Below are 72,089 nucleotides of genomic sequence, written 5' to 3'. Positions count from 1 at the left end.
AAGCCGACACGGCCAGTTAGTTCCTGCCCGTGCGACCTCCGTGTCGCCGGCTTTGTGCCAGAGCCGCGGTGGACCCTTACAGCCAGCCCCCCTCTCCCAATACTGGTGCCTGTCCGCTGGTGGGTCAAGTGAGCCCCCCTGCGGTGGAGGCAGGTCTAATCGTTTTAATTTAAATTGTCTCTCTAATTTCATAGAATCATAGAATCATAGAATGGTAGAGTTGGATGGGACCTCCTGGGTCATCTGGTCCAACCCCCTGCTCAAAGCAGGATTCACTAAATCATCTCAGACAGATGTCTGTCCAGCCTCTGTTTGAAGACGTCCATTGAAGGGGAACTCACCACCTCTCATGGCAGCCTGTTCCACTCATTAATCACCCTAACTGTCAAAAAGTTTTTTCTAATATCTAATCTGTGTCTCCTCCCATTTAGTTTCATCCCATTGCTTCTAGTCTTTCCTTGTGCAAATGAGAATAAAGATGATCCTTCTACAATGTGACAGCCCTTGACATATTTGTAGACAGCTATTAAGTCTCCTCTCAGTCTTCTTTTTTGCAAGCTAAACATTCCCAAATCCTGCAACCGTTCCTCATATGACATGGTTTGCAGAGCAGTCACCATTCTGGTCGCTCTTCTCTGAACTTGCTCCAGCTTGTCTATGTCTTTTTTAAAATGTGGTGCCCAAAACTGTACACAGTATTCCAGATGAGGTCTGACCAAAGAGGAGTAAAGACCGATAATGACTTCACGTGATCTAGACTGTATGCTTCTGTTAATACATCCCAGAATTGTATTTGCCTTTTTTGCTGCTGCATCACACTGTTGACTCATGTTCAGTCTATGATCTATTAGTATACCTAAGTCTTTTTCACATGTACTGTTGCTTAGCTCTATTCCTCCCATTCTGTATATGCTTTTTTCATTTTTATTGCCCAGATGCAGTACTTTGCATTTTTCCCTGTTAAAAACCATTCTGTTGGTTGCTGCCCACTGCTCCAGTTTATTTAGGTCTTTTTGAATCCTCTCTCTCTCTTCTCTAGTATTAGCTATCCCTCCTAGCTTTGTGTCATCAGCAAATTTAATCAGTTTACCCTCAATTCCTTCATCTAAATCATTGATAAAGATGTTGAACAATACAGGTCCCAGGACGGAGCCCTGTGGTACCCCACTTGAGACATTCATCCAGCTGGCTGTGAAGCCATTTACAACCACCCTTTGAGTCCGATCACTAAGCCAGTTATGAATCCACCTAACAGTTGCCTGGTCCATTGCATACTTGGTCATTTTTTCAATAAGGATGGTGTGAGATACTTTGTCAAATGCTTTGCTGAAGTTGAGATATACTATATCTACAGCATTTCCCTGATCCACCCAGTCAGTGATTCTGTCATAGAAGGAAATTAAGTTAGTCTGACATGACTTGTTAGTTACAAACCCATGCTGACTCTGGTTAATCACTTCATTCTTATCCATGTACTTACATACATGTTGTTTAATAATTTGTTCAAAGATCTTTCCTAGTATAGAAGTCAGACTCACCGGCCTATAGTTCCCTGGGTCCACCTTCTTCCCCTTTTTGAAGATAGGAACAACATTTGCTCTTCTCCAGTGTTCTGGGACTTCTCCTGTTCTCCAAGAATTTTCAAAGATTATGGAGAGTGGTTCTAAAATTTCTTCTATGATCTGCTTCAGTACTCTGGGGTGTAATTCATCTGGACCTGGAGACTTGAACTCATTTATGTTAGCTAAATATTCCCTCACAATCTTTCTGTTTACAGATAACTTGGATTCCTCTATTCCTTTAAAAGGACAGTGAAGATCAGTTGATGTTACAATTTTTTTCTGAGATAAAACAGATGCAAAATAGGAATTAAAAAGTTCGGCCTTCTCAACATCCTCTCTTACCATTTCTCCATTTTCATCCTGTAAAAATCCTATAGCATCTTTGACTTTTATTTTACTTTTGACATACCCCCAAAATCCTTTTTTCTTGCTTTTGACATCTCTTGCAAGCCTTAATTCATTGTCAGCTTTAGCTATCCTGATACGTGCCCTGCAGGATCTGCAGACTGCATTATAATCTTCTTTAGATATGCCTCCCTCTTTCCATTTAATAAACATTTCTTTCTTTCTTTTTAGCATGTGTTTAAGTTCTGTGTTCATCCATCCTGGTTTCCTTAAATGCTTCCCATTCTTCATACTTTTCGGGATTGTTAACGATTGTGCTTTGAGAATCTCATTTTTAAAAATTTCCCATCCTTCCTGGACATTTTTGTCCTTAAGGACATCCAGCCATTGGATCCATCCTATTCTCTTTCTGAGTCTCTTAAAATCTGCCTTTCTAAAATCTAACCTTGAAGTTTGAGTCTTCACATGTCTTCCTCCTCTAGTTATCCAAAATTCTATAATAGCATGATCGCTGCCTCCTAGGGTCCCAGCCACCTTTACCTCCTCAACCATTTCCTCCCTGTTTATAAGGATTAGATCCAAAGTAGCAGATCCCCTTGTTTTCTCCCCTACCTTTTGGAAGATAAAGTTGTCAGCAAGAGAGGATAAGAATTTGCTTGACCTGTTAGTTTTACTTGAGAGAGATTCCCAACAAATGTCTGGATAGTTGAAATCTCCCATGACCACTACGTCATATTTTTTGGAGAACTTGGTCATTTGATACATAAAGAGTTCATCCATATCTTCAGCTTGCCAAGGTGGCCTGTAGTAAATGCCTACAATGGTGTCCTTTCCGTTGTTCTCTCCTTGTATACTTACCCAAACAGTTTCCACAGAACTCCCAGTCTCTGAAGCTTCAATCTCTGTGCAGATATACGCTTTTCTAACATACAATGCGACACCTCCTCCTCGTTTATAAAGTCTGTTTCTTGCAAATAAGTTGTATCCTTTTAGCCTTTTATTCCAATCATGTGTATCGTCCCACCAAGTTTCAGTGATTCCAATGACATCATATTTCTTTTCCTGCATTAGTAGTTCCAATTCTCCTTGTTTGTTGCCCATGCTTTGTGCATTTGTATAAAAACATTTTAGTTTGTGATTGGTTTCTCTTCCTCCCATATTTTTATTATTTAAATTGTTTTGTCTTTGTTCTTCCTTTCCACTTCCAGTAGCAGGGATCTCAATAGTATTTGTCAGTTGTATGGCTTTTTCTGGCCTTTTGCTTCCCTTCCCACATTGTTCTAGTTTAAAGCTCTCCTGATGAGTGTAGCAAGGCGACTTCCAAATACATGTTTTCCAGTCTTCGTAAGGTGCACTCCATCTCTAGCAAGTAGTCCATCGTATAGGTAATTCATTCCGTGATCCAGAAATCCAAATCCTTGTTGACAGCACCATCGACGTAGCCAGTTGTTCACCTGTAGAATCTTATTCCACCTCATTGTTCCATGGCCATCCACTGGGAGGATGGATGAGAAGACCACCTGCGCTCCCAATTCTTTCACTTTCTTGACTAAGTCTTCAAAGTCACTGCAGATGGTTACCAGGTCCTTTCTTGCGGTGTCATTTGTCCCCACATGTATTAGCAGGAATGGGTAGTGATCTGTAGGTCTGAAGAGTCTTGATATCCTGTCAGACACATCTTTAATTTTTGCTCCTGGAAGACAGCACATTTCTCTTGAGGTTATGTCTGATCTGCAGATAGCGGCCTCTGTTCCTCTTAACAGGGAATTCCCCATGACCACCACTCTCCGTTTTTTCTTCACAACATTCTTCTTTCTCCATCCAGGAGGATTCTGAGGGCTTACAAGGTTATTCGTTGCTGGCAAAGTCTTATTTTGCTGTATTTCTTCATGGTTCTCCTGCGTGAGAGCCTGGTACTAGTTCCTGAGCAGTATGGGTGCTGACTGCCTCTCGATTCTCCTGCTTCTGTGGGTCACATGCTTCCATTCCTCTGTTTCGTCAGGTGCAGTTCGAATTTCTTCTCTTTCTGAATCATGAAGAGATAATTCTGCTCTGTCTAAGAACTCTTCACCTTCCTTAATGATTTTCAAGGTAGTTAACCTCTCTTCTAGATTTCGCAACTTTTCCTCCAACAGGGACACAAGCTTGCATTTCTGGCATGTGAAGTTTGGCTTTTCCACTGGCAAGTCTGTGAACATGTAGCAGGATATGCAGCTCACCAAATGGCTCCTGGACTCTTCCATGTTCTTACTGTTAATGTTCTGGAAACAGTGAAAAAAGCTTAAAAAAAAAGCTTCAAAATGCGCGCGCCTGCAGGCGCTTTGAATGAGTACACTTTAAATCCTTTTACAAGGATCTATTGGAGGGCAAGTCTCATGCCAGCAGCCGCGTAATTCCAGCTCCAGTAGCGTCCACTAAAGCTGCTGCAGTTAAAAAACTTTTATAAGGATCGAGCTCTGCGGTCCACCACAAGGCATCCTATCGCCAGTCCCAGCCCCTATGCCTTGGGGTGCCTCCCTGATGCTCTTCACTGAGTGTCCCGGGGGCCCAAACCATTTTCTTTGAAAAAAGTAAGTGTCCAAACTACAGGTGGTGTAGCTTGCTTAACAGCTGGGATAATCTGCTGACTAGCAGACACTGCTACTAGTCACAAAGTATTTCCTGGGCTAGATGCAGTTAAAAATTTGTAATTAGATACTCTCGTTGGATGCTGAGAAAGCATTCCATAGAGTCTCCTGGCAAGCCATATATTATTCTCTTAAAAGCTTGGGGTAGGGGTCTAGGGGACCCTTTTAAAGCCAAAATCACGGCCCTGTATCACAATACGTCACCTAGGCTGAAGATAAATGGAACATTTTCTTGACCTTTCATAATTACCAATGGGACAAGGCAGGGATGTCCTCTGTCCCCTCTCTTATGCATCCTAGTGACAGAGCACCTGCTCTCATCAATTTGCCAAAACCCCAGTATTAGGTGGATTGAGGTGGGAGGCACCGAATACAAATGCTCTGCATTTGCTGGTGATGTCCTAGTATATATCACTCAATCACATATATCCATCCCTGCTGTTATGGCTGAAATAGATCACTTTGTTACATGGTCAAATTTTAAGATCAATGCAGCGAAATCTGAAGCCCTCGTTGTCTCCCTCCCCAAACCCATACAGGATTCCATCCAGTCCAACTTTCCCTTTGCCTGACCCTCAAAGGGTATCAAATACTTAGGAATTCGTATTCATAGAGACCTCTCCCGTCTATGTTATCTTAATTTTGGGCCCTTTATTGAACAACTCCATACAGACCACGGTTGGCAAGTTAGAACTGTAAGATTCACTACGTGAACCACTGGTGTTTTGTGGAAAAGCACATGTACACTGTGTTCCAAATTATTATGCAAAAAGTGTTTAGGAGTGATAAGGGAAGAATTTATTTGTTTGTCAGTTAAACTCATTGATGGTGATGTGTTTCAGGGCTCTTTATATCACTGTAAGCAATTGCAGACACCTGTGCTAATTAGTTTGGCAGTTGTGTCCAATGAACGGCAAGACTACTTAAGAAGGCTGTCCCACATTATTAAGCAACCTGCATTTTCTGCCAAAATGGGAAAGAAAAAGGATGTGTCGGCTGCTGAGAAGCAACAAATTGTGGAGTGTTTAGGTCAAGGCATGACTGCAATCAACATTGTACGATGATCAGGATGAAGTGTCTTGGCAATCAAGAAGTATGTAGCTGATTCACAGTACACATGTGTGCGTGCTGATAAGGGCAAATTGAGGACTCTTTCCTACAGGCAATTACGTCAGGTTAAAAGAGCAGCGGCAAAAAAGCCTTGTCATAGCAGCAGACAAGTTTTTGAAGCTGCTGGTGTCTCCAACATCCCCCAAACAACAAGATGCAGGGTCCTTCAGAGGTTTGCAGCTGTGCGTACGCCATCCTGTCGACCTCCCCTATCCACTGCACACAAGCAGAAACGGCTCCAGTGGGCCAAACAATACATGAAGACTGACTTCAAAACAGTTTTGTTCACGGATGAGTGCCGTGCAACGCTCGATGGTCCAGATGGATGGAGTGGAGGATGGCTGGTTGATGGTCACCCCACGCAAACACGGCTACAGCGCCAACAAGGAGGAGGTGGAGTAATGTTTTGGGCTGGAATCATGGGGAGAGAGATTGTCGGCCCCTTTAGGATCCCTGAAGGGGTAAAGATGAACTCCATAATGTATGTGGAGTTTCTCAAACAGCACTTCCTGCCATGGTTCAAGAAGAATAACCGTGTATTCCACAGCAACATCATTTTCATGCATGATAATGCACAGTCTCATGCTGCACATAACACATCTGCATCTCTGGCTGATATGGGCATAAAAGGGGACAAACTTATGGTGTGACCGCCATGCTCCCCTGACCTCTACCCCATTCAGAACCTCTGGAGCATCATCAAAAGGAGTGTCTATGATGGCAGGAGGCAGTTCACATCTAAGCAACAGCTCTGGGAGGGTATTCTGTCCTCATGCAAAACAATTGAAGCAGAAACCATCCAAAACCTGACAAATTCAATGGATGAGAGAGTTCAGAAGCTCCTTTTGAACAAGGGGTCCTATGTGCAAATGTAACATAACCTAGAATAAAGTTTTGAGTTGAAAACTGTTTGATTTCAGTTTCTAATAACCTGCTAATGCTTATAATTTCAAAAATGACCATTTTTTTGGTCTTAATTAAAATGAAAAGGTTGATCGAAGAGTGTGGGGGATCTAAGAGTGTGGCAACCCAGTAGTCAGGATTACTTCGAATTCTGACAATCTGAGGGTCATGTTGCAGGTAGTGCAGCAAGAAGGCACTTATGTGTCTTGCACATCTCGGAGCCCCAAAATTATTTTACAGGCTAGATGCAGCTAAAAATTATTATTAATTTTAAATCTGGTGGAGCTTAGTATAGATGGAAAAATAGAATCAGTACTGCACACTGCTACAAAGCCCAAATTATTTTCCAGCCAAGATACAGATAAACATGATTAGTAATTTTAAATCTGGTGAAGCTTAGTATAGATGGCCTAATTGAATCAGTACTGCACACTGCTAAAAAGCCCAAATTATTTTCCAGCCAAGATACAGATAAACATGATTAGTAATTTTAAATCTGGTGGAGATTAGTATAGATGGCCTAATAGAATCAGTACTGCACACTGCTACAAAGCCCAAATTATTTTCCAGCCAAGATACAGATAAACATGATTAGTAATTTGAAAGCTTAAAACGGTTGGTGAGGTGATTTTAACCAATCATCAAGCTTTTACTCTCCCCAGGATGACACAGGGGTAGAAAAGTCGTTTCAGATCCATGATTTGTTCATCTATATGAACGTGAGTCTGTCTACATTATCAGTGGAGAGCCGCGTGCGCTTATCTGTCAGCACACCACCAGCAGCGCTGAACACACGTTCAGACAGAACGCTGGCTGCGGGGCATGACAAGATCTCCAAGGCGTAAGTGGCTAGCTCCGGCCATTTATCCAGATTGGAAGCCCAAAAAGAGCAAGGGTCCAGTGACACAGTCATGGCTTCAATGTTTACTTGGAGATACTCCTGTACCATCGTCTCTAAGCGTTGACTATGTGTCAGACTTCTTGTCTCCTGTGGCCTTGCAAAGGATGGTCTAAAAAAGTGGTGAAATGATTCCGCAAAATTGATGTTACCAGCAGATACTGTGTTTCTGTTATGGTTTGAGTGCTGAACGCTCGACAGTCCCACGGTTGGCAAGTTGGAACTGTGAGATTCACTACGTGCACCACTGTTGTTTTGTGGAAAAGCACATGTAAGATTCTGCAACAGTCTCTGCTGATACTTCTGCATGCGTGCATCCCTTTCTATGGCAGGAATAATTTCTGCAAATTTTCTTTTGTACCCGGGATCTAACAGTGTGGCAACCCAGTAGTCATGATTATTTCTAATTCTCACAATTCGAGGGTCATGTTGTAGGTAGTACAGCAAGAAGGCACTCATGTGTCTTGCGCATCCAGGATCACCAAGTCCCTGTTGTGTTGGTGGCGAGGTAACAATCATGCTTCCTTCCTCTGTCCTCTCCCCCCAACCTCGCACAACAGAAATGTGATCAAGGTCTCCCTTCATCTGATGAGTCTTCCATCAGTTCGTCCTCCACTTCTTCCTGGGCTCCTGCACCTTCCTCACTAGTTTGGCTGCTACCATGCGCCCTGGTAAAACCATCTCCCCCACCCTCACATGCCTGCCGCCTTGGTACTGCCGACCGTCTGGACCTTGCAAATGTTAGCCCTTCCGCATACAACTCCTCCTCCTCTACTTCCTCCACCTACTCTTGTGCCACCACCTGACTCCGAATTCTGTTTTAAATGTGCTCCAGCATGTAAATCACCGGAATAGTCATGCTGATAATGGCATCGTCAGCACTAAACATCTTCGTCGCCATTTCAAAACTGTGCAAAAGGGTGCATAGGTCCCTGATCTGAGACCACTCCTCCAGCGTGATTTGCCCCACCTCTGGATCTCGTACGCCCAGGCTATACGTCACAACGTATTGCACCAGGGCTTGTCGGTGCTGCCACAGTCGCTGCTACATGTGCAGAGTTGAATTCCACCGGGTAGGCACATCGCATTTTAGCCGGTGAAGTGGCAGGCCCAACGACTTCTGTAGAGATGTAAGTCGCTAAGCTGCGGGATGCGAACAGCAGAAGTGAGCACACAGTGACCGTGCCCTCTGCAGAAGGCCATCTAGTCCAGGATAGTGGGCTAAAAATTGCTGGACAACCAGGTTCAACACGTGAGCCATACAAGGCACGTGTGTGACATTGCCCCGGCGAAGGGCCACACCCAGGTTTGCAGCATTGTCGCACACGGCCTTCCCTGGTTTCAGGTCCAGTGGAGACAACCATTCATGAATTTGGTTCTCCAGAGCTGACCACAACTCCTCAGCTGTGTGACTCACCTTTCCCAGACATTTCAAAGTAAAAACCGCCTGATGACGTTGAGCCCTACGGCCAGCATAGTAAGGAGGTGTGCAGGATCCCTTCTGCGCAGTTAGAAAGCTTGTGGCATGACCAGACAGGCTTTGGGTGCAGGTGGAGGACCGAGTGGAGGTTGAGGAGGCAGAAGCAGTGGATGAATTTGAGATAAATAGGATTGACGCACAACTCGTGGGGATGGCAAGACTTGGACAGCAGAACCTTGACCTGCTATCACCATAGTTACCCAGTGCCCAGTCAGCGACATGTAACGCCCCTATCCATGCGTACTCGTCCAAGTGTCTATGGTGGAAAGCACCCTATCACACTCAGAGTTTCTCAAAGAAGCGGTCATGTTGTGTGCGACATGCTGGTGGAGCGCAGGCACACCTTTCTTTGAGAAGTAGTGCCGACTGGGCATCTGGTACTGGGGCACTGCGACGGACATAAGGTCTCGAAAATCCTCTGTGTCCACCAGGTGGAAAGGCAGCATTTCTGTAGCCAAGAGCTTGCAGATGGTGAAATTCAACCTCTTAGCTTTCTCATGGCTAGGAGGAAATGGTCTTTTACTTGTCCACATCTGAGGGACCGAGGGCTGGCTGTTGTGCTTAGACGGGGTTGATAAGGGTGTCCCCGGCAAACTGCCAGTCTGTGAGGAAGATGCAGGTGGACATGTTAGGTTGCCTTGATCCAAAGGTGGTGCTATCGATGTCGGACAGCGCTCAACACCAGTTGGTGTTACCACCTCCAAAGAAAATGATGACCTGCCAATCACGCTGGCTTTTCCGGGTAAAGAGTTGGCAGGTCTGCGTCCCAAAACAGGTGTGACTGCTGTCCCCCCAGTCACAGAGGATGAAGAGGCCACAGATGCACAAGATGGGGCAGATGGCGGTTGGCCCGGCCGGCTAGGCCGCATTGTAGCACATTGAGCTTCCCACTGCAACTTATGCTTCATGTCCATGTGCCGGTTCATGCATGAAGTACTCAAACTATGTATTTTTTGGCCTCTACTTAGCTTTTGTTGACAAATGTTACAGATAACACGAGTTGGGTCATCTTTATCGATCTGAAAAAATGCCCAGGCTATGCAAGGCTTAGCACCCATGCGACCTGAAGAGCCACTACGACTTGTGGTCAGAGGCAGAGTTGTGTTTGTGGATGCAATTTTTGACGTGCTTCCAGTACTACGTCTCTGTCCAGGAAGGCGCAACCTGACCTCGTTGCCACTAGCATCCTCCTCCACCTCCTCTGCTGACCTCATCTCTTGGCTGACTGTGGGTTGACAGTAAGTGGGATCTCCAACCTCATCATCATCACCCTGTGTGTTATCACACCCGTCGTCCTTAGAGCCAACCTGTTCCTGCCCTGACAAAAAACTAAAGTTGTCGCTCCAATCAGGTATTTGAGTCTCATCATCGTCTTCCTCATTGTCTCCACCAACAGGAGTTACAGTTTGGGAATGAGGGTCTACATTATGTTCAGAACCTTCTGCGTCTGGTCCTGGATCCGACTCATAAAGATTCTGGGCATCAGTAGAGATCATTTCCTCGTCTGGATTCACAGAAGCGCTGGAGCCGACCTCTGATTCCCAGGCTATAGTATGAGTAAACAGCTCTGCAGACTCAACCATCTGTTCTACCTCATACTCAGACGGGCAGCTGGAGATTTTGGAGCTGTGAGGAAGCAAGTGCGATTGGGGTGACACCTCTGAGGACTGGAGTATTTGTGATGTTGAAGTTGATGTGGAGGAGAACTCACTTAAAGGAGCACTTGATATCCATTGAAGCACCTGCTGTTTTTGTGCCTCATCTGGAATTTGTAGCGATTGGCGTGGCCGTAAGAAAGGGATCTTATCACATTGTCCGCTAAAAGAAGTAGACATTTTATTTTGGCTGGAAGATGGTCTTTCTTCTGCAGATGTTACAGTTGCTTTAACACCTACCCCACGGACATAACCTTTTTTCCCCTTCCCAACACACCTATTCCCCTTTCCACCATCAGGCCTTTTTCCACTCATTTTGGTGGTTAACTAATTCACAGCTCTGGAGTTGTTTGCACAAAAAAACAATGGATGGGAACCGAGCAGAGCTGAGTGGCCAAACTGTGGTATTAGGCCAAAACTATCGTCTGGGTTAGATGGAGAAAAAAATTATATTCAATTTGCAACCTGATGGAGGTCAGTATAGATGGACTAATAGAACAAGTCCCACACACTGCTAGAAGGCCAAATATTTTTTCAGAGCTAGATGCAGATAAAAATTATTTAAATTTGCAACCTGATGGAGGTCAGTATAGATGGACTAATAGAACAAGTCCCACACACTGCTAGAAGGCCAAATATTTTTTCAGAGCTAAATGCAGATAAAAATTATTTTTAATTTGCAACCTGATGGAGGTCAGTATAGATGGACTAATAGAACAAGGTCCACACACTGCTAGAAGGCCAAATATTTTTTCAGAGCTAGATGCAGAAAAAATTTATTTTTAATTTGCAACCTGATGGAGGTCAGTATAGATGGACTAATAGACCAAGTCCCACACACTGCTAGAAGAAAAAATATTTTTTCAGAGCTAGATGCAGAAAAAAATTATATTCAATTTCCAACCTGATGGAGGTCAGTATAGATGGACTAATAGACCAAGTCCCACACTGCTAGAAGGCCAAATATTTTTTCAGAGCTAGATGCAGATAAAAATTATTTTTAATTTCCAACCTGATGGAGGTCAGTATAGATGGACTAATAGAACAAGTCCTACACACTGCTAGAAGGGCAAATATTTTTTCAGAGCTAGATGCAGAAAAAAATTATATTCATTTTGCAACCTGATGGAGGTCAGTATAGATGGACTAATAGATCAAGTCCCACACACTGCTAGAAGGCCAAATATTTTTTCAGAGCTTGATGCAGAAAAAAATTATATTCAATTTGCAACCTGATGGAAGTCAGTATAGATGGACTAATAGAACAAGTCCCACACACTGCTAGAAGGCCAAATATTTTTTCAGAGCTAGATGCAGATAAAAATTATTTTTAATTTGCAACCTGATGGAGGTCAGTATAGATGGACTAATAGAACAAGTCCCACACACTGCTAGAAGCCCAAATATTTTTTCAGAGCTAGATGCAGAAAAAAATTATATTCAATTTGAAACCTGATGGAGGTCAGTATAGATGGACTAATAGACTAAGTCGCACACACTGCTAGAAGCCCAAATATTTTTTCAGAGCTAGATGCAGAAAAAAATTATATTCAATTTGCAAACTAATGGAGGTCATTATAGATGGACCAATAGAATGATGCTATGCCCAAAAGGTTTTACTTCACTAGGTGCAGTAAAAAAATTGGTATTCTATACACAGGTGGTGTAGCTTGCAACACAGATAGGCTACTCCACTGACTAACACACTCTGCAATAGGCCAAAAAGGATTAGCTTTGCTAGATTTCGCCAAATGCTGTGAAAAAACTTGCACAGCACTGGCACAGACCTGCCTGGCAAAAACTGATAGGAACTGATGTAACTTAGTCCTGAAAAGGACTGCAATTACAATTAGTCTTTACTCCCAACCTATCTATTTAAGAGCACAGACCTGCCTGATAAAAGTTGTAGGAAATGCTGTAACCTAGTCCTTAAAAGGACTGCAATCACAACTATTCCCTACTCCCAAGCTATCTGTAGATTTGTGCGAAAATTGGCTTCAAATTAACAAGGTATAGCACACACAGCAACAGCGGTGCCGTCTAACATACAGCTGCAGCAGTGAGAAAATGGTGGCGACGGGGAAAATGGCTGGGTCTTATAGGGCAAAGACATGTGACATACACTGCCAATGACACATGCCCTTGCTTGTGTGAAAAAAAGCACTTTGCTCCGTGTGTGCTCTGCTGATAGGCTGACAGATTGCACCTCCCCACTGTAAATGCGGGAAAGAGAAAAAAAAAAAGGAGATCTTCATTATTCCTGCAGAGATCCATCCCCTGCCCCTCCGCCCGCCCCGCTGTACACTGAAACTGCGTAGCAACATTAATTTTCAGCATTACTGAGAAAAAATCCAGTTATGATTTTGGTGCACGAACAGTTATTGAACATAACCTCGAACAGCCGAATTTTTTTCAAATCGTTCGTGTTCGCCGAACGGCTCGAACACCGCCCAAAACAGCTCGAATTTGAGATTGGCGAACAGTTCGAGTCGAACAACGCTCATCTCTAGTTATTATAGATGGACTAATAGAACAAGTCCCACACACTGCTACTAGCCGAAATATTTTTTCAGAGCTAGATGCAGAAAAAAATTGTATTGAATTTGCAACCTGATGGAGGTTAGTATAGATGGACTAATAGAACAAGTCCCACACACTGCTACAAGCCAAAATATTTTTTCAGACCTAGATGCAGATAAAAATTATTTTGAATTTGCAACCTGCTGGAGGTTAGTATGAATGGACTAATAGAACAAGTCCCACACATTGCTACAAGCTGAAATATTTTTTCAGAGCTAGATGCAGAAAAAAATTATGTTGAATTTACAACCTGCTGGGGGTTAGTATAGATGGACTAATAGAACAAGTCCCACACACTGCTACAAGCCGAAATATTTTTTCAGAGCTAGATGCAGAAAACAATTATATTTAATTTGCAACATGCTAGAGGTTAGTATAGATGGACTAATATAACAAGTCCCACACACTGCTACAAGCCGAAGCCCAAATATTTTTTCAGAGCTAGATGCAGATAAAAATTATTTTGAATTTGCAACCTGCTGGAGGTTAGTATAGATGGACTAGTAGAACAAGTCCCACACACTGCTACAAGCCGAAATATTTTTTCAGAGCTAGATGCAGAAAAAAATTAGATTGAATTTGCAACCTGCTGGAGGTTAGTATAGATGGACTAATAGAACATGTCCCACACACTGCTACAAGCCGAAGACCAAATATTTTTTCAGAGCTAGATGCAGATAAAAATTAAATTGAATTGGCAACCTGCTGGAGGTTAGTATAGATGGACTAGTAGAACAAGTCCCACACACTGCTACAAGCCTAAATATTTTTTCAGAGCTAGATGCAATAAAAAATTAGATTGAATTTGCAACCTGCTGGAGGTTAGTATAGATGGACTAATAGAACAAGTCCCACACACTGCTACAAGCTGAAATATTTTTTCAGAGCTAGATGCAGAAAAAAATTATATTGAATTTGCAACCTGCTGTACGTTAGTATAGATGGACTAATAGAATGAGTCCCACACACTGCTACAAGCCGAAGCCCAAATATTTTTTCAGAGCTAAATGCAGATAAAAATTATTTTGAATTTGCAACCTGGTGGAGGTTAGTATAGATGGACTAATAAAATGATGCTATGCCCAAAAGGTATTACTTCACTAAGTGCAGTAAAAAAATTTGTATTCAATACACAGGTGGTATAGCTTGCAACACAGAAAGGCTTCTCCACTGACTAGTACACACTGCAAGAGGACAAAAAGGATTTGCTTTGCTAGATTTAGCCAAATGCTGTGAAAAAACTTGAACAGCACTGGCACAGACCTGCCTGGCAAAAAGTGATAGTAACTGATGTAACCAAGCCCTGAAAAGGACTGCAATTACAATTAGTCTATACTCCCAACCTATCTACTTAAGAGCACAGACCTGCCTGATAAAAGTCGTAGGAAATGATGTAACCTAGTCCTTAAAAGGACTGCAATCACAACTATTCCCTACTCCCAAGCTATCTGTAGATTTGTGCGAAAATTGGCTTCAAATTAAAAAAGTATAGCGCACACAGCAACAGCGGTGCCGTCTAACACGCAGCTGCAGCAGTGAGAAAATGGTGGCGAAGGGGAAAATGGCTGGGTCTTATAGGGCAAGGACATGTGACATACACTGCCAATGACACATGCCCTTGCTTGTGTGAAAAAAAGCACTTCTCTCCGTGTGTGCTCTGCTGATAGGCTGACAGATTGCACCTCCCCACTGTAAATGCGGGAAAGAGAAAAAAAAAAAGGAGATCTTCATTATTCCTGCAGAGATCCATCCCCTGCCCCTCCCCCCGCCCCGCTGTACACTCAAACTGCGTAGTAACATTAATTTTCAGCATTACTGAGAAAAAATCCAGTTATGATTTTGGTGCACGAACAGTTATCGAACATAACCTCGAACAGCCGAATTTTTTTCAAATCGTTCGTGTTCGCCGAACGGCTCGAACACGGCCCAAAACAGCTCGAGTTTGAGATTGGCGAACAGTTCGAGTCTAACAACGCTCATCTCTAAAGATGACCTGCCAATCACACTGGCTATTGCGGGTAAAGAGGAGGCAGGTCTGCGTCGAAAAACATGTGTGACTGCTGTCCCCCCAGTCACAGAGGATGAAGAGGCCGAGGATGCACAAGATGGGGCAGACTGTGGTTGGCCCGGCCCGCTAGGCCGCATTGTAGCACAGTGAGCTTCCCCCTGCTACTTATGCTTCATATCCATGTGACGGTTCATGCATGAAGTACTCAAACTATGGATTTTTTGCCCTCTACTTAGCTTTGGGTGACAAATATTACAGATAACACGAGTTGGGTCATCCTTATCATTCTGAATAAATGCCCAGGCTATGCAAGGCTTAGAGCCCATGCGACCTGAAGAGCCACTACGACTTGTGGTCAGAGACAGAGTTATGGTTGAGGATGCAGTTGTTGACGTGCTTCCAGTACTGCGTCTCTGTCCAGGAAGGTGCAACCTAACCTCGTCGTCAATAGCATCTGTGACGCCCAGCTGCGCTTGGTATCACAGATCCTAGAAGAGTGCATTGATGGAATCCTCCACAAGAGGCCCCCGTAAACATTCACACATCTCCACCTTCCACCTCAGACCAGCAGAGGGAGCCCGTTAGGGATATAAATTGGGAAGGTGGAGCTAGGCATTACAGTTCCTCTGAAGAGTTCCTGCACCAGAGAAGCCTAAGAGAGGTCAGTCTGCAGTGGAGCTCAGTCTAGTCTAGAGAACTCAGTTAATAGTTCAGCAGTGGAGCACAAGGCTTCTGCTAGCTAGATTCAGGGAGCCCAGTTAGAGCTTAAGTTGTGCCGGCACCATAAGATTGGTGAAGCGCGTCAAGCTGCCGTTAGTGTGTATAGCCTAGTGAGGGCCCGAGTAGGCCGAAGGCGAGTGGAGAATTAGTACATAGGGGGCAGAGGAGCTTAACCAGCTCACCCCGAAGCATTTACCGGACATCGGATCCGAGCTTACCGGGATCTCTATGACCCAGTAAGGCATAACCGGAATCCCTGGAGAACTACAAGTCCCAGTATCGCTAATATGCTGATACGTAACAGAGCCAGGAGACGCTTAGGCCCCACATACTGGGAGCGTGAACTCCAAGAGAAGGCCCTACCACAAGGTCAGGCAGCGCAGGACAGAGACAAAGTTAGGCCTAGCTCCAGGCATGTCAGAAACTTACTACGCAGAGGCAAGAAACAGGAGGCCCTACACCCGCTCATTGGGGAGGATCCTGATATGCACCCTTCACCCTACAGTGCTCCAGGATGTGCCTGAATTTCCACCAGTAAAAGGTACTGAAGTGACTACCGTGTCCGTTCTCGTTCTTGCTCTGACCCAGCTGGGTCTCGCCTGTCCTGCATTCCCCCTGCATATGCTTTTCTGAGGCCTAGCTCCACCTGTGGGGAGCTATACCATCGAGCTGCCTTATCACCGGCCTCAGTGGACTGCTGCAGCGCTGGTACTTCTCACCAGATTTCACAGGTGGCGTCACGAACTCTTATAAAATTAATAATTATCCACCCTTTTAAAGAGTGACCCCAGGGTACGGGCCCGGGAGTCGACCACCGCGACATCCCCAAGGCCAGGCAAAGGCCCGGGTACCGAGTCATCCCCATCCCCTGGGCTAGTCACATCCTCCTCCACCTCCTCTGCTGACCTCATCAACTGGCTGACTGTGGGTTGACAGTAAGTGGGATCTCCAACCTCGTCATCATCACCCTGTGTGTTCTCACAACTGTCGTCCTCAGAGCCAACCTCTTCCTGCCCTGACCGAAAAGTCAAGTTGTAGCTCCAATCAGGTATTTGAGTCTCATCATCATCTTCATCATTGTCTCCACCAACAGGAGTTACAGTTTGGGAATGAGGGTCTACATTATGCTCAGAACCTTCTTCATCTGGTCCTGGATCCGACTCATAAAGATTCTGGGCATCAGTGCAGATCATTTCCTCGTCTGGATTAACAGAAGCTCTGGAGCAGACCTCCGTTTCCCAGGCTATAGTATGAGTAAACAGCTGTGCAGACTCAACCATCTGTGTTACCCCATACTCAGACGGGCAGCTGGAGACTTGGGAGCTGTGAGGAAGCAAGTGCGATTGGGGTGACACCTCTGAGGACTGGAGTATTTGTGATGTTGAAGTTGAGGTGGAGGAGAGCCCACTTGAAGGAGCACTTGATATCCGTTGAAGCACCTGCTGTTTTTGTGCCTCATCTGGAATTTGTAGCGATGGGCGTGTCCGTAAGAAAGGGATCGTATCACATAGTCCACAAAAAGAAGTAGACATCTTAGTTTGGCTGGAAGATGGTCTTTCTTCTGCAGATGTTACTCCCCCCACACCGCGGGGGGGCTCGACCCACCAGCGGACAGGCACCAGTATTTGGAGAGGGGGGCTGGCCGTCAGGGTCCACCGCGGCTCTGGCACAAACCCGGCGACACGGAGGTTGCACGGGCAGGAACGGACTGGCCGTGTCGGCTTCGCACTCCAGCATAGTCCCTCTGCCCACTCGCGCCCGTAACCTCAAAGGGATGCGCAAGCGGCTTTTCTTCCCAGGGCTGTTCCCCGCCCAGCAGGAACGTGGGGGAGCTCAGGACGGCCTTCCACTGTACTCCCTTACCTCCCTCGTCCTCTTTCCTTCTTCCGTTCTCCATCTAACCCCTCAGCTCTATATTGTCCGCTCTCCCTCCAGCTCTCTCCTTCTCACAGGTGGACTACCGCGTGTATTCACACTGTGGCGAATCTTTTGGGCCCTGGCATAAGAAGTTGTCGAGGTAATGGATAATATGTGCCCCCTTAGAAATGTCCATTACAACCCATTCGAGGAAGCAACGAAACGCCTCAAATAGTGAGCAGGATCTGGACCACCCCATGGGCAAACAGCGATCTATATAGTATGCTCCTTCCCAGAAGCAGCCCAATAGGTGGACACAATTCGGAGGCACAGGTAGTAAGTAACCTGAACACCGCATCAATGTCTGTTTTGGCCATTAGGGTGACCCTTCCCAACTTCTTGATCCACTTGATTGCCTTGTCAAAGGATGTACAGTATATACTACTGTACTTGGTACCGCGTCGATGTTGTCGTTTACGGACCTGCCCCTTGGATATGACAAATGGTGGATTAGTCCGAATGTATTGGGTTCTGTTTTTGGCACAACTCACAACGGGGATACCACTACGTCTTGTATGGAAAGTGTTCTGAATGGAACTGCCATTCTACCTAAAGATATTTCTTTTTTTAATTTTATTGTCACGACGTCTGGGTGTTGGTAGGCTGATTTTAGATTTTCACTCCAGCCTTTCTTGATTTTAGAAGGGCATGACATGCCTATATCTGTGTCTCCCCCTCCTTTTACTCCTCCACCTCTTTTATTTTCCCATGACTATATGTACTTGTCACTTTTCCAAGTGTTAGTTGTGTTTTCTGAGCAGTTTGTCAGCTTTTGGACACCTTTGAAGTGTTTTCTATGTGTTTTCTATGTGTTTCTATGTGTTTTTGTTTGCCTGCCATTGGTTTTAACGGTGTTCGAAGGTGTTTGACAAACAGTACGACGATCATACGGGTGTTCGACGAACCGAACCGAACTCGAACACTACGGGGGTGGCTCAACACTAGTAATAAGCCACTTTTACGGGCTCACAATAAAACGTTCAAAAACGAAACTGAAACGGTTTTCCTGTGAAATATGTTAAGAAATTTCCTTTCCAGGGTAAAGACTTGTGTATAAGGTAAAATAAATAACCAAAAACAAAAATACTCCTCCACACCATGGGCTATGTTCACAAGTAGCATTTTTCATGCGTTTTTGCACTTTTGTATTGCTTTCAACCGTGATAAATGCATTCACCGGGAAATGTCATTTCAACATTTTACAACCAGGCTGCAATACCATACTGCTAGCTTTCACTTGAAATGGGGCCTTTTAGTTTGGAGGAGGCCGAGCTGGCCACTACCTCATGGCTGCTTCGGCAGCGAGGTATCCATACTCAGTTCCCAGCCGCCCGGCAGCCGGGTGTCCACGCTCGGTCCCCAACCGCCAGGGGCCGGCCGGGTGTCCATACTCGGTCCCCAGCTGCCCCGCAGCCGGGTGTCCACACATGGTCCCCAGCCGCCTGGGGGCAGCCGGGTGTCCATAAACGGTCCCCAGTCACCCCTATTTCTCCTGTCACCTTCCCACACACTTTTCTTAGCCTGGCCTGCTTTAGGGCAGCATTGGACGAGCCCATCAGAGAACCAGACTCCTCCGGTGGGCCCTGGCTTCTCCATCAGGGGAGTTGAGAGTGCCAAGGTGAGTAGCATGATGATGATAATAGAAGTTAGCATCTGCTTTGTTTTCTTTTAATGCAAGCATAAGTGTGTAGCCTGCCACCCACCCACTCCCAGGCTGCAATGCCATACTGCTAGCTTGCACTTGAAATGGGACCTTTTAGTTTGGAGGAGGCCGAAGCTGGCCACTACCTCATGGCTACTTCGGCAGCGAGGTATCCATACTCAATCCCCAGCCGCCCGGCGGCCGGGTGTCTACGCTCGGTCCCCTGCCGCCAGGGGGTGGCCGGGTGTCCATACTCGGTCCCCAGCCGCCCCGTGGCCGAATTTCCACACACGGTCCCCAGCCGCCTGGGGGTGGCCGAGTGTCCATAAACAGTACCCAGCTGCCCCTATTTCTCCTGTCACCATCCCACACACTTTTCTTAGCCTGGCCTGCTTTAGGGAAGCATTGGACGAGCCCACCAGAGATCCAGACTCCTCCGGTGGGACCTGGCTTCTCCATCAGGGGAGTTGAGAGTGCCAAGGTGAGGAGCATGAAGATGATGATAGAAGTTAGCATCTGCTTTGTTTTCTTTTAATGCAAGCATAAGTGTGCAGCCTGCCACCCACCCACCCCAGGCTGCAATGCCATACTGCTAGCTTGTACTTGAAATGGGGCCATTTAGTTTGGAGTAGGCCGAAGCTGGCCACTACCTCATGGCTGCTTCGGCAGCGAGGTATCCATACTCAGTTCCCAGCCGCCCGGCGGCTGGGTGTCCACGCTCGGTCCCCAGCCGCCAGGGGGCAGCCGGGTGTCCATACTCGGTCCCAAGCCGCCCTGTGGCCGGGTGTCCACACCCGGTCCCCAGCTGCCTGGGGGCGGCCGGGTGTCCATAAACGGTCCCCAACTGCCCCTATTTCTCCTGTCACCTTCCCCCACACTTTTCTTAGCCGGGCCTGCTTTAGGGCAGCATTGGACGAGCCCTCCAGAGAACCAGACTCCTCCGGTGGGCCCTGGCTTCTCCATTAGGGGAGTTGAGAGTGCCAAGGTGTGGAGCATGATGATGATGATAGTAGTTAGCATCTACTTTGTTTTCTTGGAATGCAAGCGTAAGTGTGCAGCCTGCCACACACCCACCCCCAGGCTACAATGCCATACTGCTAGCTTGCACTTGAAATGGGGCCTTTTAGTTTGGATGAGGCCGAAGCTGGCCATTACCTCATGGCTGCTTCTGCAGCGAGATATTCATACTCGGTTCCCAGCCACACCTATTTGTCCCGGTGCGCCATATACATAAGATTAAGCGCGCATACCAAAACATTACCTGTGCCCTCCCCAGTGCATTTAGTGGGAAGGACAGCCTATTCCACTGTAGTGTGTGCATGCCAACCCCCTGTTCATGGCACATGTGAAGATGCCTCCCACCCTGCACCTGTTGTTGCAGACTTGCAACTATCCCTATTCAAGTCATTGTCCCAGGGCAGTGTTCAATTGTACCTATCCCATTGCTTGCAATGCAAGTGCAAGTATGCAGCCTGCCACCCACCCACCCCCAGGCTGCAATACCATACTGCTTGCTTGCACTTTAAATTGGGCCTTTTAGGCATGTGGAGGCGGAATCTGGCTGCGTTGGCGGCCTGGTATCCATACTCAGTCCCCAGCCACCCGGTGGCCGGGTGTCCACACTCGGTCCCCAGCAGCCCCGCGGCCGGGTGTCCACACACGGTCCCCAGATGCCCCTATTTCTCCTGTCACCTTCCCACACACTTTTCTTAGCCTGGCCTGCTTTAGGGCAGTATTGGACGAGCCCACCAGAGAACCATACTCCTCCGGTTGGCCCTGGCTTCTCTATCAGGGGAGTTGAGAGTGCCAAGGTGAGGAGCATGATGATGATGATAGAAGTTAGCATCTGCTTTGTTTTTTTGGAATGCAAGCGCATATATGTAGTAGTGGCTAGGTCTGAGATGGTCAGCGTTTTGGCGCATATCCTAACTCCTCCGAGGATTGCTGGATGTTTTCCTGCTACTATCCCAGTTCTATGACTCCCGTTAAAACAAAGCTTCAGGCGATAAATGATGGATGAGGTGGTGGCAAAAGAGAAAGGGACTATTCACATCAATATCAGGCCAGCCAACCACATATGTCTTGTAGGATATGTTTCTGTAACAAAAGGAGCGGTTCGGCTACACAGTTATAGGGCATACAGTGAGTGCAATGCCTACCAAAAATTTCGAGGCACTCCAATGCCCCTTGGAAATGACATGGAGGTCAGAGGGCCTTAACTAAACCGTTTTTTCCATTTATAGCAACTGGGTCTCCTGTACACTGTTGGCCTAAGCAGTGAATGGAAGGCTTTACAAAAATTATGAGGAACTGCAATGCCCCTTGAAACAGACTAAAAACCTTCTACCCAATATTGGGGAGTGGGTCTCCCTTAGTTTTCGCCTTTGCATTGAAAAGCAAAAGCTGACTAAAATTAGGAGGAAATGCAATTCCCGTTGGAAGAGTCGTGGAGGTAAGAGGTAATTAAAAACAACATTTCAATGCCCCTTGGAAGACCTGTTGAGTTCAGAATGGTTTAAGAAGACGCTTGTAATGCCCCTTTGAAGAGACGTGGAGGTCACAGTAGCTTAACAAGGCGGTTTTAATGCCCCTTGGAAAAGTGGTGGAGGTCACAGCCGCTTAACAAGATGGTTTTAATACCCCTTGGAAAAGTGATGGAGGTCACATTAGCTTAGCAAGATGGTTTTAATGCCCCTCGGAAGAGACGTGGAGGTCACAGTAGCTTAACAAGACGGTTTTAATGCCCCTTGGAAAAGTGGTGGAGGTCGCAGTAGCTTAACAAGATGGTTTTAATGCCCCTTATAAGAGTCATACAGTACAGCATTTTAAAAATATTATTCCGATTATTAGGGAGTGGGTCTCCCACCGTCTTTGCATATGCCTTTCAAGCAAAAGCTGACAAAAATAAGGACGGAGGAACTTTCAATAATGGCAACACGGACCATGGTCACCCTGGTGGTATAGTGGTGGTGGAGGCTGAGGATAAGGAGAAGAACATAAAACAGCCGAAATGAGGAAGCGTATACCCATGTGTGGGTGTGAAGCGGTGCATGTGAATACACAGTGGATTTGACTTTGTGTTACTCTGCTGTCATTTGGTGGTGATGAGAAGTCTGGCCCAATCCAGCCCTTGTTCATTTTGATAAGGGTCAGCTTGTCCGCATTGTCAGTTGACAGGCGAGTGCGCTTATCAGTTATAATTCCCCCCAGCGGGACTAAAAACACACTCCGATAACACACTAGTGGCAGGGCAGGCCAGGACCTCCAAGGCGTACAGAGCGAGTTCATTCCAAGTGTCCAGCTTGGATACCCAATAATTAAAAGGCACAGAGGAATCATGGAGGACGCTGGTACGGTCGGCAAGGTACTCCCTCACCATCTTTTGAAACTTTCACTCCTTGTGAGAGTACCCCACGCCTCAGGGTTTGTCCGAAGGGAGGGTCTGAGAAAACTGTCCCAGAACGTTGACAGTGTTCCCCTGCCTCTGCTGGATTGGAGTTGCGTCTCTCTCGCATGTACGCCTTGGTTGGGCAACGAACTGTGACCTCTGCCGCTAGCGTGTTCAGTTCTGCAGCAAGGGCCTTCTGGTTCTGCCCCATTTTTGTAGACCTCTCCACCTCAGGAATAAGAGAGTGAAAGTTCTCCTTGTAGCGGGGGTCTAAAAGTGTCACCAACCAGTAATGACTGTAACCCAACATTTTGACAACGCGAGGATCACGGTTAAGGCAGCGTAACATAAAGTCAGCCAGGCGTGACAGAATGGTAATAGGCAAGACTTCCGTGTCCTCACCAAGATGACGACTGACCATGCTCTCCTCCTCCTCCTCCTCCCCCCTGTCCTCAGGCTACCCACGCTGAACCGACGGTATGACAGTTGAACTACCATTTACAGCACATGATACAAGCTCCTGTTCTTCCTCCTCCTCTCCCTCATTGTCCCCCAATGCACATTGGGATGAGATGAGGCTGGCTGTGTGTAATCGACCGCTAGTACTTCTTGATCCATCTCATCATACGCTGGCTGCAATGCCTCCTCTTTAATTCTCTGCAGAGAGCGTTGCAAAAGACAGACAAGTGGAATACTGATGCTAATGATGGCATCATCGCCACTCACCATCTTGGTGGACTCCTCAAAGTTTGTCAAGATGGTACATATGTCAGACATCCAGGTCCACCCTTGAGGTCTTATGTGTGGAATCTGACCTGAATATCGACGACTTTGTTGCAGCTGGTACTCCACAACTGCTCTGTTCTGCTCACAAATCCTTTACAACATGTGGAGGGTAGAGTTCCAACGTGTGGGGACATCACACACCAGTCGGTGTGACGGAAGCTGCAAACGCTGCTGCAGCACAGCAAGGGCGGCGGAAGCTGTAGCCGACTTGCGAAAATGAGCTGACAGGCGGCGTACTTTGACGAGCAGATCTGGCAACTCGGGGTACGATTTAAGAAACCGCTGAAAGACGAGGTTAAGCACATGAGCCAGGCATGGTACGTGTGTGATCTCGCCTCACCACAGAGCCGCCACCAGGTTATGGCCATTGTCACACACGACCATGCCTGGATGTAGGTTCAGTGGTCTCAGCCACAGATCTGCCTGCTCTTTCACAGCTGTCCACAACTCTCAAGCAGTGTGAGGTTTATCACCTATGCTTATGAGTTTCAGCACAGCCTGTCGCCGCTTGGCGGAGCCAGAACTGCAGTGCTTCCAGCTTGTAACTGATGTGGTGATATCTGAGATGGAGGCTGAACATGAGGAGGAGGAGGAGGATGATGTGCAGGAGCTGAACACTGTGGGGGCAACTCTGACTGACATAGGGCCCGCAATACTCGCTGTGGCGAGGATGTGTTCCGTCCCAAGGTCCAACTGGGTCCCGGCTTCCACTATGTTTGCCCTGTGTGCCGTCAGGGAGATGTATTGTCCCTGGCCACGAGCACTTGTCCACGTGTCCGTTGTGAGGTGGACTCTCCCAGTAACTGCGTTGTTGAAGGCACGGCAGATGTTTTGGGACACGTGCTTGTGTAGTGCGGGGATGGCACACCGGGCAAAATAGTGTCGGCTGGGGACCGAGTACCGAGAGACGGCCACCGCCATAAGGATGCGGAAGGATTCCGTCTCCACCAGCCTAAAAGGCAGCATTTCCAATGCAAGCAGTCATGAAATGTGCAAATTTAGGACTGTGGCCTGGGGGACGTTTGCTGCGAATTTCTGCTTTCGTTCAAAGGTATGGGATATGGACAATTGAACGCTGCGGTGGGACGTGAACATGGACATTGATGCTGTTTCTTGAGAAACAAGTGAAGACTGAGAGGAGGGGGCATCTTTGCATGCAATTTGGACAGGGGATTGCCTTGCACACACAACAGGGGGTTCTATTGCACGCACAACAGCGTAAGAAACAGCGGTGACTCCCGCTGACACTGGTCGTGGACCCTGGGGTTCGTCCCACAAAGTCGGGTGCTTTGCTGCCATGTGCCTGATCATGCTGGTGGTGGTCAGGCTGGTAGTTTTATCACCCTCGCTGATGCTGGCATGGCAGGTGGTACAAATGGCCTTTTTGGGGTTATCAGCAGAGTCTTTAAAAAAATTCCAGACTATTGAAGACCTGCAGGTTGTACCGGCAACGTCCTTCGTGTTGGTGTTAAGTGGAACTGTTGCCCGCCTTCTGTGTGCGGCCACCACATTGCTTCTTCCTGCCTGTTGGGGTACTCTGCCTCCCTCACCCTGTGTGCTGCTGGTCTCGCTCTGCATGTCCTCCTGCCATGTTTGGTCACTTACTACATCATCCATCACCTCCTCCTCTTCCACTTGCGCACCACGATCCTCCTCCTCACTTCCTGGCAATTGTGTCTCGTCATCGTCCACCTCTTGGGACAAATTGCCAGCGTCTACTTCCTATGGCCGTGGCTGTTCAAATATTTGGGCATCGCTACATGGGATCTCCTCTTCCACCACTTCAAGCGGAACAGGCGAGTGGCACAAATCTGGAAATGGACCAGTGAACAGCTCTTCAGAGTGTCCAAGTGTGGGATCACTTGCTGTCTGACGACACTCGGCATGGTGGGAGGAAGGAGCATCAGGGTGAGGAAGAGTATGCGGTCGAGACTCACGGCTACTAAGATTTGACCGTGTGGAAGACAGACCGGAGGTGGTGGTGCCCAGGTAACTGGAAGTATTATCTGCTATCCAATTAATAACCTGTTCACACTGATCAGTTCACGATACTGGTGTTGTTCTGTGCTTCCCTACTAATTCGGTCAAGAAGTAGGAGCGAGAAGATGTGGCTGTTGGTTGTGGCACATTTTCACCTTGGCCACAGCCCCGTCCTCTGCACGCACCATCACCAGAACGTACAGTTCCACGTCCCTTGCCACGCTCCTTGCCCATTGTAAAGGAAGTAAAATAGCTTACACTCACACTGTCAATGGAAAAAGGGTAATAGAAAGTAGATTAGAACCGTGGAAGAGGAAAACCACAGTTCTATTTCTCTGGCCTACACCCGACTCTTTTAAACAATCTGAACAATCAGTGAGAAACTATTACTGTTTTTCTTTACGGAAAAAATACCAAAAGCTGAATAATAGAGATTTTTTACCGTGGAATGTTAACACCACAGTTATTGTTTACTGGGGTATACCAGACAATTTTAAATAGATATATTTGTGGCTGAACAGTGAGCGACACACTCAAACTGTTTTTTTTAGGTAAAAATGGCCCAAAAGTGGATAATACAGAGGTTTGAACCGTGTAACTGCAAAACCACACTTCTATTTCTCGGGCCTACACCAGATTATTTTCAACAGATATATTTGTGTCTGAACAATCAGGAGAAACTATTACTGTTTTTCTTTACGACAAAAAATGGCAAAAGCAGGGTAATACAGAGATTTGACCCGTGGAGCTTCAAAACCACACTTCTATTTTTCTAGCCTACACCAGACTATTTTCAACAGATATATTTGTGTCTGAACAATCAGGGAGACACTATTACTGTTTTTTTTTACGGCAAAAAATGCCAAAAGCAGGATAATAGAGATTTTTGGAACGGCAAAACCACACTTATAATTTAATGGTGTATACCAGACTCTTTTAAACAGATATATTGGTGTCTGAACAATCAGGAGACACTATTACTGTTTTCCTTTACGGCTAAAAATGCCAAAAGCAGGATAATACAAAGATTTATTTACTGTGGTACAGCAAAACCACAGTTATAATTTACTGATGTATAGCAGACTTTTTTAAATATATACAGTACAGACCAAAAGTTTGGACAAACCTTCTCGTTTAAACATTTTTCTGTATTTTCATGACTTTGAAAATTGTACATTCACACTGAAGGCATCAAAACTATGAATTAACACTAGTGTTGAGCCACCCCCATAGTGTTCGGGTTCGGTTCGGTTCGTTGAACACTGGGATGTTCGAGGAACTGTTCGTTGAACACCTTAGAAAACCGTCGAACACCGTCGAACACCGTTAAAACCAATGGCAGGCAAACAAAAGCACATAGAAACACATAGGAAACACCTTCAAAGGTGTCCAAAAGCTGACAAACTGCTCAGAAGACACTCTCTTTAAAAAAGCTGGCTGGCAATTCAGCAGCGGCATGCCTGTGCTCTGCAGTGTCTATGAATGATGGCATGCTGAATGGCAGCGCTCAGCTGTGATCCAGCCTGTCATCTCAATGCCATCCCAGCGTGGGAGAATTTTCCTGCTCAAGCGCTGAACGCTGAGAATTTTCCCACGCTGTCAGTGATGTGCATGAGGTGAGCTGAGTTCATTGGACATGAGCTCACCTCATGCACGTCACTGACAGCGTGGGAAAATTCTCCTGCACTCACCGCATGCGCAGGAGAATTTTCCCATGCTGTCAGTGACGTGCATGAAGTGAGCTGAGTTCATTGGACATGAACTCGGCTCATCTGGATGCCGTCACAGCCAGACACTGAGGAGTGCAAGCATGCCTGCGCTTCTCAGTGTCTGCCGCATGGCAAGCTGGATGGCAGCGTTCTGCTGCGGTCCAGCCTGTCATGTGAATGTAGCAGAGCTGAAGCTGTCGTGGGAACCATGGAAAGGTTAGGATGATGTTGCTTTATTATTTTACTTTTATTGCAGGAGATCGTTGGCTTCAGCTGGAATGGGCGTGATGGTAAGTATGGTTTAATTTAGAACAATAAAGAATTGTGTGTTTATTTCAATTAAAGGACTTTATTCTGGGTGTTTGTGTTTTTTTGTAACTTTGACTATGGGGTTAGTAATGGGGGTGTCTTATAGACGCCTCTCCATTACTAACCTGGGCTTGATGTCAGCAGGCATTATTAGCTGACATCAACCCCAACCCTATTACCCCACTGCCACCGCTACAGGGCAGTGGGAAGAGCGAGGCTAAGTGCCAGAATTGGTGCATCCCATGGATGCGCCATTTCTGGGGCGGCAGACGGCTGGTGTTTCTAGCCTGGGAGGGGGCCAATATTCATGGCACCCTTCCTGGGCTATTAATATCAGCCCCCAGCTGTCTGCCTAGCCTTTGCTAGCTATTAAAATAGGGGGGACCCCACATCATTTTTTTGGGGGTCCCTCATTTTAATAGCTAGAAAAGGCTAGGTATTCAGCTGGGGGCTTATATTAGTAGCCTGGGAAGCTCCGTGGGTGTTACCCCCTTCCCAGGCTTCAAACATCTGCCCCAGCCGTCTGCTTAACCTCCGCTAGAGACTAAAATTACGGGAAACCCCACGCCAATTTTTTTTTTAATAAATCCTTTAATTTAACACTAAATGACAAGTACAGTAATCAACACTGTCACTGTACTTCTTATATATGTGACTGACATGTTTCTATCTATCTAATCTATGTGTGATGCTCTATTCTTTCGGTTCTAAATTGTCGGGTACCGGTGTATGCCGCTGATGAATTGCCGGCTCTTCATGTTTCACTGTGAGCACTGTTCCCATCGATTTGGGCTACCACTGTAATGCCACAAACACCATGGCTGTGGCATTACAGTGAGTGGCAGACAATCCCTGCATGATTGGTGCTCTAAATGCCAGACATGCAGGACACGCTTTTGGTGCACGAACAGTTATCGAACATAACCTCGAACAGCAGAATTTTTTGCAAATCATTCGCGTTCGTCGAACGACTCGAACACCGCCCAAAACAGCTCGAATTTGAGATTGGCGAACAGTTCTAGTTGAACACCGCTCATCTCTAATTAACACATGTGGAATTATATACTTAACAAAAACGTGTGAAAGAACTGAAAATATGTCTTATATTCTAGATTCTTCAAAGTAGCCACCTTTTGCTTTGATGACTGCTTTGCACACTCTTGGCATTCTCTTGATGAGCTTCAAGTGGTAGTCACCGGAAATGGTTTTCACTTCACAGGTGTGCCCTGTCATGTTTAATAAGTGGGATTTCTTGCCTTATAAATGGGGTTGGGACCATCAGTTGTGTTGTGCAGAAGTCTGGTGGATACACATCTGATAGTCATACTGAATAGACTGTTAGAATTTGTATTATGGCAAGAAAAAAGCAGCTAAGTAAAGAAAAACGAGTGGCCATCATTACTTTAAGAAATGAAGGTCAGTCAGTGCGAAAAATTGGGAAAACTTTGAAAGTGTACCCAAGTGCAGTTGCAAAAACCATCAAACGCCACAAAGAAACTGGCTCACATGAGGACCACCCTTGGAAAGAAAGACCAAGAGTCACCTCTACTTCTGAGGATAAGTTTATCTGAGTCACCAGCCTCAGAAATTGCAGGTTAACAGCAGCTCAGATTAGAGACCAGGTCAATGCTACACAGAGTTCTAGCAGTAGACACATCTCTTCAACAACTGTTAAGAGGAGACTTTGTGCAGCATGCCTTCATGGTAAAATAGCTGCTAGGAAACCACTGCAAAGGACAGGCAACAAGCAGAAGAGACTTGTTTGGGCTAAAGAAAACAAGGAATGGACATTAGACAAGTGGAAATCTGTGCTTTAGTCTGATGAGTCCAAATTTGAGATCTTTGGTTCTAACCACCATGTCTTTGTGAGACGCAGAAAAGGTGAATGGATGAACTCTACATGCCTGGTTCCCACCGTGAAGCATGGATGAGGAGGTGTGATGGTGTGGGGGTGCTTTGCTGGTGACACTGCTGGGGATTTATTCAAAATTGAAGGCATACTGATCCAGCATGGCTACCACAGCATCTTGCAGCGGCATGCTATTCCATCCGGCATGCGTTTATTTGGACCATCATTTATTTTTCAACAGGACAATGACCCCAAGCACTCCTCCAGGGCTATTTGACCAAGTGGGAGAGTGATGGGGTGCTACGCCAGATGACCTGGCCTCCACAATCACCAGACCTGTACCCAATCGAGATGGTTTGGGGTGAGCTGGACCGCAGAGTGAAGGCAAAAGGGCCAACAAGTGCTAAGCTTCTCTGGGAACTCCTTCAAGATTGTTGGAAGACCATTTCCAGTGACTACCTCTTGAAGCTCATCAAGAGAATGCCAAGAGTGTGCAAAGCAGTCATCAAAGCAAAAGGTGGCTACTTTGAAGAACCTAGAATATAAGACATATTTTCAGTTGTTTCACAGTTTTTGTTAAGTATATAATTCCACATGTGTTAATTCATCGTTTTGATGCCTTCAGTGTGAATGTACAATTTTCATAGTCATGAAAATACAGAAAAATCTTTAAATGAGAAGGTGCGTCCAAACTTTTGGTCTGTACTGTATATTTGCGGCTGAACAGTGAGCGACACACTCAAACTGTTTTTTTTAGGTACAAATGGCCCAAAAGTGGATAATACAGAGGTTTGAACCGTGGAACTGCAAAACCACACTTCTACTTCTCGGGCCTACACCAGATTATTTTCAAGAGATATATTTGTGTCTGAACAATCAGGAGAAACTATTACTGTTTTTCTTTACGACAAAAAATGGCAAAAGCAGGGTAATACAGAGATTTGACCCGTGGAGCTTCAAAACCACACTTCTATTTTTCTAGCCTACACCAGACTATTTTCAACAGATATATTTGTGTCTGAACAATCAGGGAGACACTATTACTGTTTTTTTTTACGGCAAAAAATGCCAAAAGCAGGATAATAGAGATTTTTTACCGTGGAACGGCAAAACCACAGTTATAATTTACTGATGTATAGCAGACTTTTTTAAATATATACAGTACAGACCAAAAGTTTGGACACACCTTCTCGTTTAAACATTTTTCTGTATTTTCATGACTTTGAAAATTGTACATTCACACTGAAGGCATCAAAACTATGAATTAACACTAGTGTTGAGCCACCCCCATAGTGTTCGGGTTCGGTTCGGTTCGTTGAACACTGGGATGTTCGAGGAACTGTTCGTTGAACACCTTAGAAAACCGTCGAACACCGTCGAACACCGTTAAAACCAATGGCAGGCAAACAAAAGCACATAGAAACACATAGGAAACACCTTCAAAGGTGTCCAAAAGCTGACAAACTGCTCAGAAGACACTCTCTTTAAAAATGCTGGCTGGCAATTTAGCAGCGGCATGCCTGTGCTCTGCAGTGTCTATGAATGATGGCATGCTGAAGGGCAGCGCTCAGCTGTGATCCAGCCTGTCATCTCAATGCCATCCCAGCGTGGGAGAATTTTCCTGCTCAAGCGCTGAACGCTGAGAATTTTCCCACGCTGTCAGTGATGTGCATGAGGTGAGCTGAGTTCATTGGACATGAGCTCACCTCATGCACGTCACTGACAGAGTGGGAAAATTCTCCTGCACTCACCGCATGCGCAGGAGAATTTTCCCATGCTGTCAGTGACGTGCATGAAGTGAGCTGAGTTCATTGGACATGAACTCGGCTCATCTGGATGCCGTCACAGCCAGACACTGAGGAGTGTAAGCATGCCTGCGCTTCTCAGTGTCTGCCGCATGGCAAGCTGGATGGAAGCGTTCTGCTGCGGTCCAGCCTGTCATGTGAATGTAGCAGAGCTGAAGCTGTCGTGGGAACCATGGAAAGGTTAGGATGATGTTGCTTTATTATTTTACTTTTATTGCAGGAGATCGTTGGCTTCAGCTGGAATGGGCGTGATGGTAAGTATGGTTTAATTTAGAACAATAAAGAATTGTGTGTTTATTTCAATTAAAGGACTTTATTCTGGGTGTTTGTGTTTTTTTGTAACTTTGACTATGGGGTTTTACTAACCTGGGCTTGATGTCAGCAGGCATTATTAGCTGACATCAACCCCAACCCTATTACCCCACTGCCACCGCTACAGGGCAGTGGGAAGAGCGAGGCTAAGTGCCAGAATTGGCGCATCCCATGGATGAGCCATTTCTGGGGCGGCAGACGCCTGGTGTTTCTAGCCTGGGAGGGGGCCAATATTCATGGCACCCTTCCTGGGCTATTAATATCAGCCCCCAGCTGTCTGCCTAGCCTTTGATAGCTATTAAAATAGGGGGGACCCCACGTCATTTTTTTGGGGGTCCCCCATTTTATTAGCTAGAAAAGGCTAGGTATTCAGCTGGGGGCTGATATTAGTAACCTGGGAAGCTCCGTGGGTATTACCCCCTTCCCACGCTTCAAACATCTGCCCCAGCCGTCTGCTTAACCTCCGCTAGAGACTAAAATTACGGGAAACCCCACGCCAATTTTTTTTTTAATAAATCCTTTATTTTAACACTAAATGACAAGTACAGTAATCAACACTGTCACTGTACTTCTTATATATGTGACTGACATGTTTCTATCTATCTAATCTATGTGTGATGCTCTATTCTTTCGGTTCTAAATTGTCGGGTACCGGTGTATGCCGCTGATGAATTGCCGGCTCTTCATGTTTCACTGTGAGCACTGTTCCCATCGATTTGGGCTACCACTGTAATGCCACAAACACCATGGCCGTGGCATTACAGTGAGTGGCAGACAATCCCTGCATGATTGGTGCTCTAAATGCCAGACATGCAGGACACGCTTTTGGTGCATGAACAGTTATCGAACATAACCTCGAACAGCAGAATTTTTTGCAAATCGTTCGCGTTCGTCGAACGACTCGAACACCGCCCAAAACAGCTCGAATTTGAGATTGGCGAACAGTTCTAGTTGAACACCGCTCATCTCTAATTAACACATGTGGAATTATATACTTAACAAAAACGTGTGAAAGAACTGAAAATATGTCTTATATTCTAGATTCTTCAAAGTAGCCACCTTTTGCTTTGATGACTGCTTTGCACACTCTTGGCATTCTCTTGATGAGCTTCAAGTGGTAGTCACCGGAAATGGTTTTCACTTCACAGGTGTGCCCTGTCATGTTTAATAAGTGGGATTTCTTGCCTTATAAATGGGGTTGGGACCATCAGTTGTGTTGTGCAGAAGTCTGGTGGATACACATCTGATAGTCATACTGAATAGACTGTTAGAATTTGTATTATGGCAAGAAAAAAGCAGCTAAGTAAAGAAAAACGAGTGGCCATCATTACTTTAAGAAATGAAGGTCAGTCAGTGCGAAAAATTGGGAAAACTTTGAAAGTGTCCCCAAGTGCAGTTGCAAAAACCATCAAACGCCACAAAGAAACTGGCTCACATGAGGACCACCCTTGGAAAGAAAGACCAAGAGTCACCTCTACTTCTGAGGATAAGTTTATCTGAGTCACCAGCCTCAGAAATTGCAGGTTAACAGCAGCTCAGATTAGAGACCAGGTCAATGCCACACAGAGTTCTAGCAGCAGACACATCTCTTCAACAACTGTTAAGAGGAGACTTTGTGCAGCATGCCTTCATGGTAAAATAGCTGCTAGGAAACCACTGCAAAGGACAGGCAACAAGCAGGAGAGACTTGTTTGGGCTAAAGAACACAAGGAATGGACATTAGACAAGTGGAAATCTGTGCTTTAGTCTGATGAGTCCAAATTTGAGATCTTTGGTTCTAACCACCATGTCTTTGTGAGACGCAGAAAAGGTGAATGGATGAACTCTACATGCCTGGTTCCCACCGTGAAGCATGGAGTAGGAGGTGTGATGGTGTGGGGTTGCTTTGCTGGTGACACTGCTGGGGATTTATTCAAAATTGAAGGCATACTGATCCAGCATGGCTACCACAGCATCTTGCAGCGGCATGCTATTCCATCCGGCTTGCGTTTATTTGGACCATCATTTATTTTTCAACAGGACAATGACCCCAAGCACTCCTCCAGGGCTATTTGACCAAGTGGGAGAGTGATGGGGTGCTACGCCAGATGACCTGGCCTCCACAATCACCAGACCTGTACCCAATCGAGATGTTTTGGGGTGAGCTGGACCGCAGAGTGAAGGCAAAAGGGCCAACAAGTGGTAAGCTTCTCTGGGAACTCCTTCAAGATTGTTGGAAGACCATTTCCAGTGACTACCTCTTGAAGCTCATCAAGAGAATGCCAAGAGTGTGCAAAGCAGCCATCAAAGCAAAAGGTGGCTACTTTGAAGAATCTAGAATATAAGACATATTTTCAGTTGTTTCACACTTTTTGTTAAGTATATAATTCCACATGTGTTAATTCATCGTTTTGATGCCTTCAGTGTGAATGTACAATTTTCATAGTCATGAAAATACAGAAAAATCTTTAAATGAGAAGGTGTGTCCAAACTTTTGGTCTGTACTGTATATTTGCGGCTGAACAGTGAGCGACACACTCAAACTGTTTTTTTTTAGGTACAAATGGCCCAAAAGTGGATAATACAGAGGTTTGAACCGTACAACTGCAAAACCACACTTCTGTTTCTCTGGCCCACACCAGACTATTTTAAACAGATATATTTGTGTCTGAACAATCAAGGAGACACTATTACAGTTTTTTTACGGCAAAAAATGCCAAAAGCAGAATAATAGAGATTTTTTACCGTGGAACTGCAAAACCACACTTATAATTAGTGTTGAGCCACCCCCGTAGTGTTCGAGTTCGGTTCGGTTCTTCGAACACCCGTGTGTTCGTCGAACTGTTCGTCGAACACCTTCGAACACCGTTAAAACCAATGGCAGGCAAACAAAAACACATAGAAACACATAGAAAACACCTTCAAAGGTGTCGAAAAGCTGTCAAACTGCTCAGAAGACACAACTAACACATGGAAAAGTAGTAACAAGTACATATAGTCATGCGAAAAGAAAAGAGGTGGAGGAGTAAAAGGAGGGGGAGACACAGATATAGGCATGTCATGCCCTTCTAAAATCCAAAAAGTGAGAAGCCGACACGGCCAGTCCGCTCCTGCCCGTGCCACCTCCGTGTCGCCGGGTTTGTGCCAGAGCCGCGGTGAACCCTGACGGCCAGCCCCCCTCTCCCAATACTGGTGCCTGTCCGCTGGTGGGTCGAGCGAGCCCCCCTGTGGTGGAGGCAGCTCTAAGCTTTTTAATTTAAATTGTCTCTCTAATTTGAATGAATACACTTTAAATCCATTTACAAGGATCTATTGGAGGGCAAGTCTCATGCCAGCAGCCGCGGTAATTCCAGCTCCAGTAGCGTCCACTAAAGCTGCTGCAGTTAAAAAGCTTTAATAAGGATCGAGCTCGGCTGTCCACCGCAAGGCATCCTACTGCCAGTCCCAGCCCCTATGCCTTGGGGTGCCTCCTGATGCTCTTCACTAAGTATCCCATGGTCCCGAAGCATTTCCTTTGAAAAAATTAAGTGTCTAAACTACAGGTGGTGCAGCTTGCTTAACAGCCGGGATAATCCGCTCACTAGCAGACACTGCTACTAGGCACAAAGTATTTCCTGGGCTAGATGCAGTTAAAAATTTGTAATTAGATACTCTCGTTGGATGCTGAGAAAGCATTCCATAGAGTCTCCTGGCACGCCATATATGATTCTCTTAAAAAGCTTGGGGTAGGGGTCTAGGGGACCCTTTTATAGCCAAAATCACGGCCCTGTATCGCAATACGTCACCTAGGCTGAAGATAAATGGAACTGTAGCACCCTGAGGGCTCGGTTGCTACAGACGTATTGCACCTCACCCAGAGGTGTGATATCTCACTCTCAGGTAAGGATGGAGTGTGGATCAGGACCCGACACCTGCATGCATTACACCACATTGCCATGGGGCAGGGCGACCAATATGCCCCTGAGATGGGCACGACAGTCCCTGTCCCTGGCTGGAGTGGGGGGAGGGAACACTGAGGAAGGGGAACCCTGCAGTGCAGGAGCAGGGAGGAAGCAGTTCCTGGGTGCATTGAGAAGGGAGTATAAAAGGTGGGCACCATCTTAGTTCAGTGCAGAGAAGTCTGAGCAGAAGTGGCAGGGAGCAGGGGCTCTGCATGAGCTCTGCTCCGGAGGCGGGCCTAGTAACAGAGGCCCAGGCCTGGAAGAGGGAGAAGGAAGGAAGAGGAGCGGAGAAGGCTCCAGGAACGAGGAATGAAGGGATCCCAGGGGTGCGGACGGGCGAGTCGCCACAGCACGCCCGAATCCACCTGTGTGGAGGGGTCAGGCCAAAGGGGGAGACCGGTCCCCGAACTAGTGGAGGCAGGAAACGACCCTCAGCTAGAAACCGGAGGCTCTGACATTTTATGTGGCGCAGCCCCTCGCTACACCCGCTAGGAAGGCACCACATAGGGTCAGGGAAACTGGCGCCAAGTTTACCAAGAGGAGGCCCGAGGCAGCCGGACAGAAGTGTTGGTAAGAAAGGCCAGACAAAGGACACACAAAGGGGGTCCTGTGAAGTGCTCCAAAGTTATTTGGGAGTTGTCTGACCCCTCACCTGGTGAGCACAGTACGACGTGGGCAGCCGTTACCTGCAGACGTGGTCTGGATAATAAGAACTGTGAGTAAAGGCCCTGAACTGCATCACTGACTCCGTGTCGTTATTGCTGCTGCCCTGCACCATCACCCCCATCCTCCGCATACACTGCCCTGAGGCTATACTCCTCCCGTGGGGAGTTATGCTACGCTCTGCTGCACCCACAACACCAGCCTCAGTGGTCTGCCCTGTAGCGGCGGTTCACTCTGACCGCAATCCACGGGTGGCGTAGTCGGACATTTAAACATGAAAACCACATAAATAGTTCCGCCACTGGTTTGACCGCCCTGAGCCACGGAACTGGGTCGCCGCCACGAAGACTACAACCACCAGCATCCACCAAAAAGGGTCCGGCTCCGGGTGTCCCAAGGCCCAGGGGGTGCGTCAGAACATTTTCATCACCTTTCACAATCACCAATGGGACAAGGCAGTGATGTCCTCTGTCCCCTCTCTTATACATCCTAGTGACGGAGCACCTGCTCTCATCAATTCGCCATAACCCCAATATTAGGTGGATTGAGGTGGGAGGCACCGAGTACAAGTGCTCTCTATTTGCTGATGATGTCCTAGTATATATCACTCAATCACATATATCCATCCATGCTGTTATGGCTGAAATAGATCACTTTGTTACATGGTAAAATTTTAAAATCAATGCAGCGAAGTCTGAGGCCCTCGATGTCTCGCTCCCCAAATCCATATAGGATTCCATCCAGTCCAACTTTCCCTTTGCCTGGCCCTCACAGGGTATCAAATACTTAGGAATTCCTATTCATAGAGACCTCTCCCATCTATGTTATCTTAATTTTGGGCCCTTTATTGAACAACTCCATACAGACCACGGTTGGCAAGTTAGAACTGTAAGATTCACTACGTGAACCACTGGTGTTTTGTGGAAAAGCACATGTACACTGCGTTCCAAATTATTATACAAAAAGTGTTTAGGAGTGATAAGGGAAGAATTTGTTTGTTTGTCAGTTAAACTCATTGATGGCGATGTGTGTCAGGGCTCTTTATATCACTGTAAGCAATTGCAGACACCTGTGCTAATTAGTTTGGCAGGTGTGTCCAATGAAAGGCAAGACTACTTAAGAAGGCTCTCTCACATTATTATGCAGCCTACATTTTCTGCCAAAATGGGAAAGAAAAAGGATGTGTCGGCTGCTGAGAAGCAACAAATTGTGGAGTGTTTAGGTCAAGGCATGACTGCAATCAACATTGTGCGATGATCAGGATGAAGTGTCTTGGCAATCAAGAAGTATGTAGCTGATTCACAGTACACACGTGTGCGTGCTGATAAGGGCAAATTGAGGACTCTTTCCTACAGGCAATTACGTCAGGTTGAAAGAGCAGCGGCAAAAAAGCCTTGTCATAGCAGCAGACAAGTTTTTGAAGCTGCTTGTGCCTCCAACGTCCCCCGAACAACAAGATGCAGGGTCCTTCAGAGGTTTGCAGCTGTGCATGCGCCATCCTGTCGACCTCCTCTATCCACTTCACACAAGCAGAAACGGCTCCAGTGGGCCAAACATTACATGAAGACTGATTTCAAAACTGTTTTGTTCACGGATGAGTGCCGTGCAGCGCTCGATGGTCCAGATGGATGGAGTGGAGGATGGCTGGTTGATGGACACCTCACGCAAACACGGCTACAGCGCCAACAAGGAGGAGGTGGAGTAATGTTTTGGGCTGGAATCATGGGGAGAGAGATTGTCGGCCCCTTTAGGATCCCTGAAGGCGCTAAAGATGAACTCCATAATGTATGTGGATTTTCTCAAACAGCACTTCCTGCCATGGTTCAAGAAGAAGAACCGTGTATTTCACAGCAAGATCATTTTTCTGCATGATAATGCACCATCTCATGCTGCACATAAAACATCTGCATCTCTGGCTGATATGGGCATAAAAGGGGACAAACTTATGGTGTGACCCCCATGCTCCCCTGACCTCTACCCCATTCAGAACCTTTGGAGCATCATTAAAAGGAGTGTCTATGATGGCGGGAGGCAGTTCACATCTAAGCAACAGCTCTGGGAGGGTATTCTGTCCTCATGCAAAACAATTGAAGCAGAAACCATCCAAAACCTGACAAATTCAATGGACGAGAGAGTTCAGAAGCTCCTTTCGAACAAGGGGTCCTATGTGAAAATGTAACATCACCTAGAATAAAGTTTTGAGTTGAAAACTGTTTGATTTCAGTTTCTAACAACCTGCTAACGCTTATAATTTCAAAAATGACCATTTTTTTGGTCTTTATTAAAATGAAAAGGTTGATCGAAAAGTTTGGGGGATCTAAGAGTGTGGCAACCCAGTAGTCATGATTACTTCGAATTCTGACAATATGAGGGTCATGCTGCAGGTAGTGCAGCAAGAAGGCACTTATGTGCCTTGCGCATCTCGGAGCCCCAAAATTATTTTCCGGGCTACATGCAGCTAAAAATTATTTTTAATTTTAAATCTGGTGAAGCTTTAGTATAGATGGCCTAATAGGATCAGTGCTGCACACTGCTACAAAGCCCAAATTATTTTCCAGTCAAGATACAGATAAACATGATTAGTAATTTGAAAGCTTAAAACGGTTGGTAGGGTGATTTTAACCAATCATCAAGCTTTTACTCTCCCCAGGATGACACAGGGGTAGAAAAGTCGTTTCGGATCCATGATTTGTTCATCTTTATGAACGTGAGTCTGTCTACATTATCAGTGGAGAGCCGCGTGCGCTTATCTGTCAGCACACCACCAGCAGCGCTGAACACACGTTCAGACAGAACGCTGGCTGCGGGGCATGACAAGATCTCCAAGGCGTAAGTGGCTAGCTCCGGCCATTTATCCAGATTGGAAGCCCAAAAAGAGCAAGGGTCCAGTGACACAGTCGTGGCTTCAATGTTTACTTGGAGATACTCCTGTACCATCGTCTCTAGGCGTTGACTATGTGTCAGACTTCTTGTCTCCTGTGGCCTTGCAAAGGATGGGCTAAAAAAGTGGTGAAATGATTCCGCAAAATTGATGTTACCAGCAGATACTGTGGTTCTGTTACGGTTTGAGTGCTGAACACTTGACGGTCCCACGGTTGGCAAGTTGGAACTGTGAGATTCACTACGTGCACCACTGGTATTTTGTGGAAAAGCACATGTAAGATTCTGCAACAGTCTCTGCTGATACTCCTGCATGCGTGCATCCCTTTCTATGGCAGGAATAATTTCTGCAAATTTACTTTTGTACCGGGGATCTAACAGTGTGGCAACCCAGTAGTCAGGATTATTTCTAATTCTCACAATTCGAGGGTCATGTTGCAGGTAGTGCAGCAAGAAGGCACTCATGTGTGTTGCGCATCCAGGAGCACCAAGTCCCTGTTGTGTTGGTGGCGAGGTAACAATCATGCTTCCTTCCTCTGTCCTCTCCCCCCAACCTCGCACAACAGAAATGTGATCAAGGTCTCCCTCATCTGATGAGTCTTCCATCAGTTCGTCCTCCACTTCTTCCTGGGCTCCTGCACCTTCCTCACTAGTTTGGCTGCTACCATGCGCCCTGGTAAAACCATCTCCCCCACCCTCACATGCCTGCCGCCTTGGTGCTGCCGACCATCTGGACCTTGCAGATGTTAGCCCTTCCGCATACAACTCCTCCTCCTCTACTTCCTCCACCTCCTCTTGTGCCACCACCTGACTCCGAATTCTGTTTAACATGTGCTCCAGCATGTAAATCACCGGAATAGTCATGCTGATAATGGCATCGTCAGCACTAAACATCTTCGTCGCCATTTCAAAACTGTGCAGAAGGGTGCATAGGTCCCTGATCTGAGACCACTCCTCCAGCGTGATTTGCCCCACCTCTGAATCTCGTTGGCCCAGGCTATACGTCAGAACGTATTGCACCAGGGCTTGTCGGTGCTGCCACAGTCGCTGCAACATGTGCAGAGTTGAATTCCACCGGGTAGGCACATCGCATTTTAGCCGGTGAAGTGGCAGGCCCAACGACTTCTGTAGAGATGTAAGTCGCTGAGCTGCGGGATGCGAACGGCGGAAGTGAGCACACAGCGATCGTGCCCTCTGCAGAAGGCCATCTAGTCTGGGATAGTGGGCTAAAAATTGCTGGACAACCAGGTTCAACACGTGAGCCATACAAGGCACGTGTGTGACATTGCCCCGGCGAAGGGCCGCACCCAGGTTTGCAGCATTGTCGCACACGGCCTTCCTGGTTTCAGGTCCAGTGGAGACAACCATTCATGAAATTGGTTCTCCAGAGCTGACCACAACTCCTCAGCTGTGTGACTCACATTTCCCAGACATTTCAATGTAAAAACCGCCTGATGACGTTGAGCCCTACTGCCAGCATAGTAAGGAGGTGTGCAGGATCCCTTCTGCGCAGTTAGAAAGCTTGTGGCATGACCAGACAGGCTTTGGGTGCAGGTGGAAGACCGAGAGGAGGTTGAGGAGGCAGAAGCAGTGGAGGAACTTTGACATAAAGAGGATTGACGCACAACTCGTGGGGACGGCAAGACTTGGACAGCAGCCCCTTGCTGTCACCATAGTTACCCAGTGCCCAGTCAGCGACATGTAACGCCCCTGTCCATGCCTACTCGTCCAAGTGTCTGTGGTGAAATGCACCCTGTCACACACAGAGTTTCTCAAAGAAGCGGTGATGTTGTGTGCGACATGCTGGTGGAGCGCAGGCACACCTTTCTTTGAGAAGTAGTGCCGACTGGGCATCTGGTACTGGGGCACTGCGACGGACATAAGGTCTCGAAAATCCTCTGTGTCCACCAGGCGGAAAGGCAGCATTTCTGTAGCCAAGAGCTTGCAGATGGTGAAATTCAACCTCTTAGCTTTCTCATGGCTAGGAGGAAATGGTCTTTTACTTGTCCACATCTGAGGGACCGAGGGCTGGCTATTGTGCTTAGACGGGGTTGATAAGGGTGTCCCCGGCAAACTGCCGGTCTGTGAGGAAGATGCAGGCGGACATGTTAGGTTGCCTTGATCCAAAGGTGGTGCTATCGATGTCGGACAGCGCTCAACACCAGCTGGTGTTACCACCTCCAAAGAAAATGATGACCTACCAATCACGCTGGCTGTTGCAGGTAAAGAGGTGGCAGGTCTGCGCCCCAAAACAGGTGTGACTGCTGGCCCCCCAGTCACAGAGGATGAAGAGGCCGCGGATGCACAAGATATGGCAGACGGTGATTGGCCCGGCCGGCTAGGCCGCATTGTAGCACACTGAGCTTCCCACTGCAACTTATGCTTCATGTCCATGTGCCGGTTCATGCATGAAGTACTCAAACTATGTATTTTTTGGCCTCTACTTAGCTTTTGCTGACAAATGTTACAGATAACACGAGTTGGGTCATCTTTATCGATCTGAAAAAATGCCCAGGCTATGCAAGGCTTAGCACCCATGCGACCTGAAGAGCCACCACGACTTGTGGTGAGAGGCAGAGTTGTGATTGAGGATGCAGTTGTTGACGTGCTTCCAGTACTACGTCTCTGTCCAGGAAGGCGCAACCTGACCTCGTCGTCACTAGCATCTTCCTCCACCTCCTCTGCTGACCTCATCTCTTGGCTGACTGTGGGTTGACAGTAAGTGGGATCTCCGACCTCATCATCATCACCCTGTGCGTTATCACACCCGTCGTCCTCAGAGCCAACCTGTTCCTGCCCTGACAAAAAACTAAAGTTGTCGCTCCAATCAGGTATTTGAGTCTTATCATCGTCTTCCTCATTGTCTCCACCAACAGGAGTTACAGTTTGGGAATGAGGGTCTACTTTATGGTCAGAACCTTCTGCGTCTGGTCCTGGATCCGACTCATAAAGATTCTGGGCATCAGTGCAGATCATTTCCTCGTCTGGATTCACAGAAGCGCTGGAGTCGACCTCTGATTCCCAGGCTATAGTATGAGTAAACAGCTCTGCAGACTCAACCATCTGTTCTACCTCATACTCAGACGGGCAGCTGGAGATTTGGGAGCTGTGAGGAAGCAAGTGCGATTTGGGTGACACCTTTGAGGACTGGAGTATTTGTGATGTTGAAGTTGATGTGGAGGAGAGCCCACTTAAAGGAGCACTTGATATCCGTTGAAGCACCTGCTGTTTTTGTGCCTCATCTGGAATTTGTAGCGATTGGCGTGGCCGTAAGAAAGGGATCTTATCACATTGTCCGCTAAAAGAAGTAGACATTTTAGTTTGGCTGGAAGATGGTCTTTCTTCTGCAGATGTTACTGTTGCTTTAACACCTACCCCACGGACACAACCTTTTTTCCCCTTCCCAACACGCCTATTCCCCTTTCCACCAGCAGCAGGCCTTTTTCCACTCATTTTGGTGGTTAACTAATTCACAACTCTGGAGTTGTTTGCACAAAAAAACAATGGATGGTAACCGAGCAGAGCTGAGTGGCCAAACTGTGGTATTAGGCCAAAACTATTGGCTGGGTTAGATGCAGAAAAAAATTATTTTGAATTTGCAACCTGATGGAGGTCAGTATAGATGGACTAATACAAAGAGTCCCACACACTGCTAGAAGCCCAAATATTTTTTCAGAGGTACTGTAGATGCAGATAAAAATTATTTTTAATTTGCAACCTGATGGAGGTCAGTATAGATGGACTAATAGACCAAGTCCCACACACTGCTAGAAGCCCAAATATTTTTTCAGAGCTAGATGCAGAAAAAAATTATTTTTAATTTGCAACCTGATGGAGGTCAGTATAGATGGACTAATAGACCAAGTCCCACACACCGCTAGAAGCCCAACTATTTTTTCAGAGCTAGATGCAGAAAAAAATTATATTCAATTTGCAACCTGCTGGAGGTCAGTATAGAAGGACTAATAGAACAAGTCCCACACACTGCTAGAAGCCCAAATATTTTTTCAGAGCTAGATGCAGAAAAAAATTATATTCAATTTGCAACCTGCTGGAGGTCAGTATAGAAGGACTAATAGAACAAGTCCCACACACTGCTAGAAGCCCAAATATTTTTTCAGAGCTAAATGAAGAAAAAAATTATTTTTAATTTGCAACCTGATGGAGGTCAGTATAGATGGACTAATAGACCAAGTCCCACACACTGCTAGAAGCCCAAATATTTTTTCAGAGCTAGATGCAGAAAAAAATTATTTTTAATTTGCAACCTGATGGAGGTCAGTATAGATGGACTAATAGACCAAGTCCCACAAACCGCTAGAAGCCCAAATATTTTTTCAGAGCTAGATGCATAAAAAAATTATTTTTAATTTGCAACCTGATGGAGGTCAGTATAGATGGACTAATAGACCAAGTCCCACACACTGCTAGAAGCCCAAATATTTTTTCAGAGCTAGATGCAGAAAAAAATTATTTTTAATTTGCAACCTGATGGAGGTCAGTATAGATGGACTAATAGACCAAGTCCCACATACTGCTAGAAGCCCAAATATTTTTTCAGAGCTAGATGCAGAAAAAAATTATTTTTAATTTGCAACCTGATGGAGGTCAGTATAGATGGACTAATAGACCAAGTCCCACACACCGCTAGAAGCCCAACTATTTTTTCAGAGCTAGATGCAGAAAAAAATTATATTCAATTTGCAACCTGCTGGAGGTCAGTATAGAAGGACTAATAGAACAAGTCCCACACACTGCTAGAAGCCCAAATATTTTTTCAGAGCTAAATGAAGAAAAAAAATATTTTTAATTTGCAACCTGATGGAGGTCAGTATAGATGGACTAATAGACCAAGTCTCACACACTGCTAGAAGCCCAAATATTTTTTCAGAGCTAGATGCAGAAAAAAATTATTTTTAATTTGCAACCTGATGGAGGTCAGTATAGATGGACTAATAGACCAAGTCCCACACACCGCTAGAAGCCCAAATATTTTTTCAGAGCTAGATGCAGAAAATAATTATTTTTAATTTGCAACCTGATGGAGGTCAGTATAGATGGACTAATAGACCAAGTCCCACACACTGCTAGAAGCCCAAATATTTTTTCAGAGCTAGATGCAGAAAAAAATTATTTTTAATTTGCAACCTGATGGAGGTCAGTATAGATGGACTAATAGACCAAGTCCCACACACCGCTAGAAGCCCAAATATTTTTTCAGAGCTAGATGCAGAAAAAAATTATTTTTAATTTGCAACCTGATGGAGGTCAGTATAGATGGACTAATAGACCAAGTCCCACACACCGCTAGAAGCCCAACTATTTTTTCAGAGCTAGATGCAGAAAAAAATTATATTCAATTTGCAACCTGCTGGAGGTCAGTATAGAAGGACTAATAGAACAAGTCCCACACACTGCTAGAAGCCCAAATATTTTTTCAGAGCTAAATGAAGAAAAAAATTATTTTTAATTTGCAACCTGATGGAGGTCAGTATAGATGGACTAATAGACCAAGTCCCACACACTGCTAGAAGCCCAAATATTTTTTCAGAGCTAGATGCAGAAAAAAAATATTTTTAATTTGCAACCTGATGGAGGTCAGTATAGATGGACTAATAGACCAAGTCCCACACACTGCTAGAAGCCCAAATATTTTTTCAGAGCTAGATGCAGAAAAAAATTATTTTTAATTTGCAACCTGATGGAGGTCAGTATAGATGGACTAATAGACCAAGTCCCACACACTGCTAGAAGCCCAAATATTTTATCAGAGCTAGATGCAGAAAAAAATTATTTTTAATTTGCAACCTGATGGAGGTCAGTATAGATGGACTAATAGACCAAGTCCCACACACCGCTAGAAGCCCAACTATTTTTTCAGAGCTAGATGCAGAAAAAAATTATATTCAATTTGCAACCTGCTGGAGGTCAGTATAGAAGGACTAATAGAACAAGTCCCACACACTGCTAGAAGCCCAAATATTTTTTCAGAGCTAAATGAAGAAAAAAATTATTTTTAATTTGCAACCTGATGGAGGTCAGTATAGATGGACTAATAGACCAAGTCCCACACACTGCTAGAAGCCCAAATATTTTTTCAGAGCTAGATGCAGAAAAAAATTATATTCAGTTTGCAACCTGATGGAGGTCAGTATAGATGGACTAATAGAATGATGCTATGCCCAAAAGATTTTACTTCACTAGGTGCAGTAAAAAAATTGGTATTCTATACACAGGTGTTATATCTTGCAACACAGATAGGCTACTCCACTGACTAACACACTCTGCAATAGGCCAAAAAGGATTAGCTTTGCTAGATTCAGCCAAATGCTGTGAAAAAAACTTGCACAGCACTGGCACAGACCTGCCTGGCAAAAACTGATAGGAACTCATGTAACCTAGTCCTGAAAAGGACTCCAATTACAATTAGTCTTTACTCCCACAATCTATCTATTTAAGAGCACAGACCTCCCTGATAAAAGTCGTAGGAAATGCTGTAACCTAGTCCTTAAAAGGACTGCAATCACAACTATTCCCTACTCCCAAGCTATCTGTATATTTGTGCGAAAATTGGCTTGAAATTAACAAGGTATAGCGCACACAGCAACAGCGGTGCCGTCTAACACGCAGCTGCAGCAGTGAGAAAATGGTGGCGACGGGGAAAATGGCTTGGTCTTATAGGGCAAGGACATGTGACATACACTGCCAATGACACATGCCCTTGCTTGTGTGAAAAAAAGCACTTCGCTCCGTGTGTGCGCTGCTGATAGGCTGACAGATTGCACCTCCCCACTGCAAATGCGGGAAAGAGAAAAAAAAATGGAGATCTTCATTGTTCCTGCAGAGATCCATCCCCTGCCCCTCCCCCCACCCCGCTGTACACTCAAACTGCGTATTAACATTAATTTTCATCATTACTGAGAAAAAATCCAGTTATGATTTTGGTGCACGAACAGTTATCGAACATAACCTCGAACAGCCGAATTTTTCTCAAATTGTTCGTGTTCGCCGAACGGCTCGAACACCGCCCAAAACAGCTCGAATTTGAGATTGGCGAACAGTTCGAGTAGAACAACGCTCATCTCTACTTATAATTTACTAGTGTATACCAGACTCTTTTAAACAGATATATTGGTGTCTGAATAATCAGGAGACACTATTACTATTTTTCTTTACGGCAAAAAATGCCAAAAGCAGGATAATACAGAGATTTTTTACTGTGCAACAGCAAAACCACAGTTATAATTTACTGGTGTATACCAGACTTTTTTTAATATATATATTTGCGGCTGAACAGTGAGCGACACACTCAAACTGTTTTTTTTTAGGTACAAATGGCCCAAAAGTGGATAATACAGAGGTTTGAACCGTGGAACTGCAAAACCACACTTCTGTTTCTCTGGCCTACACCAGACTATTTTAACAGATATATTTGTGTCTGAACAATCAGGGAGACACTATTAGTTTTTTTTTACGTCAAAAAATGCCAAAAGCAGGATAATAGAGATTTTTTACCGTGGAACGGCAAAACCACAGTTATAATTTACTGGTGTATACCAGACTCTTTTAAACAGATATATTGGTCTCTGAACAATCAGGAGACACTATTACTGTTTTTCTTTACAGCTAAAAATGCCAAAAGCAGGATAATACAGAGATTTTTTACCGTGGAACAGCAAAACCACAGTTATAATTTACTGGTGTATACCAGACTTTTTAAATATATATATTTGCGGCTGAACAGTGAGCGACACACTCAAACTGTTTTTTTAGGTACAAATGGCCCAAAGGTGGATAATACAGAGGTTTGAACGGTGGAACTGCAAAACCACACTTCTGTTTCTCTGTCCTACACCAGACTATTTTAAACAGATATATTTGTTTCTGAACTGTCACAGACACTTTTTTTTTTTTTTTTTTTTTGGGGGGGGGACACCAAAAGGCTAATAAGACAGGTATTTGTACAGTATGAAGGAGGAAAAAAAAAGAGGATTTAGATGAAATAAAAGGATTTTTCCTGGCCCCCAGGACCTGGAGCTAAGTCCAGAAATTTCAGAAACAGGAGCACACACGACTGTAATGCAGCGTTTGCTGGTATAACCACTGCGTCTCCTATACAGCCTGCCTGCCTGCCTGATATTTGGGATGGATATTAGTCCTGAGAAGGACTGTTTGTTTGATTTGGCAGCCTTTACAGACCCAACACTAAATATTTTGCAGTATAAATCTCTCCCTAGCTCAGCAACACTTTCCCTACACTAGCTGATCCGGAGCGACTGTGTTCAAGATGGCGGCGCTCGGTTTTAAATACTCGAGGTGACGCTGTGCGGCCAGCCAATAAATGTAATGCCAACAAGGCTGGCAATCTCTGCATGTTCATTGGCTCTGTAAAAAGAGTGCCAAAAATGCAGGGCGGAGACCCGAGCTCCCGCCCGAGTGACCCGGAAATGCTCGGTGTTCGCCGAACATCCCGAGTAGCATGATGCTCGGGCGAGTACCGAGCAGTGTCGAGCAAGTTCTCTCAACACTAATAGATAGATAGATGGATGGATAGATAGAAGGATAAATAGATAGATTACATTACAATACAATATATGGGTAAAAGCAAAGCACATACACTAAATGAGAACAGATACTACACTTGATGTTAGTCAAAAGGCCGAGAAGCGATAACCTGAATTGGTTTTGGCCTATGACTGCACCCAGGCTTCAAGAAGGCACCCATTGTAGGAATAGGGACAATGACTCCCCTTAGGAAGACATGTTGTTAATCAATAGACACCTTAAAACCCACAACTTTACTGCTTGTTGCAGCTGCAGCCCATGCACGCATTTTTAATCTGCATAAGTCTGCCTACTTTCACACATTCTCCCCTCCCACCCGCTGTTCCTTGCACCTCAAGACAAGGGGATGGGGAGAGGAAAACTAATTAGTGAACAAAAAAAGCAGCAGTCCACCTTCTTCATAGTCTGCAGGCTCCCTGCAGACTGAAGCTGACTGCAGCAGCACAGCCAGATAAAGGCCAGGAGCCCATTATGACACGTGCAATGATGTTCCATTCTTCCATTCTTTCATTATTCCATTGTTCCACTGTCCCATTCTCTTGCATTATTCCATTGTTTCATTCACTCAATACATCTATTACAAGCAATCTATCTGCCTGGGTGAAAACCAATAGGATGCTCTGATTGACAGTCATAGGTAGCACTTTAAAACAACATCTCAGACCAAACTTTTTTATATATTTTTTTCATCCACAGATAGAAAATTAAAGAAATCAGTGCTCCACCAAAGGGAGCCAGCATTTCACTAAAGAAATCGTAGCGGCCCCCAAATTTTTTTTAAATGTGTGGTACTCAGCAACACCCAACTGATGGGACAGTTGAGTTAAAAGAGTAGCAGCTGATAACAAGGCCACTGACTAGGTATATGGTGTGTGTGCAACGGTGTAGCAAAGGACAAATGCATTATTGCAGCTTATCTCAGGAAGGAAGGGATAGATAGATAGATGGATGGATAGATAGAAAGATAGATAAATAGATAAATAGATAGATAACATTACAATACAATATATTGGTAAAAGCAAAGCACATACAGTGGTGGCCAAAAGTATTGGCACCCCTGCAATTCTGTCAGATAATACTCAGTTTCTTCCTGAAAATGATTGCAATCACAAATTCTTTGGTATTATTATCTTCATTTAATTTGTCTTCAATGAAAAAACACAAAAAGAATTGTCCTAAAGCCAAATTGGATATAATTCCACACCAAACCTAAAAAGGGGGTGGACAAAAGTATTGGCACTGTTGGAAAAATCATGTGATGCTTCTCTAATTCATGTAATTAACAGCACCTGTAACTTACCTGTGGCACCTAACAGGTGTTGGCAATAACTAAATCACACTTGCAGCCAGTTAACATGGATTAAAGTTGACTCAACCTCTGTCCTGTGTCCTTGTGTGTACCACATTGAGCATGGAGAAAAGAATTAAGACCAAAGAACTGTCTGAGGACTTGAGAAACCAAATTGTGAGGAAGCATGAGCAATCTCAAGGCTACAAGTCCATCTCCAAAGACTTGAATGTTCCTGTGTCTTCCGTGCGCAGTGTCATCAAGAAGTTTAAAGCCCATGGCACTGTGGCTAACCTCCCTAGATGTGGACGGAAAAGAAAAATTGACGAGAGATTTCAACGCAAGATTGTGCGGATGGTGTATAAAGAACCTTGACTAACATCCAAACAAGTTCAAGCTGCCCTGCAGTCCGAGGGTACAACAGTGTCAACCCATACTATCCGTCGGCGTCTGAATGAAAAGGGACTGTATGGTAGGATACCCAGGAAGACCCCACTTCTTACCCTGAGACATAAAAAAGCCAGGCTGGAGCTTGCCAAAACTTACCTGAGAAAGCCTAAAACATTTTGGAAGAATGTTCTCTGGTCAGATGAGACAAAAGTAGAGCTTTTTGGGAAAGAGCATCAACATAGAGTGTACAGGAAAAAAAAAGAGGCATTCAAAGAAAAGAACACAGTCCCTACAGTCAAACATGGCGGAGGTTCCCTGATGTTTTAGGGTTGCTTTGCTGCCTCTGCCACTGAACTGCTTGACCGTGTGCATGGCATTATGAAGTCTGAAGACTACCAACAAATTTTTCAGCATAATGTACGGCCCAGTGTGAGAAAGCTGGGTCTCCCTCAGAGGTCATGGGTCTTCCAGCAGGACAATGACCCAAAACACACTTCCAAAAGCACTATAAAATGGTTTGATAGAAAGCACTGGAGACTTCTAAGGTGGCCAGCAATGAGTCCAGACCTGAATCCCATAGAACACCTGTGGAGAGATCTCAAAATGGCAGTTTGGAGAAGGCACCCTTCAAATATCAGGGACCTGGAGCAGTTTGCCAAAGAAGAATGGTCTACAATTCCAGCAGAGCATTGTAAGACACTCATTGATGGTTACCGGAAGCGGTTGTTCGCAGTTAATTTGGCTAAAGGTTGTGCAACCAAGTATTAGGCTGAGGGTGCCAATACTTTTGTCTGGCCATTTTTGGAGTTTTGTGTGAAATGATCAATGATTTGATTTTTGCTTCATTTTCTTTTGTGTTTTTTCCTTGCAAGCAAATTAAATGAAGATAATAATACCAAAGAATTTGTGATTACAATCATTTTCAGGATGAAACTGAGTATCATCTGACAGAATTGCAGGGGTGACAATAATTTTGGCCACCACTGTATACTAGATGAGAACAGATACTACACTTTATGTTAGCCAAAAGGCAGAGAAGCGATAACCTGAATTGGTTTTGGCCTATGACTGCACCCAGGCTTCAAGAAGGCACCCATTGTAGGAATGGGGACAAAAACTCCCCCTAGGAAGACATGTTGTTCTTCAATAGACACCTTAAAACCCACAACTTTACTGCTTGTTGCAGCTGCAGCCAACGCACGCATTATTAATCTGCATAAGTCTGCCTATTTTCACACATTCTCCCCTCCCCCCCCGCTGTTCCATGCACCTCAAGACAAGGGGATGGGGAGAGGATAACTAATTAGTGAACAAACAAGCAGCAGTCCACCTTATTCCTACTCTGCAGGCTCCCTGCAGACTGAAGCTGACTGCAGCAGCACAGCCAGATAAAGGCAAGAAGCCCATTATAACACGTGCAATGATGTTCCATTCTTCCATTCTTGCATTATTCCATGGTTCCATAGTCCCATTCTCTTGCATTATTCCATTGTTCCATTCACTCGTTACATCTATTGCAAGCAATCTGTCTGCCTGGGTGAAAACCAATAGGATGCTCTGGTTGACAGACATAGGTAGCACTTTAAAACAACATCTCAGACCAAACTTTTTTATATCTTTTTTTTCATCCACAGATAGAAAATTAAAGAAGTCAGTGCTCCACCAGAGGGAGCCACCAATTCACTAACGAAATCGTAGCGGACCCCAATTTTTTTTTAAATGCGTGGTACACAGCAACACCCAACTGATGGGACAGTTGAGTTAAAAGAGTAGCAGCTGATAACAAGGCCACTGACTAGGTATATGGTGTGTGTGCAACGGAGTAGCAAAGGACAAATTCATTTTTGCAGCTTATCTCAGGAAGGAAGGGATAGATAGATAGATGGATGGATAGATAGATAGATAGATAGATAGATAACATTACAATACAATATATTGGTAAAAGCAAAGCACATATACTAAATGAGAACAGATACTACACTTGATGTTAGCCAAAAGGCCGAGAAGCGATAACCTGAATTGGTTTTGGCCTATGACTGCACCCAGGCTTCAAGAAGGCACCCATTGTAGGAATGGGGACAAAGACTTCCCTTAGGAAGACATGTTGTTCATCAATAGACACCTTAAAACCCACAACTTTGCTGCTTGTTGCAGCTGCAGCCCACACACGCATTTTTAATCTGCATAAGTCTGCCTATTTTCACACATTCTCCCCTCCCCCCGCTGTTTCATGCACCTCAAGACAAGGGGATGGGGAGAAGAAAACTAATTAGTGAGCAAACAAGCAGCAGTCCACCTTCCTCCTAGTCTACAGGCTCCCTGCAGCCTGAAGCTGACTGCAGCAGCACAGCCAGATAAAGTCCAGGAGCCCATTATAACACGTGCAATGATGTTCTATTCTTCCATTCTTGTATTATTCCATTGTTCCATTGTCCATTCTCTTGCATTATTCCATTGTTCCATTCACACATTACATTTATTGCAAGCAATCTATCTGCCTTGGTGAAAACCGATAGGATGCTCTGATTGACAGGCATAGGTAACACTTTAAAACAACATCTCAGACCAAACTTTTTTATATCTTTATTTCATCCACAGATAGAAAATTAAAGAAATCAGTGCTCCACCAGTGGGAGCCAGCATTTCACTAAAGAAATCGTAGCGGCCCCTAAATTTGTTTTAAATGCGTGGTACTTAGCAAAACCCAACTGATGGCACAGTTGAGTTAAAAGAGTAGCAGCTGATAACAAGACCACTGACTAGGTGTATGGTGTGTGTGCATTGGTGTATCTAAGGACAAATGCATTATTGCAGCTTACCTCTGGAAGGAAGGGATAGATAGATGGATGGATAGATAGATTGATTGATAACATTACAATACAATATATTGGTAAAAGCAAAGCACATATACTAAATGAGAACAGATACTACACTTGATGTAAGCCAAAAGGCCGAGAAGCGATATCCTGAATTGGTTTTGGCCCCACCCTGGCTTCGAGAAGGCACCCTTTGTAGGAATAGGGACAAAGACTCCCATTAGGAAGACATGTTGTTCATCAATAGACACCTTAAAACCCACAACTTTACTGCTTGTTGCAGCTGCAGCCCATGCACACATTTTTAATCTGCATAACTCTGCCTATTTTCACACATTCTCCCCTCCTCCCCGCTGTCCCATGCGCCTCAAGACAAGGGATGGGGAGAGGAAAACTAATTAGTGAACAAACAAGCAGCGGCCTACCTTCTTCCTAGTCTGCAGGCTACCTGCATTTGCTCTTTGCTACACCATTGCATACACACCATATACCTAGTCAGTGGCCTTGTTTTAAAGTGCTAACTATGTCTGTCAATCAGAGCATCCTATTGGTTTTCACCCAGGCAGATAGATTGATTGCAATAGATGCAATGAGTAGTGTTGAGCGAGCATGCTCGACACTGCTCGGTACTCGCCTGAGCATCACGTTACTCGGGATGTTCGCCGAGCACTGAGCATTTCCGGGTTACTTGGGCGGGAGCTCGGGTCTCCACCCTGCATGTTTGGATCTCTTTTTACAAAGCCAATGAACATGCAGGGATTGCCAGCCAGTCACTGTAACGCCGCAGCCATGTTGTTTGTGGGCATTACAGTGATTGTCTGGCCGTACAGCGTCACCTCGAGTATTTAAAACCGGGCGCTGCCATTGTGGACGCAGTCGCTCCGGATTAGACAGTGTAGGGACAGCGCTGCTGAGCTAGGGAGAGATTTATCCTGCAAAATAGTTAGTGTAGGGTCTGTAAAGGCTGCCAGATCAAACTAACAGTCCTTCTCAGGACTAATATCCATCCCAGATATCAGGCAGGCAGGCAGGCAGGCTGTATAGGAGACGCAGTGGTTATACCAGCAAACGCTGCATTACAGTCCTGTGTGCTCCTGTTTCTGAAATTGCTGGACTTAGCTCCAGGTCTCGGGGACCAGTAAAAATCCTTTTTTTTTCATCTAAATCCTCTTTTTTTTTCCTCCTTCACACTGTACAAATACCCGTCTTATTAACCTATTTGTGTCCCCCCCCCCCAAAAAAAAAAAAAGTGTGTCTCTGATTTTTCAGACACAAATATATCTGTTGAAAAGAGTCTAGTATAGGCCACAGAAACAGAAATGTGGTTTTGCAGTTCCACGGGTAAAATCTCTGTATTATCCAGTTTTGGGCCTTTTGTATCTAAAATAAAACAGTTTGAGTGTGTCACTCACTGTTCAGCCGCAAATATATATATATTTAAAAAAGTCTGTTATACACCAGTAAATTATAACTGTGGTTTTGCTGTTCCATGGTACAAAAATCTCTATTATCCTGCTTTTGGCATTTTTTGCCGTAAAAAAAAAATAATAGTGTCTTCTGATTGTTCAGACACAAATATATCTGTTTAAAAGAGTCTGGTATACACCAGTAAATTATAACTCTGGTTTTGCTCTTCCACGGTAAAAAATCTCTATTATCCTCCTTTTGGCATTTTTTGCCGTAAAAAAAAAATAATAGTGTCTTCTGATTGTTCAGACACAAATATATCTGTTGAAAATAGTCTGGTATACACCAGTAAATTATAACTGTGGTTTTGCTGTTCCACGGTAAAAAATTTCTTTTATCCTGGATTTGGCATTTTTTACCTTAAAAAAATAAATAATAGTGTCTCCTGATTGTTCAGACACAAATGTATCTGTTGAAAATAGTCTGGTGTAGGCCCGGGAAATACAAGTGTGGTTTTGCAGTTCCACGGTTCAAACCTCTGTATTATCCACTTTTGGGCCATTTGTATCTAAAAAAAACAGTTTGAGTGTGTCGCTCACTGTTCAGCCGCAAATATATATATATTTTAAAAAGTCTGGTATACACCAGTAAATTATAGCTGTGGTTTTGCTGTTCCACGGTAAGAAATCTCTATTATTCAGCTTTAGGTATTTTTTCCATACAGAAAAAAAATAATATTTTCTCCCTGATTGATCAGATTGTTTAAAAGAGTAGGGTGTAGGCCAGAGAAATAGAACTGTGGTTTTCCTCTTCCACGGTTCTAATCTACTTTTTATTACCCTTTTTCCATTGGTAGTGTGAGTGTAAGCTATTTTACTTACTTTGCAATGGGCAAGGCGCGTGGCAAGGGACGTGGATGTGGACGTTCTGGTGATGGTGCGTGCAGAGGACGGGACCGTGGCCAAGGTGAAAATGTGCCACAACCAACAGCCACATCTTCTCGCTCCCACTTCTTGACTGAATTACTAGGGAAGCACAGAACAACACCAGTATTGCGAACTGATCAGTGTGAACAGGTTATTAATTGGATAGCAGATAATACTTCCAGTTACCTGGGCAACACCACCTCCGGCCTGTCTTCCACACGATCGACTCTTAGTAGCCGTGAGTCTCCTCCTCACCCTGATGCTCCTTCCTCCCACCATGCCGAGTGTCGTCAGACAGCAACTGTTCCCACCCTTGGACACTCTGAAGAGCTGTTCACTGGTCCATTTCTAGATTTGTGCCCCTCGCCTGTTCTGCTTGAAGTGGTGGAAGAGGAGATCCCATGTAGCGATGCCCAAATATTTGAACAGCCACGGCCACAGGAAGTCGACGCTGGCAATTTGTCACAAGAGGTGGACGATGACGAGACACAATTGCCAGGAAATGAGGAGGAGGATCGTGGTGCGCAAGTAGAAGAGGAGGAGGTGGTGGATGAACTATTAACTGACCCAACGTGGCAGGAGGACACGAAGAGTGAGGCCAGCAGCACACAGGGGGAGGGAGGCAGAGTACCCCAACAGGCAGGAAGAAGCAATGTGGTGGCCGCAGACAGAAGGCGGGCAACCGTTCCCCGTAACACCAACATGAGGGACGTTGCGAGTACAACCAGTAGGTCTTCCAGAGTCTGGAATTTTTTTAAAGACTCTGCTGATAACCCCAAAAAGGCCATTTGTACCACCTGCCATGCCAGCATCAGCAGGGGTGACAAAACTGCCAGCCTGACCACCACCAGCATGATCAGGCACATGGTAGCAAAGCACTCGACTTTGTGGGGCGAACCCCAGGGTCCACGACCAGTGTCAGCGGGTGTCACCACTGCTTCTTCCACTGTTGTGCGTGCATTAGAACCCCCTGTTGTGTGTGCAAGGCAATCCCTTGTCCATACTGCATGCAAAGATGCACCCTCCTCTCAGTCTTCACTTGTTATGGCAGTTTCTCAAGAAACAGCATCAACGTCCACGTTCACGTCCCACTGCAGCGCTCAATTGTCCATATCCCAGACCTTTGAATGAAACCGAAAATTCGCAGCTAACGCCCCACAGGCCACAATCCTAAATTCGCACATTTCATGACTGCTTGCATTGGAAATGCTGCCTTTTAGGCTGGTGGAGATGGATTCCTTCCGCAACCTTATGGTGGTGGCCGTCCCTCGGTACTCGCTCCCCAGCCGACACTATTTTGCCCGGTGTGCCATCCCCGCACTACACAAGCATGTGTCCCCAAACATCTGCTGTGCCCTCAACAACGCAGTTACTGGGAGAGTCCACCTGACAACGGACACGTGGACAAGTGCTTGTGGCCAGGGATGGTACATCTCCCTGACGGCACGCTGGGTAAACATAGTGGAAGCCGGGACCCAGTCGGACCTTGGGATGGAACACATCCTCCCCACACCGAGGATTGCGGGCCCTATGTCAGTCAGAGTTGCCACCACAGTGTTCAGCTCCTGCGCATCATCTTCCTCCTCCTCCTCATGTTCAGCCTCCATCTCAGATATCACCACATCAGTTACAAGCTGGAAGCACTGCAGTACTGCCTCTGCCAAGCGGCAACAGGCTGTGCTGAAACTCATAAGCTTAGGTGAGAAACCTCACACTGCTTGAGAGTTGTGAACAGCTGTGAAAGAGCAGGCAGATCTGTGGCTGAGACCGCTGAACCTACATCCAGGCATGGTCATGTGTGACAATGGCCGTAACCTGGTGGCGGCTCTGAGGCGAGGCGAGATCACACAAGTACCATGCCTGGCTCATGTGCTTAACCTCGTGGTTCAGCGGTTTCTTAAATTGTTCCCCGAGTTGCCAGATCTGCTCGTCAAAGTCCGCTGCCTGTCAGCTCATTTTCTCAAGTCGGCTACAGCTTCCGCCGCCCTTGATGTGTTGCAGCAGCATTTGCAGCTTCCGGCACACCGACTGGTGTGTGATGTCCCCACATGTTGGAACTCTACCCTCCACATGTTGCTAAGGATTTGTGAGCAGAAGAGAGCAGTTGTGGAGTACCAGCTGCAACAAGGCCATCGATATTCAGGTGAGACTCCACACATAAGACCTCAGGAGTGGACCTGGATGTCTGACATATGTACCATCCTGACAAACTTTGAGGAGGCCACCAAGATGGTGAGTGGCGATGACGCCATCATTAGTGTCAGCATCCCACTTGTCTGTCTTTTGCAATGCACTCTACAGAGAATTAAAGAGGAGGCATTGCAGCCAGAGTATGATGAGATGGATCAAGAAGCAGTAGCGGGCGATTACATACAGCACAGCCTCATCTCATCCCAACGTGCATTGGGGGACAATGAGGGAGAGGAGGAGGAGGAGGAGGAGGAGGAAGAACAGGAGCTGGTATCATGCGCTGTAGACGGTAGTACCTGTACAACTGTCATACCCTCGGTTCAGCATGGGTGGCCTGAGGACAGGGGGGAGGAGGAAGAGGAGGAGGAGAGCATGGTCAGTCGTCATCTTGGTGAGGACACGGAAATCTTGCCCATTACCAGTCTGGCATGCATGACTGACTTTATGTTATGCTGCCTTAACCGTGACCCTCGCATTGTCAAAATGTTGGGTGACAGTCATTACTGGTTGGTGACACTTGTAGACCCCCGCTACAAGGAGATCTTTCACTCTCTTATACCTGAGGTGGAGAGGTCTACAAAAATGGGGTAGTACCAGAAGTCCCTTGCTGCAGAACTGTTATAAAAATTCCCATCTGAACACGCTAGCGGCAGAGGTCACAGTTCGTTGACCAACCAAAGTGTACAAGCGAGAGAGAGGCAACTCCAATCCAGCAAAGGCTGGGGAGCACTGTCAATGTTCTGGGACAGTATTCTCAGACCCTCCCTTCGGACAGACCCTGAGGCGCGTGGTACTCTCACAAGGGGTGGAAAGTTTCAAAAGATGGTGAGGGAGTACCTTGCCGACCGTACCAGCATCCTCCGTGATTCCTCTGTGCCTTTTAATTATTGGGTATCCAAGCTGGACACTTGGAATGAACTCGCTCTGTACGCCTTGGAGGTCCTGGCCTGCCTTACCACAAGCGTGTTATCGGAGTGTGTTTTTAGTGCAGCTGGGGGAATCATAACTGATAAGCGCACTCGCCTGTCAACTGACAATGCTGACAAGCTGACCCTTATCAAAATGAACAAGGGCTGGATTGGGACAGACTTCTCATCACCACCAAATGACAGCAGAGCAACATAAAGTCAAATCCACTGTGTTATTTCAGGAGGTGTATTCACATGCACCGCTTCACACCCACACATGGGTATACGCTTCCTCACTTCGGCTGTTTTATGTTCTTCTCCTTATCCTCAGCCTCCACCACCACTATACCACCAGGGTGACCATGGTCCGTGTTGCCATTATTGAAAGTTCCTTCATCCTGATTTTTGTCAACTTTTGCTTGGAAGGCATAAGCAAACACTGTGGAAGACCCACTCCCCAATAATGGGAATAATATTTTTAAGATGCTGTACTGTATGGCTCTTGTAAGGGGCATTAAAATGTCTTGTTTAGCTATTGGGACCTCGACGTCTCTTCTGAGGGACATTAAAAGCGTCTTGTTAAGCTACTTGGACCTCCACGTCTCTTCTGAGGGGCATTAAAAGCATGTTGTTATACCACTCTGACCTCCACGTCTCTTCCAAGGGGCATTAAAACCGTCTTGTTATACCACTCTGACCTCCACGTCTATTCTGAGGGGCATTAAAAGCATCTTGTTAAGCTACTGGGACCTCCACGTCTCTTCTGAGGGGCATTAAAAGCGTGTTGTTATACCTCTCTGACCTCCACGTCTCTTCCAAGGGGCATTAAAAGCGTCTTGTTATACCACTCTGACCTTCATGTCTCTTCTGAGGGGCATAAAAAGCGTGTTGTTATACCACTCTGACCTCCACGTCTCTTCCAAGGGGCATTAAAACCGTCTTGTTATACCACTCTGACCTCCACCTCTCTTCTGAGAGGCATTAAAAGCTTGTTGTTATACCACTCTGACCTCCACGTCTCTTCCAAGGGGCATTAAAACCGTCTTGTTATACCACTCTGACCTCCACGTCTCTTCTGAGGGGCATTAAAAGCGTCTTGTTAAGCTACTGGGACCTCCACGTCTCATCTGAGGGGCATTAAACCTGTCTTGTTAAGCTACTGGCACCTCCACGTCTCTTCTGAGGGGCAATAAAACCGTCTTGTTATACCACTGTGACCTCCACGTCTCTTCTGAGGGGCATTAAAAGCGTCTTGTTAAGCTACTGGGGCCTCCATGTCTCTTCCAAGGGGCATTATAGCCGTGTTGTTATACCACTTTGACCTCCACGTCTCTTCTGAGGGGCATTAAAAGCATGTTGTTATACCACTCTGACCTCCACGTCTCTTCCAAGGGGCATTAAAACCGTCTTGTTATACCACTCTGACCCCCACGTCTCTTCTGAGGGGCATTAAAAGCTTCTTGTTATGCTACTGCGACCTCCACGTCTCTTCCAAGGGGCATTAAAACCGTCTTGTTATACCACTCTGACCTCCACGTCTTTTCCAAGGGGCATTAAAACTGTCTTGTTATACACTCTGACCTCCACGTCTCTTCTGAGGGGCATTAAAAGGGTCTTGTTATGCTACTGCGACCTCCACGTCTCTTCCGAGGGGCATTAAAGCCGTCTTGTTAAGCTCCTGCAACCTCCATGTCTCTTCCGAGGGGCATTAAAACCGTCTTGTTAAACTACTGCGACCTCCACCACTTCTCCAAGGGGCATTAAAACCGTCTTGTTAAGCGACTGCGACCTCCACGTCTCTTCCAATGGGCATTATAACCGTCTTGTTAAGCTACTGTAACCTCCACGTCTCTTCCGAGGTGCATTAAAACTGTCTTGTTAAACTACTGAGACTGGCTGGGGACCATTTATGGACAATCGGCCGCCCCCAGGCGGCTGGGGACCGTGTGTGGACATCCCTCCGCGGGGCGGCTGGGGACCGAGTGTGGACACCCGGCCTCCCCCTGGCGGCTGGGGACCGAGCGTGGACACCCGGCCGCCGGGCGGCTGGGGACTGAGTATGGATAAAAGGGCTGCCAACGCAGCCATGACATGGTGGCCTGCGTCTGCCTCCACATGCCTAAAAGTCCCAATTTCAAGTGCAAGCAAGCTAGCAGTATGGTATTGCAGCCTGGGGATAGGTGGGTGGCAGGTTGCACACTTGCATTCCAACAAAACAAAGCAGATGCTAACTTCTATCATCATCATCATGCTCCTCACCTTGGCACTCTCAACTTCCCTGATGGAGAAGCCAGGGCCCACCGGAGGAGTCTGGTTCTCTGGTGGGCTCGTCCAATGCAGCCATAAAGCGGGCCGGGCTAAGAAAAGTGTGTGGGGGATGTTCCGCGGAGAAATAGGGGCGGCTGGGGACTGTTTATGGACACCTGGCCGCCCCCATGCGGCTGGGGACTGTGTGTGGACACCCGGCCGCCGGGTGGCTGGGGACTGAGTATGGATACCTCGCTGCCGAAGCAGCCATGAGGTAGTGGCCAGCTTCGGCCTCCTCAAAACTAAAAGTCCCCATTTCAAGTGCAAGCTAGAAGTATGGTATTGCAGCCTGCGTGTGGGTGGGTGGTTGGCTGCATATTTGCGCTTGCATTGCAAGGAATGAGGGAGGTACAATTTAACACTGCATTGGGACAAGGACTTGCACGGGGATAGTTGCAAGTCTGCTTCTTCTGATGCAGCAAGGATCACTTCTGATGGGCACACTTTTAGGCAGTGACCTGGGAGTCAGAGATGCTTCCAGGGGTCTTCCCCATGCTGTCCCCATGTCTTTTCAGCACTGTATGCATGTGTCACACAGCACATGGCCAGATAAGGTTGTAAAATGTTAAAATGACATTTCCCGGTGAATGCATTTGTCACAGTTGAAAGCAATACAAAAATGCAAAAACGCATAAAAAATGCTACTTGTTAACAGAGCCCAAGGTGTGGAGGAGTATTTTTGTTTTTGGTTATTTATTTTACCTTATACACAAGTCTTTACCCTGAAAAAGAAATTCCTTAACATATTTCACAGGAAAAAAGTTTCACTTTCGTTTTTGAACGTTTTATTATGAGCCTGTAAAAGTGGCTTAATACCTCTGAACACGTTGTTGACAACAGAGACCTGGGGGTCAGAAATGCTTCCTGGGGCCATCCCCATGCTGTCCCTATGTCATTTGAGCACTGTCACTATCGTTTTGAGCACTTTTTAGGCTTTCTACAGACTGCCGGGGGTGCTGCCGCAAAAATGCTCGGGTCTCCCATAGACTAACATTGGGCTCGTTGCATGGGTCGAGCACCCGAGTATCACTATGAGCTCGGCCCGAGCTTTGAGCACCCAAGCATTTTAGTGCTCGCTCAACACTAATAATGAGTGAATTTAACAATGGAATAATGCAAGAATGGAAGAATGGAACATCATTGTGTAGCGCTCCGAGGGCTCGGTTGCTACAGGGGTATTGCACCTCACCCAGAGGTAAGGATGGAATGTGGACTAGGGCTCAGTTAGCTGCACACACACACTCACCCCATTTCCGGGGGAAAGCTCGACGGTGCTCGCAGCTGCGGGCACAACTGACCATGTCCCTGGCAGGAGTGGGGAGGGGGGAGAGAACCCAGTGGTGTAGGAGCAGAAAGGGGGCGGTTTCTAGAGCATAGGAAGGAGCTCATTGGGTGCAGGTCACCTGAGCTCAGACACAAAGAAGAAGATAAAAGGTGGGAGCCATCTTAGGAGGGAAGTCAGTTCAGTCCAGTCAGTCAGAGAGGAAGGGAGAGAGAGCTGACAGGGAGCCGCGGCTCAGCCTGAGCTCAGCTCCGCGAGGCAGGCCTAGAGAAAAGGCCGGGGCCAGAGAGGAGAAGAGAAGAAAGAGAAGGAAGCAAGGAGAAGAGACAGAGGAGTGGAAGGGCTCCAGAAACAAGAAGGCAGAAGGGACCCTAAGAGTGCCGAACGGTCAGCAACCGTTGCATACCCCATTATACCTGGTGGATGGGTCAGGCTGTGGAAAGGTACTGGATCCCTAAGTTGGTGGAGGCGAATCTACCCTCAGCCAAGGACCGGAGGTTGTGACCATTTATTGGTGCGATCCCCGCTAAACCTGCTAGGAAGGCATCATATAGGATAGCGGGAAGTGAATGCCAAAGCTTACCCGACACGGTCCGCGGTAGCCGGACAGAAGTCAGGACACTGGTGGGGCACGAGAGGCCAGAGAAAGGACAGAAGGGGGTCCTGTGCCATACTCCTGAATTGCCTGGGGGTTTACCGAGCTCCTCACCTGGTGGACGCAGCATGGCTCGGGCAGTCCTTGCTGACAAAAGTGACTTGGATAACAACTGTGAGTAAAAGACCCTGGACTACATCATTGGACTCTGTGTGATTTCTGCTGCGCCTGCACCATCACCCCCAGCATCCACCTACACTGCCCTGAGGCTACACTCTTCCCGTGGGGAGTTATCCTACCCCTGTGCTGCACACCAACACCAGCCTCAGCAGTCTGCCTTGCAGCGGCGGTTATACCTGACCGAAATCCACGGGTGGCGTAGTCGGACATTTAAAACACTGATAAATAGACTGCCACAACATTGGTCTGACCGCCCTGAGCCACGGGATCAGGTTGCCACTACTACCCCCAGCATCGTACAGAAGCCCGGTTCCGAGTACCCCACGGCCCAGGGGGCGAGTCAATTGCACCTGTCATAATGGGCTCCTGGCCTTTATCTGGCTGTGCTGCTGCAATTGGGAAGCTAGCATTTGCAGATATCAAATGGTAAGATGCCTGAGTGGACTAAGTCCCTGCTTTAAGGCTCCAGTTCACTTAGGAGGTGTGGGTTTGAGTCTCATTTGAGCAAGAAGCTTTCTTTTCCCTACAATCAAAAGTTTTAATATAGTCACTTACTACAAGGAAGCTAGCATGTAGAGATGAGCGGTGTTCGACTAGAACTGTTCGCCAATCTCAAATTCGAGCTGTTTTGTGCGGTGTTCGAGTTGTTCGACGAACCCGAACGATTTGCAAAAAATTCGGCTGTTCGAGGTTATGTTCGATAACTGTTCGTGCACCAAAAGCGTGTCCTGCATGTCTGGCGCTATTTAGAGCACCAATCATGCAGGGATTGTCTGCCACTCACTGTAATGCCACAGCCATGGTGGTTGTGGCATTACAGTGATTGCCCAAATCGATGGGAACAGTGCTCACAGTGAAACACGAAAAGCCGGCAATTCAGCAGCGGCATACACCGGTACTCGACAATTTAGAACCGAAAGAATAGAGCTTCACACATAGATTAGATAGATATAAACATGTCAGCCACATATATACGAAGTACAGTGAAAGTGCTGCTTACTGTACTTGTCATTTAGCGTAAAGGATTTATCAAAAAAAATAATAGTGTTTTCATGCACCGTCTCTTTAAAAAAGCCGGCCGGCAATTCAGCAGCGGTACCCGACAATTTATAACAGACAGAATAGAGCTTCACACATAGATTAGATAGATAGAAACATGTCAGTCACATATATATGAAGTACAGTGACAGTGTTGCTTACTGTACTTGTCATTTAGTGTAAAGGATTTATTAAAAAAAATAATAGTGTTTTCATGCACCGTCTCTTTAAGAAAGCCGGCCGGCAATTCAGCATCTGTACCCGACAATTTATAACAGACAGAATAGAGCTTCACACATAGATTAGATAGATAGAAACATGTCAGTCACATATATATGAAGTACAGTGATAGTGTTGGTTACTGTACTTGTCATTTAGTATTAAAATAAAGGATTTATTATTAAAAAAATTGGCGTGGGGTTCCCCTTAATTTTAGTCTCTAGCGGAGGTTAAGCAGACAGCTGGGGCAGATGTTTGAAGCCTGGGAAGGGGGTAATACCCACGGAGCTTCCCAGGCTACTAATATCAGCCCCCAGCTGAATACATAGCCTTTACTAGCTATTAAAATGGGGGACCCCCCAAAAAAAATGACGTGGGGTCCCCCCTAATTTAATAGCTAGCAAAGGCTAGGCAGACAGCTGGGGGCTGATATTAATAGCCCAGGAAGGGAGCCATGAATATTGGCCCCCTCCCAGGCTAGAAACACCAGCCGTCAGCCGCCCCAGAAATGGCGCATTCATAGGATGCGCCAATTCTGGCACTTAGCCTCGCTCTTCCTCGCTGCCCTGTAGCGGTGGCAGGGGGTAATAGGGCTGGGGTTGATGTCAGCTTATAATGCCAGCTGACATCAAGCCCAGGTTAGTAATGGAGAGGCGTCTATAAGACACCCCCATTACTAACCCCATAGTCAAAGTTAAAAAAAACACAAACACCCAGAATAAAGTCCTTTAATTGAAATAAAGACACAATTCTTTATTGTTCTAAATTAAACCATACTTACCATCACGCCCATTCCAGCTGAAGCCAACGATCTCCTGTAATAAAAATAAAATAATAAAGCAACCTCATCCTTACCTTTCCATGGTTCCCACGACAGCTTCAGCTCTGCTACATCGAGATGACAGGCTGGACCGCAGCAGAACGCCGCCATCCAGCCTGTCATCCCACAGACACTGAGAAGAGCAGGCTTGCTTGCGCTCCACATTGTCTCTCTGTGACGGCATAAAGATGAGCCGAGGTCATGTCCAATGAACTCGGCTCACCTCATGCACGTCACTTACAGCGTGGGAGAATTCTCACGCTGAAGCGCTGAGTGCAGGAGAATTTTCCCACGCTGTCAGTGAGGTGCATGAGGTGAGCTGAGTTCATTGGACATGAGCTCACCTCATGCACGTCACTGACAGCGTGGGAGAATTCTCCTGCACTCAGCACTTCAGCGTGAGAATTTTCCCACGCTGTCAGTGACGTGCATGAGGTGAGCCGAGTTCATTGGACATGACCTCGGCTCATCTGGATGCCCTCACAGAGAGACACTGTGGAGCGCAAGCAAGCCTGCGCTTCTCAGTGTCTGCGGGATGACAGGCTGGATGGCAGCGTTCTGCTGCGGTCCAGCCTGTCATCTCGATGTAGCAGAGCTGAAGCTGTCATGGGAACCATGGAAAGGTAAGGATGATGTTGCTTTATTATTTTTCTTTTATTTCAGGAGATCGTTGGCTTCAGCTGGAATGGGCGTGACGGTAAGTATGGTTTAATTTAGAACAATAAAGAATTGTGTGTTTATTTCAATTAAAGGACTTTTTTCTGGGTGTTGTGTTTTTTTTAAATACTTTACTAGAAATTCATGGTGGTCATGTCTAATATTGGCGTGACCCCATGAATTTTGGGCTTAGGGCCAGCTGATAATGCCAAGCTGGCCCTAACCCCTTTATTACCCAGTGAGCCACCGCATCAGGGCCCTGGATGAGTTGGGTACAGCGCCAGAAGATGGCGCTTCTATGAACGCGCCATTTTCATGCTTAACCTCCACTAGAGCCTAAAATTAAGGGGAACCCCACGCCAATTTTTTTTAATAATAAATCCTTTATTTTAATACTAAATGACAAGTACAGTAACCAACACTATCACTGTACTTCATATATATGTGACTGACATGTTTCTATCTATCTAATCTATGTGTGAAGCTCTATTCTGTCTGTTATAAATTGTCGGGTACCGCTGCTGAATTGCCGGCCGGCTTTTTTAAAGAGACGGTGCATGAAAACACTATTATTTTTTTTAATAAATCCTTTACACTAAATGACAAGTACAGTAAGCAACACTGTCACTGTACTTCATATATATGTGACTGACATGTTTCTATCTATCTAATCTATGTGTGAGGCTCTATTGCTTCTTGTCTAAATTGTCGGGTACCGGTGTATGCCGCTGCTGAATTGCCGGCCGGCTTTTTTAAAGAAAGCGTCTTCTGAGCAGTTTGTCAGCTTTTGGACACCTTTGAAGGTGTTTTCTATGTGTTTTTGTTTGCCTGCCATTGGTTTTAATGGTGCTCGACGGTGTTCTAAGGTGTTCGACGAACCGAACCTGAACACTACGGGGGTGGCTCAACACTACTAGCATGTGCAGCTTTCATATGGTAACATGCCTGAGTGCACTAAGTCCCTGGTTTAAGGCTCTAATTCACTTGGGAGGTTTGGGTTTGAAACTCATTGGAGCAAGAAGCTATCTTATCCTTTCTTCAGTGAGATTTGAACCCATATCTCCCAAATGAACAAGAGCCTTAAACCAACAACTTAGCACACTCAGTCATCTTACTGTTTGAGATCTGCACATGCTAGCTTCCTTGTAGTAAGTGAAGCACATATGACTATATTAAAACTTTTGACTGTAGGGAAATAGGCAAATCACCAGGAAAAAGAAAGCTTCTTGTTCCAATGCTATTTGAACCCACACCTCCCAAGTGAGCTGGAGACTTTAAAACAGTGACTTAGCCCATTAAGCCATCTTACCATTTGAGAGCTGTGTATGCTAGCTTCCTTGTAGTAAGTGAAGCAAATCTGTATATATAAAAACTTTTGACTGTAGGGAAATGGTCAAAATAAAGGTTCTTGCTCCAGTGAGATTTGAACCCACACTTCCAAATTGCACTTGAGCATTAAACCAGGGACTCAGCCATCTTATCATTCTAGATCTGCAATTGCTAGCTTCCTTGTAGTATGTGAAGAACATATGACTATATTAAAACTTTGACTGTAGGGAAATAGACAAATCACAAGGAAAAACAAAGCGTCTTGTTCCAATGATATTTGAACCCACACCACCCAAGTGAACTGGAGCCTTACACCAGGGACTTAGCCCACTCAGCCATGTTGCAATTTGAGATCTTCACATGCTAGCTTCCTAGTAGTAAGTGAAGCACATCTGACTATATTAAAACTTTTGACTAAAGGGAAATAGGCAAATCACCAGGAAAAAGAAAGCTCCTTGCTCCAATGAGATTCAAACCCACACCTCAAAAAGTGAGCTGGAGACTTAAAACAGGGACTTAACCCACTAAGCCATCTTACCATTTGAGGTCAGTATATGCTAGCTTCCTTGTTGCAGTAAGAGAAGCAAATCTGTATATATTAAAACTTTTGACTGTAGGGAAATCGCCAAAATAAAGCTTCTTGCTCCAGTGAGATACAAACCCACACCTTCCTAGTGAGCTATAGCCTTAAACCATTGACTTAGGCCACTCAGCCATTTAGCGTTTGAGATCTGCACATGCTAGCTTCCTTGTAGTAAGTTAAGCACATCTGACTATATTAAAACTTTTGACTGTATGGAAATAGGCACAAGAAAACTTCTTGCTCCAACGAGATTCAAGCCCGCATTGCATAAGTAACTGGAGCCTTCAAACCAGGGACTTAGCCCGCTCAGCCAGCTTACCATTTCAGATCTATATATGCTAGCTTCCTTGTAGTAAGTGAAGCACATCTGACTAGATTAAAACTTTTGACTGTAGGGAAATAGTCAAATCCCCAGGAAAAAGAAAGCTTCTTGCTTCAATTAGATTTGAACTCTAATCTGCCAAGTGAACTGAAGCCTAAAACCAGGGGCTCAACCCACTCAGCCCTATTACCATTTAAGAGCTGTTTATGCTAGCTTCCGTGTAGTAAGTGAAGTAAATCTGACTATATTACAACTTTTGACTGTGGGGAAATAGGCAAATCACAAGGAAAGAGAAAGCTTCTTGCTCTAGTGAGATCCAAACCCACACTTCCCCAGTGAACTGGAGCCTTAAAACAAGGACTTAGACCACTCAGCCATCTTAACATTTGAGTCATATATATGCTTGCATCCTTGTAGTAAGTGAAGCACATCAGACTATATTAAAACTTTTGACTGTACGGAAATAGGCAAAATAAAACTTCTTGCTCCAGAGAGATTCTAAACAAAACACCTCACAAGTGAACTGGACTTTTATAACCAGCAACTTAGCCATTCAGCCATCTTACCATTTATAAGCTACACCTGCTAGCTTCCTTGTAGTAAGTGAAGCACATCTGACTATATTAAAGATTTTAACTGTAGGGAAATCACAAGGAATAAGAAAGCTTCTTGCTGTAATGAGATTTAAACCCACACCTCCCAAATAAGCTTGAGCCTTAAAGCAGGGACTTTGCCCACTCAGCCACATTACCACTTGAAATCTGTACATTCTAGCTTCCTTGCAGTAAGTGAAGCACATCTGACTGTATTAAAACTTTTGACTGTATGGAAATAGGCAAATTACCATGAAAAAGAAAGCTTCTAGATCCATTGAGATTCAAACCCACACCTTATAAGTGAATTGGAGGTTCAAACAAGAGACTTTGCCCACTCTACCATCTTACCATTTGAAACCTGCACATGCTAGCTTCCTTGTAGTAAGTGAAGCACATTTGACTAAATTATAAATTTTGACTGTAGGCAATTAGGCAAAATAAAGCTTATTGGTCCAGTGAGATTTGAACCCACACTTCCCAAGTAAAATAAAGCCTTAAACCATGGACTTAGCACACCCAACCATCTGATAATTACATAATTTTTAGGGGGAATGTAAAGGACATATTAATATTCAAGCTATCCAAGTGTAAAGGAAATATTGATATTCATTCTATGGCAACTCCATTTTGTCTGCTTGCTTCAAAATCATGTTACTATACTTTTTGCATAACATACATTCTTTCCTTCTTTCCTCTTGATTCACAAGCACCTTTCCCACACTAACCTTTTCTCACAAAAACATTCTGTGAGACACCCTGCTCCCGTTATCTGACTAGTATGAGTCGGGATGGGTAACCTTGTAAATTTCCATCATGCGCAGAACTAACGATCATATATGACCATATGTGTGTTTCTGTAATAATTGCACTAACATTGGCCTAAGCCTGTAGAACTGTAGTATGGCTGTAGATGATTGGCCATCGATATACTCAAAACAATATAAAATGCTAAGTAGAAATAAACGGGATTAGAGATTCTCTGAATCCTCCCATACAGAGCACTGTCTACGTTTGGTTTTCTGTGGATTGCAATCCACCTTATAACATAATAATTTGACACTCACTTGGTAAACCGTGAAGGGATGTTGGTGCACTCCCTCAACATTTGAGATCTGCATATGCTAGCTTCCTTGTAGTAAGTGAAGCACATCTGACTATATTAAAAATTTTGACTGTAGGGAAATAAAGCTTCTTGCTCCAATAAGATTTGACCCCACACAGCCCAAGGGAACTGAAACCTTAAACCAGGGATTTAGACCACTCAGCCGTCTTACCATTTGAGATACTTAAATGCTAGCTTCATTGTAGTAAGTGAAGCACATCTGTAAATTAAAAATTTTGACAGTAGGGAAATACTCAAATTACCTGGAATTATAAAGCTTCTTGCTCCAATGATATTCAAACTCACACCTCCTAAGAGAACTGAAGCCTTAAACCAGAGACAAAGCCCACTCAGCCATCTTACCATATGAGATTTGTACATGCTAGCTTAATTGCAGAAAGTGAAGCAAATCTTACTATATTAAAACTTTTGACTGTAAGGAAATAGGCAAAATAAAACTTCTTGCTTCAATGAGATCCGAGCCCACACATCCCATGTGAACTGAAGCCTTAAACCTGGAACTTAGCCCACTCACCCATCTTCCATTTGAAAATTAGTAAGTGAAGCAAATCTGACCATATTAAAACTTTTGACTGTAGGGAGATAAGCAAAATTATCCAAGTGAGATTCAAACAAACACCTCCCTAAAGAGATGGAGACTTAAACCAGGTACTAAGCCCTCTCAGTCATCTCAGCCATTTACCATTTCTTGTCTGTACCTGCTAGCTTCCTTGTAGTAAGTGAAGCACATCTAACTATATTAAAACTTTTGACTCTTGGAAAATAGGCAAATCACCAGGAAAAAGAAAGCTTCTTGCTCCAGTGAAATTCAAGCCTACACCTCTAAAGTAAACTGGAGCCTTTAAACCAGTGACTTAGCCCACTCAGCAATTTTACCATTTGCGGTCTGCACATTCTATCTTCCTTGTAGTAAGTGAAGCACATCTGAGTATATTAAAACTTTTGACTGTAGGGAAATAGGCAAAATACAGCTATTTGATCCAGTGAGATTCAATCCCACACTGTATAAGCTAACTGGAGCCTTAAACCAGTAATTTAGCCCACTCAGCCATCTTACCACTTGAGAATTGCATATGCTAGCTACCTTTTAGTAAGTGAAGCACATCTGAAAATACTACCACTAACAGCATCATATAAATTGGCAAATCACTAGGAAAAAGTAAGCTTCTTGCTCCAGTAATATTTGAACCAACGACTCCCAAGTGAACCAAAGCCTTAAACCAGGAACTTAGCCAACTCAGCCATCCTACCATTCTAAATCTGTATATTCTAGCTTCCTTTTAGTAAGTGAAGCAAATCTGACTATATTAAAACTTTTGACTGTAGGGAAATAGGCAAAATAAAGCTTCTTGCTCCAGTGAGATTCAAACCCACTCCTCCCAATTGAACTATAGCCTTAAAAGACGGGCTTACCACACTCAGCCATCTTACCACACTCAGCCATCTTACCACACTCAGCCATCTTACCACACTCAGCCATCTTACCACACTCAGCCATCTTACCATTTGAATTCTGCACTTGCTCGCTTCCTTGTAGTAAGTGAAGCACATCTGACTATAATAAAACTTTTAACTGTAGAGAAAAAGGCAAATCACCAGGAAAAAGAAAGCTCCTTGCTCTGGTGAGATTTGAACTAACACCTCCCAAGTAAACCAAAGCCTTAAAGCACGGACTTAGCCCACTCAGCCATCTTACCATTTGAGGTCTGTATATTCTAGCTTCTTTGTAGTAAGTGAAGCACATCTGACTATATTAAAACTTTTGACTGTATGGAAATAAGCAAATCATACAGAAAAGAAAAGCTTCTTGCTCCAAGGAGATTCAAACCACACCTCCCATGTGAATTGTAGCCTTAAACCAGGTATTTAGCAAACTCAGCCATCTTACCACTTGAGATCTGCAGAAGCTAGCTTCCTTGCAGTAAGTGAAGCACATCTGACTATTAAAACGTTTGACTGTAGTGAAATAGACAAATCACGAGGAGAAAAAAAGCTTCTTGCTCCAATGAGATTCAAACACACATCTCCCAAGTTAATTGGAGACTTAAAGCAGGGACTTAGCACACTCAACCATCTTACCATCTGACATTTACTCATGCTAGCTTCCTTGTAGTAAGTGAAACACATCTGACTATATTAAAACTATTGACTGTAGGGAAATAGGTAAATCACCAGGAAAGGGAAAGCTTTTTTCTCCAATGAGAATTGAACACACACCTCCCAAGTGAACTAAAGCCTAAAACCAGGTATTTAGCCCTCTCAGCAATCTTACCACTTGAGATCTGCACATGCTTGCTTCCTTGTAGTAAGTGAAGCACAGCTGAATACATTGAAACTTTTGACTGTAGGGAAATAGGCAAATCAACAGGAAAGAGAACACTTCTTGCTCCAAACCCACACCTCCCAAGTGAACTTGAGCATTAACCCAGGGAGTTAGCCCACTCACCCATCATACCATTTAAGCTCTATGTTTGCTAGCTTCCTTATAGTAAGTGAAGCACATCTGACTATATTAAAACTTTTGACTGTAGGCAAGTTACCAAGTAAAATAAAGCTTCTTTCTCCATGGAAAATCAAACCCACAACTCCAAAGTGACCAGGATCCCTTGACAAGGAACTTAGCAGTCTCAGCTGACACTTAACAAATGCACATGCTAGCTTCCTTGTAGTAAGAGAAGCACATCTGACTATATTAAAACTTTTGACTGTATTGAAATAGGCAAAAGCTTCTTGTTCTAGTGAGATTCACACCAACAGCTCCAATGTGCACTGGAGACGTAAATAAGTGATGTAGCCAACTTAGCCATCGTACCATTTGAGCTCTGTGCATGCTAGCTTCCTTGTAGTAAGTGAAGCACATCTGACTATATTAAAACTTTTGACGGTAGGGAAATAGGCAAATCACCAAGAAAGTAAAGTTTCTTCCTCCAATGAGAATCAAACCCACACCTCAAGAGAGAACCAGGGACTAAGCCCACTCAGCCATCTTACCATTTAAGATCTGCACATGCTAGCTTCCTTGTAGTAATTGAAGCACATCTGATTATATTATGACTTTTAACTGTAGGGAAACAGGCAAATCACAAGGAAAAAGAAAGCTTCTTGCTCCAATGACATTTGAACGCACACATCCCAAGTTAACTGGAGACTTTAACAAGGGACTTTGCCCACTCAGTCATCTTAACATTTAAGTTCTGCACATGCTAGCTTCATTTTAATAAGTGAAGCACATCTGACTATATTAAAACTTTTGACTGTAGGGAAATATGCAAATCGCCAGGAAAAATAATATTCATTGCTCCAATGACATTCAAAGCCACACCTCGCAAGTGAACATGAGCCTTAACCAAGAGACTTAGCCGACTCAGCCATCTTACCATTTGAGATCTGTACATGCTAGTTTCCGTGGAGTAAGTGAAGCACATCTGACTATATTAAAACTTTTGACTGTAGGGAAATATGCAAATCACCAGGAAAAGAAAAGGTTCTTGCTCCAATGA

The 72,089-nt window shown here is 45.4% G+C and overlaps 4 pseudogenes; all 4 read right to left on the bottom strand.

Annotated features, from left to right (window-relative positions):
- Nucleotides 1–47,499: 47,499 nt before the first annotated feature.
- On the bottom strand, nucleotides 47,500–47,719 carry LOC141160400 (U2 spliceosomal RNA; annotated as a pseudogene).
- Nucleotides 47,720–50,100: 2,381 nt separating this feature from the next.
- On the bottom strand, nucleotides 50,101–50,334 carry LOC141160309 (U2 spliceosomal RNA; annotated as a pseudogene).
- An 866-nt stretch (nucleotides 50,335–51,200) lies between these two features.
- LOC141160292 (U2 spliceosomal RNA) lies at nucleotides 51,201–51,302 on the bottom strand (annotated as a pseudogene).
- An 843-nt stretch (nucleotides 51,303–52,145) lies between these two features.
- Nucleotides 52,146–52,254, bottom strand: LOC141160285 (U2 spliceosomal RNA; annotated as a pseudogene).
- Between the last annotated feature and the right edge of the window lie 19,835 nt (nucleotides 52,255–72,089).

This window comes from Phyllobates terribilis, unplaced genomic scaffold (genome assembly GCF_046119375.1).
Source record: "Phyllobates terribilis strain yellow unplaced genomic scaffold, ASM4611937v1 Scaffold_8__6_contigs__length_399053987, whole genome shotgun sequence".
In the NCBI taxonomy this organism is placed as follows: domain Eukaryota; kingdom Metazoa; phylum Chordata; class Amphibia; order Anura; family Dendrobatidae; genus Phyllobates; species Phyllobates terribilis.
Note: the sequence above shows the minus strand (reverse complement) of the source record. Positions and strands in the feature narration are given on the sequence as shown.